This window comes from Zingiber officinale, chromosome 10A (genome assembly GCF_018446385.1).
Source record: "Zingiber officinale cultivar Zhangliang chromosome 10A, Zo_v1.1, whole genome shotgun sequence".
NCBI lineage: Eukaryota > Viridiplantae > Streptophyta > Magnoliopsida > Zingiberales > Zingiberaceae > Zingiber > Zingiber officinale.
In genome coordinates, this window is record NC_056004.1 from 61,964,499 (window position 1) to 62,036,587 (window position 72,089).

The following is a 72,089-nucleotide window of genomic DNA, read 5'->3' on the forward strand; positions in this document are numbered from 1 at the left end:
GTTAAATCGTTTAATATAAGCTCTAATGCTATCCTTGGGTCCCTGCTTTATAGAGAAAAGACTCCAAGGAGTTTTATGATACCTTCTATTACTAGAAAAATGATGAAGGAAGACTTTATGGAAATCCTTGAAGCGCCGAATAGAATTCTCTAGTAATTTGTTGAACCATCTTTGAGTCGCTCCTCCGAGAGTAGTAAGAAACATCTAGCACTTAACCCCATCAGTAAATTGCTGCAGTAGAGCTGTACTCTCAAGCTTAGATAAATGATCTTTAGGATCAGTAGTTCCAAAATATTCTCCAATGTTCAAATTCTGATAACGTTTGGGCAGCGGATCGTCAAGAACTCTCTAAGAGAATGAAGTGATATTTCTCTCAAGGGAGCTATCACTAGTCACCATTTTCCCTTTGTGATTTTTCTTTATAGGTGCTTCATCGGAGGATTCCTGAGGCACCAGCTTTCTCCCTCCTTGCTCCATAGGAGTATGAAAAAATGCTCGGGGAAGCCGAGTAGGACAAACAAGAGCAGGAGTTAAGTGACAAATATCATCTTCTTCCATACCTCTGTTTTTCTAGCGATCTGTAGTCGAGATTGCTGGGTTTATTGCTGGAAAAGTACCTCCAATATTCGCTTGTGTAACACCCACGAATTTTTAAGCTAAGTAGGTGAAGTTTTCTTTTAGAAAAAAATAAGATAAGATAGAATATATATATATATATATATATATATATATATATATATATATATATATATATATATATATTTAGAATTGGTCAAGGATTGAACCTTGAACCTTCTTAAGCTAAGAATTATAGAATTACCACTAGACCATCATGAGTTATTGTTAAATAGAGAATGAATATTGTAGATAAAGACAAAACCATGATTAAGAGAAGAAAGCATGAAAACATCAAGTAGCTTTCTTCCTCCTTCTCTTGATTAAGAAAGCAAGACAAGTTGTTTTTTTTTTCTCTCTTCCTCACTCTTTTCATTTTCGTGGATGACAAGAGAGAAGGAGAGGAGAGGAAGTAGGGGGATGAATAGAGACATTTCTTCATCATTAAGAGAATAAAAGATGAGTTAAGAGGAGGGGAAAGCAAAACCTCTTTTTGCTTCTTACTTCCACCTAGCATAAGAGGGAAAATCAAGAAGGGACTTCATTTTTCTCCCCTTCCCTCATCTTTCCGTGACCTAGAGCCTCCTCTCTTCTTTCCCAAAAATCCAACTAAGGTTTTCTCCCTAATAAAACCAAACCCCAAGAAGGAACCCTCAAGATCTCCCTCTCACAAGCAAGAAAAACACAAAGGAGCACTAGGAGGAGGAGCTCTCTTCTTCTTCTCACAAAAGGGTACCTTCTCTTAAGAAAAGACCAAGCAAGAGGATGTGAGTATCCCCTCACCTGTGGTACAAGTGGTTATATGGTTTTTGTTGAGTTTATATGAATTTTATAACCTAGAGTTTTCCCTTATAAATTTCGGTTATGATACTTGTAAAGTTTATGGAAGCTTAAAAACCAAACCAATATGTTTAAGTTTTCCTCATGATATGTTATGAATATGACTTTGATATTTCATGCTTGTATAAGGTTTGGAGTTAGGTAATACTCTACCTTAGGGTTCGGCCATGAAGAGGCTTAAAACCTAGAGAAGCTCAATTTAAAAATTAACATGCCTATGATCTCTTCTATGATGTTATATGAATATTTTCCTTGATGTTTAAACTTGTATGTTGCTTAGAACTAGTAGGAACCTATCACAAGGTTTCGGCCATGAAGGGATTTAGTACCTTAAGGAGGCTAAACCTCAAACCTAACTTGCTTATGTATTACCTTATGAAATGATATGAAAAATAATATTATGCACTTAAGATTTCATGTTTCTTAGGGTTATGTTTTTCACATGTTGAACATTCGGCCACCATGAAATGTAGGGCTTAGGCAAGCCTAAATTCAAACCTAACATGTTATGTCCCTCCCCATGATATACTATGAAATAAATAAGGTACTCACATGCTTGTAAATTCTAGAAGAGGTATCAAGTATAAAGTTTCCACTAGATGTTGTGAATGTTCTCTTGATGTTTCATACTTGTAGGTTGCTTAGAACTAGTAGGACCCTATCACAAGGTTTCGGCCATTAAGGGATTTAATACCTTGATAAGGCTCAACCTCAAATCTAGCTTGCTTATGTTTTACCTTATGAGAAGATATGAAGATAATATTATGCACTTGAGATTTCATGTTTCTTAGGATTATGTTTTTCACATGTTGAACATTCGGCCACCATGAAATGTAGGGCTTAGGCAAGCCTAAATTCAACCCTAACATGTTATGTCCCTCTCCATGATATGCTATGAAATTTATAGGGTACTCATATGTTTAGAATCCATGCTTTGTGGCATTCGGCCACTTACACTTGGTGAACTTATGAAGCTTGAACTTTAACCTAATATGCTCATGTAAATGCCTAGGATAAATGCATGGAAGAAAATTTATTTAGATTCACATGTTTGCATGCTATTTGTAACCAAGGTTGGACCTTATAGGTTTCGGCCAAGGTGGGTTTAAAACCCTAGGAAGCATAGAACCTAAATCACATATGCTTATGATGTTCCTTATGTTAAATGTATGGAAATAAATGTGAGTTTATATGCTTGTATGATTTTATGAAATCTAAATGAGACTATGCATGTTTCAGCAACCCTTAGTGGGTTGAGAATTTAGACCAAGTTATAATTCAATATGTACTTCCCTTGCCATGACTTGAATTGGAAGAAGTTAACTTGTGATCCATGCGTGATTATGTTTTCTTTTTTTGTTAGTTTGCTCATTTGAATATGTTTATGAACTATGCATGAGAATGATATCTAAATGGCTATGTGCCCAAATATGATGGCTATGTGCCCAAGACAAGTATGATGGCTATGTGCCCAAGTATGCATGGCTATGTGCCCATTTATGCATACCTTATGAATGATATGAATGATATGAACATGATATGCCATGAATGCCATGAATGAAATATGCTACGAATGACATGAATATGATATGCTATGAATGACATAAATATGAAATTTCACGAATGACATGAATATGATTTGCTATGAATGACATGAACATGATATGCTATGATTGACATGAATAAGATATGCTATGAACGACATGAATATGTTATGAAATGATAGAGATATGATATGGCATGTATTTTACTTTGAATGGCTTGTACCAAAAGGGTGGGCTCCGGGCCTAGTAAAGGGTGGGCTCCTTACGTGCCTCTAGGTCGAGCTACGGGCCTAGTTTCCTAGTAGGTTCAAGACTAGCTACCTTGGGTCTACTTAGGATGCACGCAATATGTATGTATGTGGTACTAAGTCGGACCCCTTTCATGTTGAGATTATTTTCAAGTACTATATGATATTGTTTTAAGACATCTCACACACGACATGAATCATGTTTTGAAAATCATATTGCACATGACATTTACATTTCCCATGTTTTAAAGGACATCTTGCATCCATGCTCACGATATGATGAAAAGTAATGCCGACAAGATATGCTATGATATGATGCCTTGATGTCATGAAAATAAATGTCATGATGTTTGTTTTTGTCATTATGCTATGATGTACACTTATGTTATGACATGATCTATACCATGATATGATGATTTCCTTATGTTATGATAGTACCTCCATGTTATGATATAATTTATACCATGATATAATGATTCTTATATTATGATGTGATTTATGCTATGATAGGATGTTACTTGTACCATGATAAGGTTTAGGCCATAATATGTTGTTTACTTTATCTTATGTCATTACTGAGATTCATGCCATGATTTGATATGTTTTAATTACATGATGATATGAGCATCAATTACTCTATAATGTATGATATGATGATGTTGCATAATACGTTGGTTTTTGTGAGTAGGAAAGGATCTCACTAAGCCTTGAGTGCTTACAGATACTTTTCCTTGTACCGCAGATAAAGGTAAAGAATGGAGAAACTAGAGGCGCAGTAGGAAGGGGAAAGAGATGTGTGATGGTGACTTGGCTAAAGAAACAAAATAACCTGCTTAAGTGTACTTAGAATAATATGTTATGTGATGTGATGTCTTTTATGATTCTCTATGCATGAGTTAGAAATGAATACTATGACTATTTAAGTTGAACCATGTTATTTCTTATACATATGCTTACCATGTTACCCTATGATTACAAACATAGATATGCTTTCGCTATATGTATGTATGAATGTTTAAGTTACTAAGTCTAAGAGTAAGGAAAGTAACCCCGCCCTCACTAGGCAGGAGTGGTAGTAAAAGGGGCCGGCGTTACAGCTTGCTGTTGCTGTTGTAATGCCTTTTAGACCCTGGAGTTGATGAGCAACTCCAGATCGTCTTGAGTTAAAGTAATGGTGTTGGGTTTTCCAGCGTCCTCCATCACGTAGTCTCCGATTCAGGTGAAAGTTTCCACAGATGACGCCAAATTTGATCTAGTCTGAAAGCGTAATGCGACAAAGAGCTAGGGGTGACGAGTGAAGATTTCAGGGAGCAAGTAGATGATGGTTCCGGGGAAGAGGAATCACAGCGGATTTGAGAAAATGAAAGTATATCCCGATGAAATATAACTAGAAAATACCTCCCAGTGAAAAGAATAGCACATCGAAGCTAGATCGGAGAAACCCAATGTAACGCCCGCCCTCCCTGCTACCCTAAGGGATGGGGCTACGATACTCTACGTATAAGTTTTTCTTTTTAAAACAGCGGAAGACTTAAAATAATTTTCATAGTTTTAATAAAACTTTTCTTTTAAATTTCTTTTGAACTATACTATCACATGGCATCAAAATCATAACATCAAATCCAGTGGAACCATAATGTCAAGCCACACATGTTTAGGTATCACAAGTCATAAAATACCAATGCATAGTTCTTTAAAGAAACTTTAAGTAGGTTCTTATTTATTTGGTTGCCTAGCCACTGCCACACACATCTTCGTTGCCCTTCCTGCTGCTCCTCTAACTCATCTAGTTTTTTCCTTTATCTGTGGTACAAGGAAAGTAATCTATGAGCACTCATGGCTCAGTAAGTTCCTTTCCTACTCACTAAAACCAACAATCAGCACATAATCAAGAATGCATCAACAAGTCATAATCTCAACTAATCATGGCATAACATAGCATTCTATTCAAGCATATCATGCATCATAATATAATCACAACTAGTCATAGCATATCAAGCATCACCATGGCCGAAACATATACATAGTGCATTGCATAAAACATAGCTAGACATGGCATAACAAACAAGTATTATGGTATATCAAAGCATGGCCGAAACATGTATATCAAAGCATCATACTATGGCCGAAACATGTACATCAAGGCATCATCATATCTATGGCCGAAATCTATATATCAAGCATCAACAAATCCATGGCCGAAACATGTCTATAAGGTATAGCATGAACATAACATAATCATACCTTATCATGGCATATCATAATCAAGAGCATAACATGAAACATTGCATAATCATAAGGTGTATGCAATATGATTTTGGAAAACTTGTATCCGAAAAACATGTGTATGTCTCATGATCTTTAAAACCATTTTCTTTTACATATATACTTGAAAGTAATCTCAACATAAGGGGGATCCCGGCTATGTACCACTTACATATTGCGTGCAACCTTGTAGTCCAAGGTAGCAAGTCTTGAACCCTACGAGGCAAACATACTAGGCCCTTAGTCCTAGGGGCACTTAGGAGGCCATCCCTAACGAGGTCCTTAGTCCCCGGGGCGCTTATGGATCCCACCCTTGGTACAAGCCACTCACATATAAAGTAAAGTACATGTCATACATATCATGTATCATAAAAGCATGCATCACTTAGGCACACATCATATCGTAAAAGTATGCATCACTTAGGCATACATCTTGTCATAAAAGTATGCATCACTTAGGCATACATCATATCATAAAGGTATGCATCACTTAGGCATACATCATGTCATAAAGGTATGCATCACTTGGGCATACATCTCATCATAAAGGCATGCATCACTTAGGCATACATCATGTCATAACAATATGCATCACTTAGGCATAGATCATAAAAACATGCATATCTTAAGCATAAAGCATATCATCAAGCATGCATGATTTAACCACATAGCATATCATGAAAGCATGCATATTTTAAGCACTAAACATAGCATTAAAGCATGCATAATTTAACCACATATCATAACATAAGCATGCATATTTTTAGCACAAAGCATATCTTATCATATAAGCATGCATATCATATCATAGGTCATAAATCACAAGCATACATTCTTAAGCATAAGGGTGTATCTTGTGATTATCCTATCATAGGAAACATGGTATCATATTTATCTTGGTTTTAAGCTCCCTAAACCCTTGTGGCCGAAACCCTTTAGAGCTCAATTTAGGTTAAACACAACATCCAAGCATGCGGCACCTAAATTATCATCATAACATTTTCATAGGAAGCATTATAAACATGATTAACTTAGTTTCTAAGTTCCTCAAGTCCCTAATTTCATATGGCCGAAACCTTAAGGTGTGAAACAAGGTTCCATATGACATAAAAGTATGGACAACTTTAAATCATATTTATAACATTTTTACCAAGGAACAAGGTAAACACATTTGACACATTTGAATTAGTTCCTAAGTTCTTTAAGCCCTTAACATATGTCATGGCTGAAATTTAACAAGTTCTCATTAGGGCTACAAACAAGCATACAAGCATGTGAAATTTGACTAACATTATGTATAAATTCATACAAGGCATCATACAATAGTTATGGCCGAAACATACCCTAGCATCATTTTAGGTCATAAAACAACATATAGCAATTGAACCTTGGCTTTCTACTTATCATATTTCATGTAGAGTGACATGAGCATATTTAATTTAAGTCCTAGGGTTTCTAGGGGATCTATTCCTTCATGACCGAAACATTCAAGGGTTCATTTAGGTCATGGAAAAATTATACAAGCATGTGAAACAATCAACACATTATCCTATTTTCATAAGAAGTACTTTTAACACATTTGGTTTCATTTCTAAGGCCTCTAGGTCTTTTAAACCCTACTTGGCCGAAACTCACAGAATATAAACTTGCTTCAAATAGCCTAAAAGCATGAGAATTTATAAAAGTTTCATAGCATGTATAAGGACAAGCATAATGAGTGTACATATGAATTGTGTCTTAGGCTTTCTAGGTATCTTTTTCTCTTTTTCTTTTATTTTTTTCTCATGGCCGAAACCTACCATTCCTTAGCTAGGTTTTTAAGTGGCCTAAAGCATGAAAAACCTATGTAAGTTTCATGGCAAAAGTTACTAAGAAACATATATACAATTTGGTTCATGAATAAGCTAGGACCCCTTGTGGTCATACATATTATATGTCATGCAACTAATTTTTCTACACCCTAATTAAGCATGAGTGTAACGACCCAACTCCTGGGTACTAGGCTGTGAGCCGGATCGCTACATTAACTACTGAAACTACTGTGCCGTACTGTGCGGAAAACTAGGTAAAATAAAATTTTCACTAACTGACTCTATTAATCTGATAACTGATGCACCCATGCTGTTATAAGGAAGGATTCAAGACCCTTTCCGATTGGTGTACATGTGCTAAGGAGAATGCTTGACCTCCCATCTGAGCTAGGAACTCAAACTAACTTCCCCGCTAGCTGCTGATCGATCCACGGATCGATGAATCTTACTGCGATTCTATGCCCTGCTGGATCGATCTACGGAACGATCCAGCAGAGGCTGGATCGGTCGGCAGACCGATCCAGGTGTGTCTGGATCGGTCTGCAGACCGATCCAGGCACCTGGAGGCGCTGAGATGCCTACTGTTCGATGCTGGATCGGTCGGCTGACCGATCCAGTGGAACAGCTCAGACCCTGATCGGTCTGGGCACCGATCAGTGTCTGATTTCACTCGAGAGTTCTGATTTCAGCACTTTGGCGTGCCAAAACATCACACAATAGTTCTAAAACAATGAAGATACATTCTAGCATATAAGTACTAATGTTCTAAACATGATAAGCTAACAAAACATAGTTACTAAGCTAGAACAATTAGTAACAAGACTAAGTATCAAACTAGACATGATAAGTGCTAAACTGAAATAAAAACGTATAGATCCCAAGGATCTTTATTCCAGACCCCTTGCACACACACATCATCGTAGCATCGCCCTCCAGCCTCCGCTAATCCACTTTTCTCTTACCGGTATCTGCAGTATAAGAAAAGTAGTATCTGTAAGCCAATAAGCTTAGTAAGAAACCATCTACCTCACAAAAACATGCAACGATGCGATTATGTTTTAAAACATGCGATTTGAAACTAAACCGAGCATGCAAGCATGGCATGGCATGGTATCACACAAAGCATGGCATAACATATAAACTGAACATGGTATACTTATAAACTAAACTGAACCTGAACTGAACTGAACGCTAAATTTGTGTTCTCATCACTGGTTTCAAATTTGAAAACTATACATATAATAGATGAAAATACTAAACATCTTTGTTGGGCCAATTCTTGGCATCCCTCGAGACCCGGGTTGCAAGTTCGAATCGGGTTACTAGGTTATCTGAACCTAGGGAGGCCAGCCCATGGATATCTGATCCAAGTACAGTGCCAACTGAATAAAAGTAAAATACTGAATACTGTTTTATTTTACTTTGCTGTTCTAGGTTATCTGAACCTAGAGCTAGGTTATCTGAACCTAGAGGCTACTGTGGGAGCCTACCCAATGGATATCTGATCCATATAGCTGTGATAACTGATAACCAACTGAATAAAAATGTTTCTAATATATTTTACATGCTGTTAGGACGCCTATTGGTGCATCCTTCTGAACTGGGCATTCTACCGAATGCTTGGTGTGCACTAAAAACACACCCTAAAACTGAGAACTGTAAAATTACTGAACTAACGCCAAAACTAACAAGCGAGAGCAATTATACTGCAGGTGAGGGGTTTCTTACCTCAATCGTAAGGTTTTCTTACGATTCTATTCGCTAGGTTTTCCCGGAAAACTGTCCGTTCGACGAACCGCTTCCGTCCTCGCGTTCCTCTCGCGGAGAAGGACCCTTTTTGTGTTGGAGTCGTCGCCGGGAGATGTTCCCTTGGCCCTTGGGGCTTGGTGTACCATGCGTGAGGGAGAGGAGAAGGAGGAGTCGGCGTGAGGGCTAGGGTGAGGAATAGGTCACGGTAAAACCAATATAAAATAACCCAAATCCCAACTTAAGTTTATATTTATATTAAGTGGTTTAATGAACCCAACTCTAATATAAATATATTTGGTTCTCCTTCCTTTTAGCACGGCCCTGCTGGGTTCACCGGTTACTAAACTTATCCGTAAACCATAGGTCTCGGTCGATTCCCGCCTAAGCTATTTTACGGTTCCAATTATTTTGCTGCTTCCGCTACTCGGAAAATTCCGGAAAAATATCTAAAAATTCCAGAAAAATCATACTATATTTCTAAAACAAATTCTGGAATTTTTCGGGTTTACAATCCCCATACCTTATAAAAGTTCATCCCCGAACTTAAAACAATTCTGGGTACTTCTGTGTGACTGTGCCAAATGACTTTGACTAATGGCACTTCCTTGTTCCGTAATTTCTTTGCTCGGTCTATTATCCGAATAGGCCCATTGTCAGAGATCATCACGGACTGTACCATCCGGGGCTCAATCACCGGTGGCGTCGAATATGCTTCTTGACATGGAGACATGAAATACGTTGTGGACGGTGACATCTCCGGGTAGCTCTAGCTCATATGCTACCTTTCCCTCTCTTCGTGATAAGGTAGGGTCCCACATATCGGAGCTAGCTTGCCCTTCTTCCCAAAACGCATGACTCCTCATGGGAGCTACTCGAGGCTGTCCCCCGAAAACTCTAGTGCGTCATAGCTCTTCTGTCTCTATCCTCTGGCAGAATCTGTGGTATCTGCTACTAGATCAGTCTGAAGCTCTAGCTCCTTCTGCTCACCACTCTCATACCGGATCTGCACCTCCGCCCATAGAGTGCCTCATAAGGTGCCATGCCGATAGTGGCACGATAACTGTTGTATGCAAATTCTGCTAGACTCATATATTTGCACCAACTTCCCTTGAAATCTAGAAGCTCGGAGCATGTCTTGAGCACGATTCACTCGCTCGTCGACCATCCATGCCGAGGATGGAAGGTCGCTTTGAATTTTAATGCCCATAGGATCACACACTTCAAGTGTGATGTAAATCTCTTGTCTCCATGATATAATGGTTCGTGGGACTCCATGACTGATCTCCTTGAGATACAACCGAGCTAGTTGCTCCATGGAATAGGATATTCGGATAGCTGTCGACTATTACCCAAATGGCATCAAAACCATTCGTGGTTAACCCCACTATGAAGTCCATAGAGATATCCTCCCTTCCATTCGGAATCTGGATCGGTGCGAACTCCTCTCGATGTTACGCCTTAACCCTTTGAGTTAGATCTTGGCGTGTCTGGCGATATCTCGCTTCATCCCGGCCACCAAAATCGTTTCTTTAGATCCCGATACATTTTGGTGGAACCGGATGCATCGCATAGGAGTCCTGTGAGCCTCGTCTAGAATGCGTAGTTCCTCGATCGGAACACAAAGTCATCACCAAGACACTACCTGGCGGACACTCGAACTCTCCACTTTCGATTACGCTAACCCTTGCTTGATTTTTTGGATTTCAGCTGAGCTGTCTGGATATCATCAAGCAAGGTAGATGCTAAGGACATTGTGGAAAGCTGCCCGACTATAATTTCGAGACTAAAAGTTGTAATCTCCTTCCTTAGGGGTGGTGACAGCTAAAGATAATAAGGTAGCACTAGACTTCCTGCACCATATTAGCTTTCCACGGATGGTAGAGGATATTTATGTCATAATCCTTGACTAGTTCTAACCATCTGTTGATATTCAGATCCTTGAGTAAAGAAATACAGACTTTGATGATCATACACTCTCCTGCGAGTTCCGGGATAATGTCTCCAAATCTTGAGAGCGAACACCACTGCTGTAAGCTCAAGGTCGTGAGTAGGATAGTTCCTCTCATAATCCTTGAGTTGTCTGGAGGCATAGGCGATCACCTTGCAGTTTATCGCTCCTAATCCCAATTTAGAGGCGCTAGATGTCAAGCCGTGTGTTTTCGGTATAGCTAAAATAGGAACCGTCAATCTCCGTTTTAGTTATTTTCATGATCCTCATTCCGAAATTTCTTGTTCTTCCTGGTGAGAGCCGATGGGGAGGCTATCTGGAGAAGTCCTCACGAATTTCTGTTGCTAATCCCGAAGCTCGATTTCAGCGTTCTGGGTCTCTTCGATTACCGCTTCTATCTGGGATCTACCATAACACCATCCTTGGAGATGATGTGACCTAGAAAGGCTACAGTCTAGCGAATTCACATTTCGTGAATTTGGCGTCTGTTGTTTTCTTGAAGGATAAAAGCTGTCTTGAGATGCTCTGCATGGTCCTCTGTGTGCTGAATAGATAAGAATGTCATCGATGAACACGATGACAAACTTGTCTAAGTATTCTCTGAATACTGTTCATGAGGTCCATGAATGTAGCTGGGGCACCGAAAGGCATGACTACGAACTCATAATGTCCGTATCTGATGTTTTAGGTATATCACCTTCCTTGACTTTAACTGGTGATATCCTGATCGAGGTCGATTTTAGAGAACTGTGGCTCCTTTAGCTGGTCAAGCAGGTCATCTATCACGGAAGAGGGTACTGTTTTAATTGTGACGGTTCAAAGCACGGTAGTCTATGCATAAGCGCATGCTTCCATCCTTCTTCTTCACGAACAACACAGGTGCTCCCATGGTGAGGGCGTATGAAACCCTTGTCAAGAAGCTCCTGTAATTGCTCCTGAAGAGCCATGCGATGCGGTGCCTTGGAAATTGGATTTGTGGAATGAGCTCTATCTCAAATTCAATCTCACCGGTGCTAAGCTGGTAGCTCTTGAGGAAGGTTTGGTAATCAACGACTCGAACCTCGATAGTTGGTTCTTGTCCGCCGTGTTGACTACATTTGCTAAAATCCCATGCATCCCGAATCCAATAGCATTGTGCTTTCAATCTTGAGAGAAACTTCGCTTTCCTCTTTGGCTTCGTACTCAAAGCCGGGTTGGAATATGACTTTCATTTACGGCACTCTATAGAAGCGCCATATCGATCGAAAATCCATTCCAAAGATGACATCGTAGTCGATCATTTCTAGCACTATCGGATCACCAAAAAGCTCTCTGTAATGTCTCCTGAGGGTAGCGTTGTCGGAAACCGACTATTGAGTACTTCGAGGTGTTGCTAGTTTCTCGGCAAATGCCCCTGGATACATAAGAGTGGGTTGCCCGTGTCGAATAAGACAGTTGCATTATCTGTGAAAATATTGAACCTGTGACAACTGTCGAGGCATTTGCTACGTCATCTCTCGGTCGGTGAGAAAATCCGGCATTCGTGGTAGGGGCTTCTAATCTTTTGATCATGGACCATCTAAGACATACATCCGGTGCCGGTTGAGCTCCATCTTGTATCGGTGAGGCCGAGGAAGATCTTGTTCGATCGCTAGCCATGTGCCCTTCCCGCCCACATTCAAAACAACCTCGCGTACCCTTGCGGCAAACTCCTGGATGATGTTTCCCACAAGTAGCACACTTGGGATGTCTGGAATGTTTTCCACTGGTCCTCCTTTTGGGTCGCTGCTTGCCTTGCGTTTCCTTGTTTCTGCTGAGTACCTGAGCCAGCTTGTCCCTTGGGTTCTGTGGAAACCCCTGCTGGGTGATTTTGTGCTGATAGTGCTCGGTGATCGAGCACTACTCACCGACTCCTCTGTGGTTTGTGGCCTATGAACACCACCAGCCACATTCATTCTGAGCATCTTGACATCAAGCGTACTCGTTCCTTCTCTGAGCCGACTAGTTCGAGACGAGCCAACCTGTTGAATTTCTTCACGGCCTCCTGAAGGTTGCCTGACGAAACTCCGTAAACTCGTCATAGTGTCGGTTCGTGACTTGCATGAAAGAATTCCTCGAAGAATTCTTTCTCAAGTTGTTTTCTGGCCACTTTAATCCGCTCCACCACACGCGGCGCTCTCTGTTAAGCGAAGGAGGCACACTTTACGTGCTCGGCCAATCTAGAAGCTCCATCGTGCTTTCCGGTGTTTTAAAACATGCCTGAGCATCCCATGGTTCATTGGTGCCTAGAAGTTCTCGGGCTTAATTCTCTGCAATTGGATAAGGTAAGCTTCTCTCTTAGCCCCTGCTACTGGGACTGTACCTCTGTGATTACTGGAGTCGTGAGGTTCGGTACTGGAGTGACTGGGAGTAGTCTGTTGGTTAGCCTTTAAGGAGGCTATCTCTTGTTGCTGTTCAGCTAGCTGCCGCTGATGCTTTCTTAGCTGGGCGTCCTCGTACCATTTTCTAAATAGCGGAGAACATATATATATAACTAGGCTATCATGTTATAGTTAACTACGGTAACATGTTAAATACTATCATTGTAAACATGAATTAATTAACTACCAACATGCGAGCAAACATGAAAGCACATATAAGCGATATGAAAGCTGAAAACAAAACGAGTGAGAGATGTTCTTACTTGGAAGCTGCAGGTACAATGCTGATGTGTGTGTAGGAAGTATGGAACACCGCTCTAGGCTGTGAGCCGGATCGCTACATTAACTACTGAAACTACTGTGCCGTACTGTGCGGAAAACTAGGTAAAATAAAATTTTCACTAACTGACTCTATTAATCGATAACGATGCACCCATGCTGTTATAAGGAAGGATTCAAGACCCTTTCCGATTGGTGTACATGTGCTAAGGAGAATGCTTGACCTCCCATCCGAGCTAGGAACTCAAACTAACTTCCCGCTAGTTGTTGATCGATCCACGGATCGATGAATCTCGCGATTCTATGCCCGATGGATCGATCTCACGACGATCCACAGAGGCTAGATCGGCGAGCCGATCTGTGTCGGATCGGTTCCGACCATCCGTGCACAGGCGCGAGATGCCATCTTTGGATCGGTCGGTGACCGATCCATGCACCGAAATTTCCTCCAGGGCTCATCAGGATCGGTCGGTGGCCGATCCGAGGATCTGAGGATCGTCGGTGGGCGACCGATCCAAACTGACGATCGGTGCGGCACCGATCCGATTTCACTCGAGTTCGATTTCACACTTTGGCGTGCCAAAACATCACACAATAGTTCTAAAACAATGAAGATACATTCTAGCATATAAGTACTAATGTTCTAAACATGATAAGCTAACAAAACATAGTTACTAAGCTAGAACAATTAGTAACAAGACTAAGTATCAAACTAGACATGATAAGTGCTAAACTGAAATAAAAACGTATAGATCCCAAGGATCTTTATTCCAGACCCCTTGCACACACACATCATCGTAGCATCGCCCTCCAGCCTCCGCTAATCCACTTTTCTCTTACCGGTATCTGCAGTATAAGAAAAGTAGTATCTGTAAGCCAATAAGCTTAGTAAGAAACCATCTACCTCACAAAAACATGCAACGATGCGATTATGTTTTTAAAACATGCAGTTTGAAACTAAACTGAGCATGCAAGCATGGCATGGCATGGTATCACACAAAGCATGGCATAACATATAAACTGAACATGGTATACTTATAAACTGAGCATGAAACTGAACTAGTCATGCATATATCTAAATCTGTACACGAACTCAAATCATGTAAACTGAACCTGAACTGAACTGAATGCTAAATTTGTGTTCTCATCACTGGTTTCAAATTTGAAAACTATACATATAATAGATGAAAATACTAAACATCTTTGTTGGGCCGCAATCTTTTATCTGGCGCATCCCTCGAGACCCGGATTGCAAGTTCGAATCCAATAGGTTACTAGGTTATCGAACCTAGGGACGATCGTGGAGTCCACCCATGGATATCTGATCTAAGCCAGCTGAATAAAAGTAAAATACTGGAATCGTTTTATTTTACTTTGTTTCTCTATCTCAACCTAGAGCTAGGTTATCTGAACCTAGAGGCTACTGTGGGAGCCTACCCAATGGATATCTGATCCATATAGCTGTGATAACTGATAACCAACTGAATAAAATGTTTCTAATATATTTTACATGCTGTTAGGACGCCTATTGGTGCATCCTTCTGAACTGGGCATTCTACCGAATGCTTGGTGTGCACTAAAAACACACCCTAACACTGAGAACTGTAAAATTTCTGAACTCACGCCAAAACTAACAAGCGAGAGCAATTATACTGCAGGTGAGGGGTTTCTTACCTCAATCGCAAGGTTTTCTTACGATTCTATTCGCTAGGTTTTTCCGGAAAACTGTCCGTTCGACGAACTGCTTCCGTCCTCGCGTTCCTCTCGCGGAGAAGGACCCTTTTTGTGTTGGAGTCGTCGCTGGGAGATGTTCCCTTGGCCCTTGGGGCTTGGTGTACCGTGCGTGAGGGAGAGGAGAAGGAGGAGTCGGCGTGAGGGCTAGGGTGAGGAATAGGTCACGGTAAAACCAATATAAAATAACCCAAATCCCAACTTAAGTTTATATTTATATTAAGTGGTTTAATGAACCCAACTCTAATATAAATATTTTTGGTTCTCCTTCCTTTCAGCACGGCCCTGCTGGGTTCACCGGTTACTAAACTTATCCGTAAACCATAGGTCCCGCCTAAGCTATTTTACGGTTCCAATTATTTTTGCTGCTTCCGCTACTCGGAAAATTCCGGAAAAATATCTAAAAATTCCAGAAAAATCATACTATATTTCTAAAACAAATTCTGGAATTTTTCGGGCTTTACAATGAGGGCATTAAAAAACTTTCATATCTAAATATTACAGAGGTCTTGAGCATATTAAAATTTTGTTTAAGCTTTTCTAAGCTATCCATCTCATCATGGCCGAAAAACCCTAAGAAGGAGTTCATGAAATTCTAGCAATATTCAAGCATACAAATCCTTTAAGATCTTTGTATTCTATCACATGAGCATGGTTATTTAAATTTGAAGGTCTTCCTAACCCTAAACCCTTTCTTGACCGAATCATATGAGTGGGTTTTCTTTTAGTTTCAATATCTTCTAAGGAAGAAAAACTAATACATGATCCTTAATATTTCATAGGGAGAACCTTGTACTAGTTGGGTAAAACAATAAATTTCCCTAGCCTCTTAAGAATATTTTTGGCCGAAATTCTAGGGTTCAGTACTCCTCTGATCAAGCATCATATAGGTATAAAAACATGAGGAAGAACCCCCTTTCATAGCATAGAAAAATCTATCATGTAGTGAAGACTAGTTTAAACACCATTAGGTTTTGAAAGCTCTTCTTGGCCGAATTTTCTCAAACTTGTTTCTAGGTTTTAAAATCTTCATAAAATCCGAAAAGCACATAAAATCCTTGTACCACAGGTGAGGGGAAGCTTACATCCTTTTCGCTTGTGGATCTAAGGTATGGTGAAGAAGAAGTCGTCTCTTCTTCTAGTTCCTTTCCCTTGATTCCTTTGATAAGTCCTCCTTGTATCTTAGGCTTTCTTAGGGAAAACCTTGGCTTGGGGCCGAAGATGGAGGAGAGGGGGAACTGAGGTTTCGTTGAGGGAGAGGAGAGAATGAGAAAAATGAGAGAAAATAGAATTTTCCCTTTACATATTCTCTTTTATGTTAAGGGGGAAGAGGTAGCAAACTTAGTTTTTGCTTTCCTTCTCCCTTAGCCTTTTTTCTATTTTATTTTTATTTTTATTTATTTATTTATCCACATCATTCATGGTGAAATAAGGGGGAATGAATCCCCTTAATCCCTCTTTAAATTTTCGACAAAACCAAAGAGGAAGAAGGAGAGAAAGGGAGGAAGACAAGTTGCCTTTCTCTTGCTCCTTTCTTGTTTTCTTTTGGCTAGCTTTTACTCTTACCTTTATCATGAGTTTCCCTCCTTTGTTATCAACATATTATTCCTATCCCAACTGGTTATTACCCATTAATTCTATGAAATATAATATAAGAGGTTCAAGGTTCAATCCTTGACCTCTCCCTATTTTTATTTCTTTTTATTTCCTTTTTGGTTCAACTCACTTCCTATTATTTTCTAAGGCAAAATTCCACATTCATATATTTATCTTACAAGCTTAATGGGTATTACACCCAAAGCCAATCTAGGGAAGACTTTGACGAATTAGAACACCATGATGAAGAAAACCCAGCTCACAGTTCCAGCGGATGCTACCATCTCCTGCACACCACGCAGCCAATCAACCAGAGGTCAGTGACCTAAGACCACTGTGGGAATCCCTGGCTAGGCCCTTCGACTCTCAAGTTAGCACTCCTTTTTTCAGGTGGGAAGAAGAAGAAGAAGTACAGTAAATTCAAATGGAACTTAGGGTTTCAGTGGTGGAGCTGTGCGTGAGCGTACCTGGCCAACAGAGAGGATTTCCCCTTTTATACCACTTCAAATAACCTCCGTAGTCATGTAATAGACCCCAGTTTGTTAGAGTTTGTTATGAGATGAAGCAAGCACCAACAATAATAGTTTAAGTAATCTTTTTCGTACCCCAGATCTACATTCTTTGTCGTCTAGCATATTTATAGGAGTTTCTAGAAGTCATTTTCCGCCGAACTGTCATATGATTGTATATTATTCATACATCACCTATATTTGGTTGTAACACTTCTTACTGGCTAGGTTCATGGGATTTAGTGAATGTGAGTATTATTATGCCCATCCAGATTTTGTCAGATTTTGCCGAATTACATTACCGAGCGAGTTATGTATATGCTCGTCCGGATTTATTCTACCGACCGCGTTAAGCCGAGTTCCTTATGGTGATTTAGGTTCGTACGCCTGCTTGGTCACCCAAGATTACATTACGGATCGAATTACGTATATGCTCCTCCGGGTTTACTCTACTGACCGCGTTAAGCCGAGTTCCTTATGGCGATTTACATTCGTACGCCTGCTCAGTCGCCCGAGATTACATCACAGAGCGAGTTAGGTATATTCTCGTCGGGTTTATTCTACCGACCGCGTTAAGCCGAGTTCCTTATGGTGATTTAGGTTTGTATGCCTGCTCCATCGTCCAAGATTACATTACCGATCGAGTTATGTATATGCTCGTCCCGGTTTATTCTACCGACCGCGTGTAACACCCACGAAATTATAAGATAAGTATATGGATAGTATTTTCTTTAGAGCATGAAAGTAAGAGGAATCAAAAAAGAAATAATAGAAATAAGAAGAGGTGAGGTCAAGGTTTGAACCTTGAACCTCCCACAAATAATGAAGATAAATTGATGTATAATAACCACTAGGATAATGAATAATATTTGGATAGGAAGGAATGAAAAATTTAGTTAAAGGTGAGGAGAAAATAAAAGAAAACTAAGAAAAGAGCAAGAGAAAACCAAGTGGCTTACCTCCTCTTCCTCTTGGTTAAGAGAAGAAGCAAGCAAAAGGTGAATTGCCTTCCTCTCCTCTCTCCCTTCTCATTTTCATGGGAATTAAAGAGAAGTTAAAGGGGGGGGATGAATGGGGACAAGAATCCTTCCCATGATGAATAAAAAGGATTAGAGGAGAAAAGAGAAAGGGAAATTCTAAATCTTCTTCTTCCTCTTTCTCTTCTCCACCGAGAACTAGAGCTCTCCTCCCTCATCTCCAAAAGCCAAGTTTAGGTTTTCTCTCTAAGGGAAAACAAATACTAGCAAGGAGTCTCAAGGTCTACCTCATACAAGAAGAAGAAAAACAAAAAGGGAAACTAGGAAGAGAAACTTCTCCTCCCTCCTCGCAAGGGTACCACTTCCTTAAGGATCAACAAGCGAAAACTATGTAAGCTTTCCCTCACCTGTGGTACAATAGCTCATGTGGTTTTCATGAAGATAGATTTCTAAAAAAAAAAAAAAAAACCTAGGGTTGCTTAATGGAAATTTCGACCAAGACAAAAAGAAGGATTTAAGGAATTTTAAGACCTAACTAGATATGCTCAATATATTTCTTGTGACATGTATCTTATGGTAGGAGGTTAACCTAATGTTTCTATGCTAGAATGATTAGTTAGAACTTAGATTCATGATCCTAGACTCTCGGCCAAGCATGAACAAAAGAACTAGGTAAGCTTAAGACTCAAACTAAACATGCTCCCTTGTTTCTTATGATATGTGCTCTATGATAATGGTGTTGTTAACATTTTCTCCTACTTGTATGTTGATTGGAACTTCATTTTCATGCTCATGAACATTTGGCCATGGTAGAACTAAGGGCCTAGGAGAGCTTTAAACCTAAAACTAAGCATTCCATGATTTCCCTAGGATATGATATGAAGCTAATATGATATGCCCATGATTATATGTTGATTTGAACTCTATTTCATGCTTATGAAGATTCGGCCATGTTAAGATTTGAGGCCTAGGAAAGTTTAAAACAAGTCTAAGATGCTCATGACCTTCTTGATGAAATGATATGAAACTAACTTGATGTTCTTATGCTTGTTTGTTGCATAGAAATTTGGTTACATGCTCTATAACTTTCGGCCACACAAGGTTTTAAGACCTAGGATGCTTAGAACTTAAACTAAGTTTGCTCATGTTGTTCCTTGTAATAAATGCCATGAAATTTGTGTAGGGTTTCCATGCTTTTATGTCACATGAAAACTAGTCTATGTCTTACATGTTTCGGCCACCATTAGTTTAAGGGCCTAGGAAACTTTGAACCCAACTTAGATATGCTAATGATGTTTCTTGTAATAAATGCTATGAAATTTGTTTATGGTTTCCATGCTCTTATGCCACTAGAAACCTAGTTTCCATGCTTAACAAGTTTCGGCCACCTTAGATTAAAGGGCTTAGGAAGTTTGGAACTTAAACTAAATGTGCTTATGATGTTCCTCATGATATGTGTTATGATATTGGTTTAAGGTTCAACACTTTCATGCTACTTGTAACCTATAATCATGCTTGCTAGGGTTTGGCCATGATAAGGTTAAAAGCTTAGAGAACTTAGAACCCAAACTAAACATGCTTAAGTTGTTCCTTATGATATATGATATGACATTAGTTTAGGGTTTACAAGTTTGCATGTTGCTTATAACCTAATTTTAGGCTTGATGAGTTTCGGCCATGATATAAGTAAAGACCTAGGAAGCTTAGAACCCAAACTAAGCATGCTCAAGGTGTTCCTTATGATATAGGATATGATAATGGTTTAGGGTTCACATGCTTTTATGTTGCTTGCTAACCTAGGCTACAACTATATGTTTCGGCCACTACATGATATTAGGGTTAGAGACCTAATTATGATTTCCCATGTGCCTCTCATGCAATGCTTTATGATATGATAAGAATATGCCATGCTGCTATACTCATTTATGTATGCTTATGACCTATGCATGATGATGTGCTATGTGCCCAAATTTATGATATGCTATGTGCCTAAGTTCATGATGTGTTGTGTGCCCAATTATGCATGTGATCATGATGTGATGTGTGCCCAAATTCATGATGTGCTGTGTGCCCAATTATACATGCTTTATGTTATGCCTAAGAGTTGCTTCCCTATCAGTTGGGACTAGGAGCACTCTTCATGATATGAATATGACATGAATGATAGGCTAAGAATTATGATATGTATGACATGCTACTTTACTTTTAAGGCTTGTACCAAGGGTGAACTCCATAAGCGCCCCCGGGTCGATGGACTAAGAAATGGGCCTCGTTAGGGATGGGCTTCTAAGTGCCCCTAGGTCGATGGACTAAGAAACGGGCCTAGTATATATGCCTTGTAGGGTTCAAGACTTGCTACCTTGGACCTACATAGAACGCGCGCATTTATGTATGTGGTACAAGCCGGGGCCCCCCTTATGTTGAGATTATGTTTAAGTATGTATATTATAAGTTTTCAAAAGACATGTTGCATATGTTTTCAAGATACATGTTTAGAAATTCACCTTGCATATACCTTATGATTATGCCATGATATTTATAATGATGTTATGATATGTCAGGGTGTATTTGATGATCATGTTATGTTATGCCATGATACCTTACGATTATGTTACGATATGCCATGATATGCTGCATGATATGATGAAATTGTCTCCATGCGTTATGTCTTGTGATTTTGATATGCTATACGATTTTTGTGAGTAGGAAAGGAACTTACTGAGCCATGAGTGCTCACAGCTTACTTTCTTGTACCACAAATAAAGGCAAGGAATGGATGAACTAGGGGAGCAGTAGGAGGGGCTAGAAGGATGTGTGTGGTAGTGGCTTGGCTAAAGGAGAAATACCTGCTTTTGTTTAATAAGTACTATGCCTAGTTTATGTTACTACTTTATGACTCGATGACATTTAATTATGTGTTTGGGTATTATGACTTAAAAATCATGTTAAGTATGCTATGTGGTTTTATATGTCCAGGTGATTAGTCATGGTGAATTTTAAAGAAAAGAAAAGTTTTTAATTTCTATAAATAAGACTTCCGCTGTAGTAAGTAGGTATGTATGTGTAAAGTAACCCCCGTCGCCTTAGCAGGAGGGGCGGGGCGTTACAGGTTGGTATCAGAGTGAGGTTAGCCTTTTCACTACACACATGTTAAGCCTCCATCCTGCCGCTCCAAGTAAGAATCTGTATGCTTTATTTAATTTTTTTTTTATGATGCTTTAATATTATGCATGTTTACTTATTCTTTTGATTTAGTTTAGGAATGCATGATGGTAGGATAGGAATAGTAATAACCTTATGACAGCCGAATAGGAATAACGATACTTTATTGTTATTTAATGAAGATAAGCATGGCTAGGAGACGTACTACCCTAGCAGACGAGACAGTAACTCCACCAGATCTGACTCAGGTAGTTACCGACCTCCAACGTCAGATCACAGAATAACAACAGCTGATCACGACTTTGATGGGTCAATAAGGAACTCCTGCCACCCCGCCAGTAAATCAGAATGCAGTGCCCGTCGTGCCAATAGTTGCACCAGTACCACCGGTAGCCCCTGCCCCAGTGGTTCGACAGGAGGCCTATTTGATACAGTAGCTGAGGCTGAAGCCGGAGAACTTCTCGGGTACTTACGAGCCATGGGATGCCCAGGCCTGGTTCAAGACAGTAGAAAGCATAGTGGAACTACTGGACTGGCCCGAATCGGAGAAGATCAAATGCGTATCTTTCTGCTTTTCCGGAGACGCGAGAATGTGGTGGGAAAGAGTTAAAGCTAAGAGACAAATTAATCTGATGAATTGGACGGACTTTGAGACAGAGTTCTTCGAAGATTTCTTCCATATGCAAGTGACGAACCGGCATTACGACGAGTTCACCGAGTTCCGGTAAGGCGACTTATCAGTGAACGAAGCAGTAAAGCGCTTCAACCGTCTTGCACGCCTTTGTCCAGAATTGATCAGCACAGAAAGAGAAAGGGTCAGACTGATGCTGAAAATGCTCCGACCTGAGATAGCACTGAATGTGGCCGGCGGAATTAATAGGCCGCAGACTATAGAGGAACTGGTCGGCAGTGTCCTAATTACAGAACACTATTAGAAAGCGATGAACGAGAATAAGAATCAGGCACGAGTAGAAGGACAGAGACCTCAGAGTACCAAAACAGGCTGGAAAGGAACCCCTACCGGGAAAAGGAAGCAATGTGACAATGCTAAAGGTGGTCCAGTGAATAAGCAACCGAAGTACCCTCAGTGTACTATTTGTGGGAAGCTGCATTCCGGATTATGTCACAAAGGTACAAGAAAATGCTATAATTACGGATGGGAAGGACATTTGGCCAGAGACTGTCCTACTCAGTTTCAGGCACCACCCCAGCAGAATAACCAAAACAGGAGTGCCCCTTCACAACTACACCAGATGCAAACTGCTATAGAAGGGACTTTGATCAGCCATGGGAGATTGGAAGCCCTGCCAGCGACGACGAACGCCAGGGTTTTCTCGCTTACCAGAGAAGATGTGGCGAATGCCTCTACTGTCGTCACAGGTCAGCCGCCTATTTCTAGCCAATATGCTAAAGTTTTATTTAATACTGAAGGTAAACCAATGGTCGAATCTATCGGGAAACCGAGAAACATTTCGTGTCAAGGGGTTGAGATTATGTCCGGGCAACTCTCCACCCTGACCATAGCACCCACCCTATTCGACAATATATTAGAGAAGCAAACCAGTGACCAAAGCCTCCAAAGGATTAAACAAGAGATCTTAGAAGGAAAGAATGACGGATTCCGTATCGCGGATAGTGGAATATTATACCTCAGGGATCGATTATGTATTCCTGAGGATCCCGAGTTGCGAGGGAAGATATTAGAAGAAGCTCATTCAACTCCCTATGTAATGCATCCGGGATCCACCAAAATGTACCAGGATTTGAAAAAGAAATTTTGGTGGTCCGGTATGAAAAGAGATGTGGCTCGGTACGTCAGTGCCTGCCTGACCTGTCAGAGGGTTAAAGCAGAACACCAGAGGCCGGGAGGATTACTGCAGCCTGTCCAAATTCCAGAATGGAAATGGGAAGATATCTCTATGGACTTTATTTCAAGATTACCAAAGACAACAAATGGCTATGACGCTATATGGGTAATCGTGGATAGATTAACCAAATCCGCCCATTTTCTGGCATTTAAGATGACTCATTCAATTGAGCAACTGGCTCAATTATATGTCAAGGAAATTATTAAACTACATGGGACCCCTAAGACCATCATCTCCGACAGAGATGGTCGATTTGTTTCGCATTTTTGGGAATGTGTTCAGAAGGCTCTTGGCACAAAGCTATTATTCAGTACTGCCTTCCACCCTCAAACCGATGGACAGACAGAGAGGGTGAACCAAGTGCTAGAAGACATGCTACGGGCTTGCGCCTTAGACTTCAAAGGAAGCTGGTGCCGATATTTATGCTTAGCAGAATTCGCTTACAACAATAGCTACCAGGCTACTATTGGGATGGCGCCCTACGAGGCTCTGTAGGGTAGAAAATGTAGATCCCCTATATGTTGGTATGAAGGCGGTGAAAAGAAGGAGATGGGATTCCAAATGGAGCTTATCGATAACACCACCCGTGTTATACAGAATATCCGCCAAAGAATAGAAACTGCTCAGAGTCGACAGAATAATTATGCGGATAAGCGACGAAGGCCATTGGAGTTCAATGTCGGAGACTCAGTATTCCTCAAGGTAGCTCCTATGAAAGGAGTAATGAGCTTCGGTAATAAGGGAAAGCTAAGCCCGCGCTATGTGGGACCATACCAGGTTCTGAAAAGAATCGGCAAAGTAGCTTATGAAATAGAGTTACCTCAAGAGATGTCAGCCATTCACAATGTGTTCCACGTTTCGATGCTAAAGAAATGTATTCCGAGCACGGACCAAGTGGTCGAACCACGGACAGTACAAGTGCAAGAGGACCTAATCTACGAGAGCCGACCAATTCAGATATTGGATCGAAACGTCAAAAGACTAAGGAACAAAGAAGTACCCTTAGTAAAGGTCCTGTGGCAAAATCAACAGTATGAGGAAGCCACGTGGGAACGAGAAGATGATATGAAACAAAAGTATGCGGAGCTATTTTAAGTTCGAGGATGAACTTTCTATGAGGTATGGGGTACTGTAATACCCACGAAATTATAAGATAAGTATATGGATAGTATTTTCTTTAGAGCATGAAAGTAAGAGGAATCAAAAAAGAAATAATAGAAATAAGAAGAGGTGAGGTCAAGGTTTAAACCTTGAACCTCCCACAAATAATGAATATAAATTGATGTATGATAACCACTAGGATAATGAATAATATTTGGATAGGAAGGAATGAAAAATTTAGTTAAAGGTGAGGAGAAAATAAAAGAAAACTAAGAAAAGAGCAAGAGAAAACCAAGTGGATTACCTTCTCTTCCTCTTGGTTAAGAGAAGAAGCAAGCAAAAGGTGAATTGCCTTCCTCTCCTCTCTCCCTTCTCATTTTCGTGGGATTTAAAGAGAAGTTAAAGGGGGGGATGAATGGGGACAAGAATCCTTCCCATGATGAATAAAAAGGATTAGAGGAGAAAAGAGAAAGGGAAATTCTAAATCTTCTTCTTCCTCTTTCTCTTCTCCACCGAGAACTAGAGCTCTCCTCCCTCATCTCCAAAAGCCAAGTTTAGGTTTTCTCTCTAAGGGAAAACAAATACTAGCAAGGAGTCTCAAGGTCTACCTCATACAAGAAGAAGAAAAACAAAAAGGGAAACTAGGAAGAGAAACTTCTCCTCCCTCCTCACAAGGGTACCACTTCCTTAAGGATCAACAAGAGAAAACTATGTAAGCTTCCCCTCACCTGTGGTACAATAGCTCATGTGGTTTTCATGAAGATAGATTTCTAAAAAAAAAAAAAACCTAGGGTTGCTTCATGGAAATTTTGGCCAAGACAAAAAGAAGGATCTAAGGAATTTTAAGACCTAACTAGATATGCTCATTATATTTCTTGTGATATGTATCTTATGGTAGGAGGTTAACCTAATGTTTCTATGCTAGAATGTTTAGTTAGAACTTAGATTCATGATCCTAGACTCTCGGCCAAGCATGAACAAAAGAACTAGGTAAGCTTAAGACTCAAACTAAACATGCTCCCTTGTTCTTATGATATGTGCTCTATGATAATGGTGTTGTTAACATTTTCTCCTACTTGTATGTTGATTGGAACTTCATTTTCATGCTCATGAACATTTGGCCATGGTAGAACTAAGGGCCTAGGAGAGCTTTAAACCTAAAACTAAGCATGCCATGATTTCCCTAGGATAAGATATGAAGCTAATATGATATGCCCATGATTATATGTTGATTTGAACTCTATTTCATGCTTATGAAGATTCGGCCATGTTAACATTTGAGGCCTAGGAAAGTTTAAAACAAGTCTAAGATGCTCATGACCTTCTTGATGAAATGATATGAAATAACTTGATGTTCTTATGCTTGTTTGTTGCATAGAAATTTGGTTACATGCTCTATAACTTTCGGACACACAAGGTTTTAAGACCTAGGATGCTTAGAACTTAAACTAAGTTTGCTCATGTTGTTCCTTGTAATAAATGCCATGAAATTTGTGTAGGGTTTCCATACTTTTATGTCACATGAAAACTAGTCTATGTCTTACATGTTTCGGCCACCATTAGTTTAAGGGCCTAGGAAACTTAGAACCCAACTTAGATATGCTCATGATGTTTCTTGTAATAAATGCTATGAAATTTGTTTATGATTTCCATGCTCTTATGCCACTAGAAACCAAGTTTCCATGCTTAACAAATTTCGGCCACCTTAGATTAAAGGGCTTAAGAAGTTTGGAACTTAAACTAAATGTCCTTATGATGTTCCTCATGATATGTGTTATGATATTGGTTTAAGGTTCAACACTTTCATGCTACTTGTAACCTAGAATCATGCTTCCTAGGGTTCGGCCATGATAAGGTTAAAAGCTTAGAGAATTTAGAACCCAAACTAAACATGCTCAAGTTGTTCCTTATGATATATGATATGACATTAGTTTAGGGTTTATATGTTTGCATGTTGCTTATAACCTAATTTGAGGCTTGATGAGTTTCGGACATGATATAAGTAAAGACCTAGGAAGCTTAGAACCCAAACTAAGCATGCTCAAGGTGTTCCATATGATATAGGATATGATAATGGTTTAGGGTTCACATGCTTTATGTTGCTTGCTAACCTAGGCTACAACTATATGTTTCGGCCACTACATGATATTAGGGTTAGAGACATAATTATGATTTCCCATGTGCCTCTCATGCAATGCTTTATGATATGATAAGAATATGCCATGCTGCTATACTCATTTATGTATGCTTATGACTGATGTGCATAGATTATATACTCTTTTATGCATGTTTTTACGCACATTTACATACTTTGAGCATGCTTGATCTATGCATTTTTATACTTCCAGCTTTCCTTTTAGCATATTTACTCTTTTGGTTTGGAGATCTGCTTTTTGTGCATTTTTTGTACACAAGAGTCGATTTGGTGAAGAATCTACATCTTTGGGCAAGCCTTGGAGGAAACAAAGGGAGAAAGCACCAGGCCGTGTACCTCACACGGCCCAGCACTGGTATAGAGCTAGGGCCGTGTGGAGTTTGGCACCAACAGAAGAGGAAGATGACATGGCCGTGTGAACCTCACACGGTCGTGTCAAGATTTGAAGCCAACCAGAGCAGAAGCCTTACATGGCCGTGTGGATCTACACGGCCGTGTGAGGTTTCCAGAAACCAAGTAGGCTGTGGCCATGTGAACCCCACGACCGTGTAGCATTTCCAGAGAGCGGAAGGGTCCTGGCCGTGTGAGTCACACAGCCGTGCAGCTTTGGCAGAGAAGGAACTGGACATGGCCGCGTGAATCTCACATGACCGTGTCACGGGGCCGTGTGGCGCCCGATTCCCTCCTCTATTTAAACCCTCCTTGATGAATGGAAAGGGGATCTCTCCCCCTTTGGGAGAAGGCAAGATTTGGTGGTTTCCTTCCATTCTTGGGAGGATTTCTGGGCGATTCTAAGGGAGTTCTTGACGATTTCGACTCCTGAGCGAGGATTGGATCCGAAGACGAGGCTTCTTCGTAGATAAGTTTTCTCTTTCCCCCTTTTCTTGGTTTCTTGGATTGGGGATTTAAGAAATGCTTGTAATCTTCATTTCTTCGGATATTCTTCCTCGATTCATGGAGTAGATCTTGTATTCTGGATTAAGGGAGTATTTGTATGATGGATTGATGTAATCTCTTATGGATTTGCCATTTTCTTGTTTCAATGACATTGTCTTGCTTGTATCAATTAGATCTTGAATGATTAATGGTGATTTGTGCTTAATTCTCATTCTTGATTGATTGTTTGAATTTCTTGTGGACTTTGTAATGATAAACTCTCACTCAATCATCCAAGGGATCCACGTGACAGGTGCAAGCCCGTGTAAGGACGTTTGAGAGATAATCTTGAAGAGGAAATAGGAATATTCAAGAGAGTAGGATGGATTTTGTGATTAGTTTCTTGTATCTTGATAGATTAATATGTTGTGGGCTTCTATGTGGATATCCGAGGAAGGCATAGTAATAGGTGCGCTTCTGTGTAAGGACAACGTAGGTTCACGTCTAATTCATCATATTTAGATACATTTCTCAGTCCTTAGTCGGTTGTCTATTGCAAGAGAGAACCGGCAACTTTCTACAAGTGTTTAGCAATTGAGGGATAAGAATTGGTGAACCATTTACATTCAAGAAATCTTACAGAGAAACCGAAACTCCTAGAATCTCCCTTATCATAACCCAAAACACTAAACTCTTGTTTGTAGATCTACAATATTAGATTTGTTTACCTTCACTTTGCATTTGAAACGATTGGATAGTTGTTTAGCTAATTTGCATTGAGACATTTCTAGTGCTTATTCCAGTCCCTGTGGATACGATAATCTTTTATATTACTTGCGATATTTCCGTACACTTGCGGAGCGTGACAAGTTTTTGGCGCCGTTGCCGGGGATCGAACTCGGGTCACCCGCGTCACAGGCGGGAATACTCACCACTATACTACAATGACTGAGACTGTTGGATGCTCAGTTATAATTAATGCTCAGTTAAATGAGTTTGAAACAAAGAGACTGTTGGATGAGTTAAGGTTGCATAGAAAGGCCATTGGATATACAATTGATGATATAAAAGGGGTTTGTCCATCTCTCTGTATGCATAGAATTTTACTTGAAGAGGGGTACAAGGACTCAATTGAGCATCAAAGGAGACTAAATCCAAATTTAAAAGAGGTAGTAAAGAAGGAAGTGATTAAACTTCTTAATGCAGGGATTATTTACCCAATTTCGGATAGTGAATGGGTGAGTCCGGTCCACGTGGTTCCAAAGAAAGGAGGAATGATGGTTATCAAGAATGAAGAAGATAAGCTAATTTCAACACGAACAGTGACGGGGTGGCGAATGTGCATTGATTATCGGAAGTTGAATAAAGAAACAAGGAAGGATCATTTCCCTTTACCATTTATTGATGAAATGCTTAAAAGATTAGCTAAACATTCCTACTTTTGTTACTTGGACGGATATTCTGGATTTTTTCAAATTCCAATTCATCCTCAAGACCAGGAGAAGACTACTTTTACTTGTCCTTATGGTACATTTGCTTATCGTCGGATGCCATTTGGGCTTTGTAATGCTCCAGCCACTTTTCAGAGATGCATGATGGCAATTTTTTCAGATTTAATAGAAAAAATTATGGAGGTGTTCATGGATGACTTCTCAGTTTATGGAAATGACTTTGATTCTTGTTTGTCAAATCTTTCTACTGTTCTAAAAAGGTGTGAAGATACAAACCTAGTGTTGAACTGGAAAAAATGTCATTTTATAGTTTTGGAAGGAATAGTTTTGGGGCATAAAATTTCAGAGCGTGGTATTGAGGTAGACCAGGCAAAAGTGAAAGTAATAGACAAATTACCCCCACCCATCAGTGTAAAAGGAGTTAGGAGTTTTTTGGGACATGCTGGTTTCTATAGACGTTTTATTAAGGACTTTTCAAAGATTTCCAAGCCATTGACTAATCTGTAGATTAAAGATGTTGAGTTTTATTTTGATAGCGAATGTATTGAAGCCTTCAATAAAATCAAGAGTGCTCTTACAACAGCTCCAGTCATTCAAGCACCTGATTGGGATCTTCCTTTTGAAATAATGTGTGATGCTAGTGATTTTGTTGTAGGAGCAGTTTTGGGACAACGAAGGAATAAGATTTTACATGCGATCCATTATGCAAGTAAAACACTTGATGCAGCCCAAGTAAACTATTCTACTACAGAAAAAGAATTATTGGCAGTGGTATTTGCTATTGATAAATTCAGATCCTATCTAGTAGGATCAAGAATAATAGTGTATACTGATCATGCAGCTATTCGGTATTTACTTGGAAAGAAAGATGCTAAACCCAGGTTAATCAGGTGGATTTTACTTTTGCAAGAGTTCAACCTTGAGATTAGGGATAAGAAAGGAGCTGAAAATGTAGTAGCGGATCATTTGTCTAGAATATCTCAAAAGTCAGAAAATGAGGTGGATTTTGATTTACCTATTGATGACATATTCCCGGATGAACACTTATTAGCTTTATCAAGTGTGAAAACTCCTTGGTATGCAGATTTTGTGAATTTCCTTGCTAGTGGAGTGTTACCTCCGGATTTTTCTCATCAACAAAGGAAAAAGTTTTTTTCAGAAGTTAAGAATTATGTTTGGGATGAACCTCTCCTGTATAAGAAGTGCAATGATGTGATTTATCGAAGATGTATACCTGAAGAAGAAGTTAGAGATATCTTGTTTCATTGCCATTCTTCGTCCTATGGAGGACATTTTGGTAGTTCAAAAACAATTACGAAAATTCTTCAAGCAGGATTTTATTGGCCAACCTTATTCAGGGATGCTAAGTTGTTTGTTCAGTCTTGTGATCAATGTCAGAGAACTGGGAATATAACTAAAATAAATGAAACGATGTTAAATTACATTCTTGAGGTTGAGTTATTTGATGTTTGGGGAATTGATTTCATGGGACCTTTCCCTCTTTCATATGGGAATAGGTATATTCTTGTGGCGGTGGATTATGTGTCCAAATGGGTAGAAGCTGTGGCATCTCCTACGTGCGATGCGAAAACAGTTATCAAATTATTTAGGAGTATTATCTTTCCAAGATTTGGGGTGCCAAAGGTAGTCATTAGTGATGGAGGATCACATATTATAGAGAGACAGTTTGAAAACTTACTTAGAAGATATGGAGTGAAGCATAAAGTAGCAACACCTTATCATCCTCAAACTAATGGGCAAGCTGAGATATCTAACCGGGAAATTAAGTCCATATTGGAAAAGACTGTATCCACTTCAAGAAAGGATTGGGCATTGAAACTAGATGATGCTTTATGGGCATATCGAACTGCTTATAAAACTCCTATTGGGATGACCCCATTTCGATTAGTTTATGGTAAGCCTTGCCATCTTCCAGTTGAACTAGAACACAAGGCTTATTGGGCAATTGCAAATTTGAATATGGATTTAAAGGAAGCAGGGGAGAAAAGGAAGCTTCAGTTGAACGAACTTGATGAATTAAGGATGGATGCATATGAGCATGCTAAGTCTTACAAAGAAAGGACGAAGAAATGGCACGATCAGCACATTCTTCGTAAAGACTTTAATGTAGGAGATTTGGTTTTGTTGTTCAATTCGAAATTAAAACTTTTTCCTGGGAAGCTTAAGTCAAGGTGGACGGGTCCATATGAGGTAAAAAAGGTTTATCCTTTTGGAGCTGTAGATATTTGGAACAAAGATTTTGGGATAATTAAGGTAAATGGTCAACGGTTGAAAAAATATATTCATGGTGCGAAAATAGAAGAGGTACAAAGGTTGTATTTTTCTGAACCTCGCCCTCCAGATTGAATTCTTTTAGCTACTATAAATTTATTTTGTTGGTTTTTACTTGTTTTTGATTTTGTTTTCAGATTAGGTGCAAAACAGAGCCAGGCCGTGTGCTATACACGGCCAGGTAAAGGTTGCAGAGAAGGGAAGTGTTAGGGCCGTGTCATCCAGACACGGCCGTGTGGGATCTCCCGAGGAGAAAAAGGTATAGGCCGTGTCCCAGACACGACCGTGTAAATAATCCCGAGAAGAATGATGGAGAGGCCGTGTCCCAAACATGGCCCATGTCTGGAATCCAGAGAAGAAAGAGAAGGGGGCCGTGTCACAGACACGGCCGTGGGATGAGAAATGAATATGGTCGTGTGATATCACACGGCCTGATCCACTTCTTTCTAGGGAATTAGGGCACGGGGTGTGGGTGGAACACGGCCGTGTACCGTCGCTCGTTCCTCTTTCCTATTTTCCCATTTCTAAAGGTTTAAACTACTTCTTCTAATTTTTCTTTCTCATTCTTCTTAAGGAGATTTGATTTTCTTCCATGGAAAACGTGATTGAGGAGATTTCGGCCACAAGAAAGGGGAAGGAGAAGGTGGTTGCAAGAAAGGAGAGGAATGTTTGCTTTAAAGGTATTTCTAATGACTTTGGTATTGTTTTCTCTAATGATGAGCAACGGTATAGATATTCTTCTTTATGTAAACGACCTCTTTTAGGCACTAGGTTTCTTGATGTTGAAACTTTAGAAACTTTGGGGTTTAAGGATGATTTAGTTTGGTTATTTGAAAGGATAGGATGGAGTGGTTTAGTGAACATGAAATATCCTACTTGTCCTAGAATTGTTTTTGAATTTTTAAGTTCAATAGAGGTTGATAATGTTCAAGGTGGGGGGAAGTTTAAATTTCGTTTGTTTAATGAAAGTTATGAATGGACGTTGGGAGATTTTAATACTTGTTATGAATTGCCAAAGAATGAGCTGTGTGTGATTTTGCCCCAATTTGAGAATTCACATTTTTGGCAACAAATTTCTGAACAACCGCTATTTGATCCTCATAATTCTAGAGTTTCCCAAATTATCAATCCTATTTTTAAATATGCTTACTTATTCATGAAAAGAACTATATTTGGAAGGGAGGACAAAGAGGGATCAGTAAGACTTGTAGATTTGTATTGTTTGTGGGCAATGGTCGAAAATGTTAAAATTAATTCTGGTTATTTCTTTCTTAAACATTTGGCAAAATTAGGGAAATCGAATTCTACCACACCTATTATTTTAGGGGGATTACTTACTCAATTGGCCTTAGTATTAGGATGTGATTTGAGTGAATTAGAGGTGGTGGAGAGTTCTTGTACATTGGATTTGAATTCATGTTTAGCAATGAAAATGATTAAGCATGAAGAGCATGGATTTAGTCTAGTCATTAAAAATGGTTTTCCTTTAAAACTGCCCAATCGTGATTTTACTACAATTCATAATAAAGAGAATTGGTGTTTGAAGTTAGCTAGGCAACAATCTAGAGCTTTGTCATCTTTTACTCCGAGAAATGTTCCTAAGGGTAACCAAGAGATTCATAGTTTTCTGTTTCAAGAACTTAATTCTGCTTTAAAGAATATTCATAGTGATTTAGATTCAACTTATGAATTTCTTGAGAATAAGAAGCTTATGGAGGAGGAACTATTTAAAAAGTTACAAGATTGTTTTAAGAGTGAGAGAGAATTGTGTGATAAGATTTCTAAAATGATGAATGCTTATAAGGCTAAAATGGAATTTCATGAAGATCTTAGAGGTTTTATGAGATTTGTGCAGGATTATATTGATAAATTGCTTGAGTATCATAATTTTTTCAGAAACGAAGTTAGATGGTTTGTTGAAGATTTTGCATTTCTCTTCCCTGATTTTCCTGATTTTCCACCTCCTCCACCATATTGATTTCATCGGGACGATGAAAAGTTTAAGTCTGGGGGGGTGTCATGTACTGTTTAGTTTGGTTTTCATTTTCAGTTTTTAGTTTTTGTTAGTTTTTCATGTTGGTTCTTGTTGCTTTATTTTGCTTGTTTTTGAAATAATCATGGCAAAAAAAAAAATAAAAAAATTAGAACATCAATCTTCACTTATATGCTTTCTTGGATTCAAGTGAAATGTTAGCACGATTATTATCTTGATTCATCGTGTTCGAATGGTGCTAGTAGTAAACTTTGTGTAGTTCTTTTTTCTATCTTGGGAAGCATTAATAAGCTGAGAATCTTATGGTGATGAGTTTTAGTTTTGGTTCAACCTTAAGGATTTTATCTTCACTACACTTGTGCTTGATGCTTGAATAGTTGATGTCATTGAAATAGTCATGATTCATCTTGTTTGCTTAGTACTTGGTTTCCATGGTGATTTCTCAACTTTCATTTTGGTTACTGGATGAGGCTCAAATCATTAAAGCTCATTTGGAAAAATCAAAATATCTCAACATGTGTGCTAAAAAGTACATTTGTGAATAAGTTTTGCACAATGCAAACACTTAAAAAAAAAAATAAGGGATATAAAAAATAGTTGTCATGAGTGGAATCTAGTAGTCACCCCTTTGAGACCGAGTTAGGTTACTGGGGAAATGACTGCTTAGCTTCCCTTGAGATTGAGCACACCTTTGAGACCTTGGGTTAGTTGAGAAATATGAACCAAGTGAATGGTGAGTAAGTGCCTATCACTGGTTACTTGTCTTTCACTGGAAACACTAGGAATTCAAATTTGATGACGACTTGACTAGGACATGGATTGAAACTTGAAGGGTGTTGAGTTACTTTTACACTGTGCACAAGATTCTTATGCTTGAACCATACTTTACTTGTTTCTATGATCATGCTTGTTAATGAAACTTTTTGATAGAGTTAGGAAAGTGCACTAGGTTTTATGAATGTATTGTAGAACATATGAATTTAGACTGCGGCATTTTGCTTGAGGACAAGCAAAGGTTTAAGTCTGGGGGTGTGATGTGCGTAGATTATATACTCTTTTATGCATGTTTTTACGCACATTTACATACTTTGAGCATGCTTGAACTATGCATTTTTATACTTCCAGCTTTCCTTTTAGCATATTTACTCTTTTGGTTCGGAGATCTGCTTTTTGTGCATTTTTTGTACACAAGAGTCGATTTGGTGAAGAATCTACATCTTTGGGCAAGCCTTGGAGGAAACAAAGGGAGAAAGCACCAGGCCGTGTACCTCACACGGCCCAGCACTGGTATAGAGCTAGGGCCGTGTGGAGTTTGGCACCAACAGAAGAGGAAGATGACATGGCCGTGTGAACCTCACACGGTCGTGTCAAGATTTGAAGCCAACCAAAGCAGAAGCCTTACATGGCCGTGTGGATCTACACGGCCGTGTGAGGTTTCCAGAAACCAAGCAGGCTGTGGCCATGTGAACCCCACGACCGTGTAGCATTTCCAGAGAGCGGAAGGGTCCTGGCCGTGTGAGTCACACGGCAGTGCAGCTTTGGCAGAGAAGGAACTGGACATGGCCGCGTGAATCTCACATGACCGTGTCACGGGGCCGTGTGGCGCCCGATTCCCTCCTCTATTTAAACCCTCCTTGATGAATGGAAAGGGGATCTCTCCCCCTTTGGGAGAAGGCAAGATTTGGTGGTTTCCTTCCATTCTTGGGAGGATTTCTGGGCGATTCTAAGGGAGTTCTTGACGATTTCGACTCCTGAGCGAGGATTGGATCCGAAGACGAGGCTTCTTCGTAGATAAGTTTTCTCTTTCCCCTTTTTCTTGGTTTCTTGGATTGGGGATTTAAGAAATGCTTGTAATCTTCATTTCTTCGGAAATTCTTCCTCGATTCATGGAGTAGATATTGTATTCTAGGATTAAGGGAGTATTTGTATGATGGATTGATGTAATCTATTATGGATTTGCCATTTTCTTGTTTCAATGACATTGTCTTGCTTGTATCAATTAGATCTTGAATGATTAATGGTGATTTGTGCTTAATTCTCATTATTGATTGATTGTTTGGATTTCTTGTGGACTTTGTAAAGATAAACTCTCACTCGATCATCCGAGGGATCCACGTGACAGGTGCAAGCCCGTTTAAGGACGTTTGAGAGATAATCTTGAAGAGGAAATAGGAATATTCAAGAGAGTAGGATGGATTTTGTGATTAGTTTCTTGGATCTTGATAGATTAATAAGTTGTGGGCTTCTATGTTGATATCCGAGGAAGGCATAGTAATAGGTGCGCTTCTGTGTAAGGACAACGTAGGTTCACGTCTAATTGATCATATTTAGATACATTTCTCAGTCCTTAGCCGGTTGTCTATTGCAAGAGAGAACCGACAACTTTCTACAAGTGTTTGGCAATTGAGGGATAAGAATTGGTGAACCATTTACATTCAAGAAATCTTACAAAGAAACTGAAACTCCTAGAATCTCCCTTATCATAACCCAAAATACTAAACTCTTGTTTGTAGATCTATAATATTAGATTTTTTTACCTTCACTTTGCATTTGAAACGATTGGATAGTTGTTTAGCTAATTCGCATTGAGACATTTCTAGTGCTTATTCCGGTCCCTGTGGATACGATAATCTTTTATATTACTTGCGACATTTCCGTACACTTGCGGAGCGTGACAATGACCTATGCATGATGATGTGCTATGTGCCCAAATTTATGATATGCTATGGGCAAATTTATGATATGCTGTGTGCCCAAGTTCATGATGTGCTGTGTGCCCAATTATGCATGTGATCATGATGTGCTGTGTGCCCAAATTCATAATGTGCTGTGTGCCCAATTATACATGCTTTATGTTGTGCCTAAGAGTTGCTTCCCTATCAGTTGGGACTAGGAGCACTCTTCATGATATGAATATGACATGAATGATAGGTTAAGAATTATGATATGTATGACATGCTACTTTACTTTTGAGGCTTGTACCAAGGGTGGGCTCCATAAGCGCCCCGGGGTCGATGGACTAAGAAACAGGCCTCGTTAGGGATGGGCTCCTAAGTGCCCCTAGGTCGATGGACTAAGAAACAGGCCTAGTATGTATGCCTTGTAGGGTTCAAGACTTGCTACTTTGGACCTACCTAGGACGCGCACATTTATGTATGTGGTACAAGCCGGGGCCCCCCTTATGTTGAGATTATGTTTAAGTAAGTATATTATAAGTTTTCAAAAGACATGTTGCATATGTTTTCATGATACATGTTTAGAAATTCACCTTACATATACCTTATGATTATGCCATGATATTTATGATGATGTTATGATATGTCAGGGTGTATTTGATGATCATGTTATTTTATGCCATGATACCTTACGATTATGTTACGATATGCCATGATATGCTGCATGATATGATGTAATTGTCTCCAAGCGTTATGTCTTGTGATTTTGATATGCTACACGGTTTTTGTGAGTAGGAAAGGAACTTACTGAGCCATGAGTGCTCACAGCTTACTTTCTTGTACCACAGATATGTTAGCTAGATCCCTAGAGCCAATCATTTGATGATTGTATTTTGGACTTGTTGTATCATATTCTATATAAATAAAGGCATTTAGTTTTTGGTTATTATACTTACTTGTATTGGTGCCAAATAAACTAAGTATAATAACGTCCTTGAGTAGACGGTTCTCACCTATATCAATCGGTTAGTTGAACCGATAGTGATGAGATGATATAGGGAACACTACTCTTAATCATTCCTAGTCAAGTATTAACATTCAGGGAAAATGTTAATGCAATAAGACTAGCATGTAGGTCAACTCGATGACTTGATCTCACAAGTCATTGATATAGAGATATCAAGTTGACACATGGGTATGCATTGGAGAATGTATACTGAATGACCCGCCATGAGAAAGTATCATGGATCGTTATATGAGTGTCATATACTTTCTCATGTGGCTATTAGTATGACTACTAGTCCTTAGACCTGAAGTCACCATGGATCCCTACATAAGGAGTTATGTACTTTGGTTTCGTCAAAAGTCACCCGTAACTGGGTGGACTATAAAGGTGATTACTGGGTATATAACGAATTATGCAGAGGGATGTGAGTGATGTAGATGGGATCTATCCCTCCTATATGACGGGAGCGACATCGATATTCTTGATAGAGTGAGACCACGAAGTGCATGGCCATGCCCAAATGAGTCAATATAGGATATTGAGCTCATTTGATTGAGTGAGTCTACTTGGAGTTCAAGATTTAGATTGATTAGAGGATGACACGGTCTATGCCTCACATTGATCAATCTAGATGTCTAGGATAGAAGGACACTTGTCATATTTTGTGAGGAGTCACAATTAGTAGTCACAAGGTGATGTTGGATCTCAACATTCTTGTAACTTGGTCAGTAATGATGTGTTGCTAGATACCGCTCATTACTTATGCTCCAAAATGGGTTTAGGGGCATTTCCAACGTTACAAGAACCTATAGGGTCACACACTAAGGGCAATTAGTTGGAGATTAGGTTCATTAGATGAACCTAAATGATTACGTTCATATGATGAACCAAATTGGATTAAGAGTAATCCAAAGTAGGCTAATTGAGTTGGACCCAATTTGGTTCATGTGTTAAGTGAGTCTAATTTGGACTTAGATTCATTTAATTAATTTAATTCAATGAATAGAGATTCATTAAATTAAAATTGACTTGAACCAATGGTTAGATTAGATCAGCCAAGGGAGAGAAGTGGTCAAATTTGACTTGAATTAAGTAGGAAGATGAAGAGTCAAGTTTTGACTTGACTTTGACTTGACCAATGCCACATCATCAAGGCTTCTTCATTTGGTCAAGTTTGACTTGACCAAATGCCACCTCATGGAGGAGATCAAGAGACTTGACTCTTGATATTCCATGGGGGTTACATGCCTTGAAGTGGCCGGCCACTTTTAGGAGCAATGAAAATTGATTTTTTCAATCAAGTGGTTGTAACTCCATCATCTTCTTCCTCTTGAGTTTTCTTCTTGCTCTCCCTCTCTTCCCTACTGATCTCTAAGGTTGCTAGCACATCCTTAGAAATTTTTCTCCATCTCTTGCTTGTGTGGATACACATAGAGAAGTGTCTACTTTGACACTTTCGAGATCCGGCGAACCGAGGACAAGCGGGATTGCGAAGGGCTTCGCATCAAGGGTATATTCTTTCTTCATGTAGATCTAGGAGTAGATCTAAGTTGTAAACTCGTACTCATAAATTTTGTTCTATACTCTTCGCACGAGATCCAGTGGCATGGGTGATTCGGGGTTTTCGCGACACGAAAATGGGGTTTTCGCGGCCCGATAACCCAACAGGATAAAGGCAAGGAATGGATGAACTAGGGGAGCAGCAGGAGGGGCTAGAAGGATGTGTGTGGTAGTGGCTTGGCTAAAGGAGAAAGACCTGCTTTTGTTTAATAAGAACTATGCCTAGTTTATGTTACTACTTTATGACTCCATGACATTTAATTATGTGTTTGGGTATTATGACTTAAAAATCATGTTAAGTATGCTATGTGGTTTTATATGTCCAGGTGATTAGTCATGGTGAATTTTAAAGAAAAGAAAAGTTTTTAATTTATATAAATAAGACTTCCGCTGTAGTAAGTAGGTATGTATGTGTAAAGTAACCCCCGTCGCCTTAGTAGGAGGGGCGGGGCGTTACACCGCGTTAAGCTGAGTTCCTTATGACGATTTAGGTTCGTATGCCTGCTCGGTCACCCGATATTACATTACCGAGCGAATTATGTATATGCTCTTCTGTGTTTATTCTACCGACCGTGTTAAGCCGAGATCCATATGACAATTTAGGTTCGTATGCCTGCTCGGTCGCCCGATATTACATTACCGAGCGAGTTATGTATATGCTCGTCCAGAATTATATCACTGGGTGAAATATGTTTACATTGCATTAGTGCTTGCGCAGGTTTTGCCCATCGAGTCCCATTGGGCTTTATGACTGGCAATCGGTCTTTGCTAGACAAATTACAGAGATTGTTTACGGATGTGTGTCTTTAAACTCAACAGAGTGTTGCTTGCCAAGTGCTCTTGGGTTTATTACCCCTTTGTTATTTTAACTTGGCCGATATTTTATGCTTAGTCATCCTTCTACTGCCGAGTGTATCAACGCGGGCTACTCCTTCGTTCGTGGTAATTCGGCCTGGATTATACTATCGACTAGACCTACATTCTCGGTTGATATTTGCTACTCGATCAAGACTCCCTTGTTGGGTGTAGACGCGCCCATAAGTACTTCACCCACTTGGGTTTGTTTGATCTCACCTACCTATTTATATTATGTGCTCTATTATTTTTATCCCGACCTGCCTAAAGTGGGCGACCGAGATTTGCTTACCTAGCGCATTAGTCTCGACCAAGTCTCCTTACTTCCTCTTTCTTCTCCTTATATCTCCTTTCACACTATTACACAAACTCCACTCCTAATAAGCCATATCAAGGACATTTATATTATCAGGCCAAATATATGAACATACAAGAACTAATTTTATCCAATTTTGGCCTCTCTAGGTTTATCAACCGGCTTCGGACATATAGAATCAAAGTTTGCAATAAATTTAGAATTTGTTGCGAATCTGCAATGAATTTTAGAATTTGTTGTCGATTTCCAACGAATTTCTAGATTCATCACAAACATTTACAATGAACTTTTGAATTAGTTGCAAATTTGCAACGAATTTTGAAATTCGTTGCAAACCTTGGTAATGAAAAAAAAACTCTGAGGTCGTTTAATGGGCCTAGGGAGCTCGAATTGAGATGAAACAAGTTCCTATGTGTTCATGTCATTCTCATTATTATGTAAATGCCCTCAAATAATTTTTTGACTGAATATATATATTTTTTATAGCTAAGTCAAATAGATGTATTTTAAATGAAGTAGAACATATTAAAGTTAGAAAGGTAATTGAATTAGTTGAACTTGTTAGAGTTACAAATTAATGTCAGAGAGTTTAGAATGGAACAAAATTTGTTTCTATGCATCCGTATTGTTCTCCTAATAATATGCATGTTTTCAGAAATCAATTTGACCTAATAGATTTGATGTGTGATTTTTAAAACGCAAAATATATTTTTCAGATACATATGTGATAAAAAAATCACTATAAAAAGATATTAATGTAAAAAAATATTGAAAATATTTATATAATAAAATCAAATATATTAATATACAAGAACTAATTTCATCTAAGTCTGACCTCTCTATGTCTATCAACCGGCTTCAGACATATAGAATCAAAGTTTCCAAAAAATTTAGAATTCGTTACAAATCTATAATGAATTTCAAAATTTGTTACAAATTTACAACGAATTTCTAGATTCGTTGCAAACATTTGCAATGATTTTTTGTATTCATTACAAATTTGCAATGAATTCTGAAATTTGTTGGAAACATTGATAATAAAAAAAAACTTCGAGGACCGTTAATGGACCTAGTGAGCTCGGAATGAGATGAAACAAGTTTCTATATATTTGTCTCATTCTCATAATTATCTAAATATCCTCAAATAATTTTTTGACTGAATATATATATTTTTCATAGCTAAGTCAAATAGATGTATTTTAAATGAAGTTAAACATATTAGAGTTAGAAAGAAAATTGAATTAGTTGAACTTGTTAGAGTTACAAATTAATGCTAGAGAGCTCAAAATGGAACAAAATTTGTTTCTATGCATCAGTATAGTTCTCCTAATTATATGCATGTCTTCAAAAATCAATTCGACCAAATAGATTTATATTTGTGATTTTTTAAACCCAAAATATATTTTTTGGAAATATAGGTGATCAAAAAATCACTGAAAAAAATATATTAAATAAAAAAATATTTGAAGACATTTATATAATCAGGACGAATATATAAACACATAAGAATTGATTTCGTCCAATTCAGACCTCTCTAGCTCTTTCAATCGGCTTTGGACATATATACTTTGTTTTTTTTTTAAATCTTTTTAAATTTGCAACAAATACACTAATTCGTTGCAAATTTGCAACGAAGTTAGTAACAAAATAATTTTATCCCAAAAAACCCTAGTATTTAAACCTAAAGTCCAGATCTATCCTTTAACGATGGCAGCGTTTTCTGTCCAGCGACTTCGACGAAGATTTTTTACCGATAAGTCTTCTTTTCTCAGTGATTTATCTTACCGATGATTTCTGTCTAGTGAAGTGCTAGGGGGCAGCCTTCACATGCCTCATTCGGGCCATGCGACTGTTGGTGGCCTCACGCAGCCGCTGGCAGCCACATGCGGCTGCCACATGTTGCAGTGAGCCTTCGCCTTCCTCTAGAAGCTGCCAACAGTCTGGGCCGGCCATTGCTAGTCTTGGCCAGGGTTGGCTTGGCCGCTGGCGGCCTCCAGCGGTCTTGGCCACCCCTTGTGTCACGCCCCATGTAGTCCCTACCGATGAAATTTTGGCAGTATCTCTCCTGTATGGGTGACAATATGAATCCTGATATACATATATCCATACCTCGACCCACACGGCCGGAACAATACAATACAAATAACAAACAATCCATGCAATTATATAACCAATCGACGTAGTTTATATAGACAGCCTCCGGCTGACAACAGAAATTACTAAAAGAAAAGACGATAAAGGAATCATCGCAGATATATGTAAATCCTACTCCACTACAATGAAGAAATGAAATCCACAAAGTAATGAAAATACCTGCAGCGGAAAAACAAAAGTAGCAAACCCAAATAGTCGATATGAAGTCCACAATACAAGAACCCACATCATAAGTGCCTAAAGACATAAAATCGAATACGAAAGTCTACAACCAAAAATCCTCGCGACAAGGGGGGCTAGCGACTAGAATCTCCCGACGACCTCAACTTGAAAAGTAGTAATGTAACGGTGTGAGTCCAAAGAACTCAGCAGGTAACCAATAGATATGTACATTAACATATAACTAACAGCAATAACCTATAGTACAGTCTCCTAATAGTATAACAGGTATACATAGCTGGATAAACTGTAGTAACTAACAATAAGCATGCAATACAGTCTACAACAAGAATAATAAGAAATGCATAACTGAAATAAATTGTACTCAAATAGAAATAGTCAGAGCAAATAATCATGTATCATGTATGCATGTCAATCATATGCAGTCACCAAAATGAATCATCCAATATGCAACAATCACAATAAATGCAATATGTACATATGATGCAAATGACATGTCCTGGTCACCCCTGACGCCAGTCAGCCATCTCACACACGATGGTGAGACCGAGTGAGTAGGTCTGTGACAACCGTGCACTCTGCCATCACAACTCCTGATGTGTGACCAAGTGGATGGGATGCTGTCGGAGTAAACATATCCTCCTACCTCAAACTTAGTGAGGGAGCACAATGCTCTCATCTCCCAATACGTGATGACGGGGAGGGATCCCTACCGACTACCACGGTGCAGTCTCACTACCCATGAGCGGACCAACGGAGCATAACAGAGTAGCTGCCATACACACACTGGGTGTTGTGCCACTACCCATGTAGTGGTCACGTTGTGTGCAGGCCCATGTAGCCAGCCGACGAGCTCAACAATAATGGAGTCGTCAATCGCCCAGCATGCAATCATGCGGGATGGTGCATGATGCTACAGTATATCATATCTGAACATATCCTCCTCCATATATATGTGCCCAAAAAAAAAACGCATATATAACATGAATCCAAGATCACATATCCAGTATGTCTAGCAATTAATCCAGTATACAGAAGCACAACATATCATCACCTCTAAGAGCATCTGTACACATAACAATAACTAAGAGCATATAAGTCTAATGTATAACAGCTAACAGTAGAAGCATGTAGCAGGTATCAAATAAACTATAACCAGGGAAGTGATAAATCTACTAAACACTAGTAATTATATATACACTACACATATCATAAGACACTATCAAGAGATAAGTCAAAAGGTACCCGACTCAAATAGAAGGTACTGTCAAGCAATCCAAAGTCGAGACGCCCGTCTCGAATCAGAATCCTGTGTCAAATAATATATATATATATATATTATTTAGCTAAATCCAAATAAATAGCTAAATAAAATCCCTAAAACTAAATCAGGGCAAAAACCCTAATCCACATAACCTCAATCAATACAGCCTAATTAAATCCAATGATCAATTAAGGTTAGTTACCTTAACCCCAAACAATCCATTAGATAGAAATCCAAAAGCTAAATCCCATTACACATGATCATGTAATCAAATCATACCTAAATCAATCCATTATCCACAACACGTATCAAATCCCTACACTTACCTCGATACACAGTCGAACAAGATGTTGGAACTAAGTGGTTGTTGCTGTTGGAAGGGTTGCTGCCTGAACAAGAATACCCCATAGTATAGAATATAACTTCTCCTCACCGCACTGCTCTGATCAAGCGGCTGTCCACCAAGAACACCCCACAACACACACAATTCCAAATCACAGATAAACAAGAAATGGAGAACTCTAATCCAAAAATACCTAATTCCAACCAGAACTCACCTCCAACCGGGGCCTCAGTCTGCAGCAAGGAAGAGGAGGTCCATTGATCAAGCATCAACCCCTCTAGTCTCTGCCCGTCAACCCAAGCAATACTCACTGATCCCCAACGTCTTAAATCTGTGACCTAATTCAGCCGCAATGAACATGAGGATCAAGAACAAAGAAGGATCAGACACTGCGTTAGGGCATAGCGAAGAAAATCCAGAGAAGAGGAAAGAAGGACCAGGAGTTGAACGCTTACCCTCGAAGCCCTAAGGCACCTTCATGCCGACGATCGTTGGATCTTGGCTTGATCTAGTGGCATCGGATTGGGGAAGAAAGGATCGGCAGAACCGGGAGGAAAGCTCGGGGAAGACTTGAGAATAGTAGATCAGGATGACCCAAGCCTCCTGGTTCGGTCTCCGGCAAGCTCCGGCGATGTACTCCTCAGGCGATGACAACGATTGTCGATGGTTCGCCCGCTTCGGTTCGTCCACGAGAGAACAGTTAGACGAGAAGAGGGGAAGGAACTCCGGATCGAGGAAACGTCGTTTGGGGGAGAAGGAAATAAAAGAAAAAGGAATTTATATAATCAACATTTCCTCGCTTAAACGGGGTATCCCAAACAGGCTTTAAATCCGAACCTGCAATTGATCGCCTCAAAACCCGTCGTACGAGCTCCGAAAAATTCTCAGAAAATTCCTAAAATTCTGAAAAAAATTTATATGGCTATTTCTCAAATAACCATATTTATTTAAATTTTCTGATATCTTACATTCTCCCCTACTAATAAAAATTTGGTCCCCAAATTTCACTATAACCAACAGCAAACACTAGAAATATAACCAAATTGTATAAATGCTGAAAGGCACTCTAACCCACATACCTCAAGTAAAAAGATGACTTTAACCAAGTAGCCTCCTCATCAGAATGATATTGTCATCTGACTTTAACCAGCCGGGCAGTCTTATTCCGCAGCTGACACTCTCTGTGGTCCAGAATCCGTACCGAAACCTCCTCGTAAGTAACGTCAGGCTGAATAGGAACTGATATATCTAACAGAATATGTGCTGGGTCGGATACGTATCTTCTCAGCATAAATACATGGAATACATCGTAAATGCTTGCTAGAGATGGTGGTAGCGCTAGACGATAAGCTACTACTCCAATCCTCTCTAAGATCTGGAATGGCCCAATATATCGTGGAGCTATCTTAGCTCGGAGACCAAATCTCTTCACCCCTTTCGTGGGTGAAACTCTTAGAAATACATGATCACCAATAGAGAACTCTAGGGGTCTCCGTCTCCAGTCAACATAACTCTTCTAACGGTCCTGCGCCTCTGACATCCTCCGTCTGATAGTACGAACCAACTCTGCCTCCTGCTGAGCTCTCTAAGGTCCTAGCAGCTGGGCCTCCCCAACGTCCTACCAGAGGACGAGTGTCTGACAAGGTCTACCATACAACACCTCAAACGGCGCCATCTGGATAGCCGAATGATAGCTATTGTTGTAGGCGAACTCCACCAACGGCAGGTGATCCTCCCAACTGCCTCTGAAATCCATAACGCAAGACCTCAGCAAGTCCTCCAAAGTCTGAATGGTCCACTCTGACTGTCCATCTATCTGCTGATGGAATGTCGTACTGAAACGGAGTTGCATGTCTAAAGCCTACAGCAGACTCTGCTAGAATCAGGACGTGAACCGTTGATCTCTATCAGATATAACGCTCAACGGAACTCCATACAATCTGATAATCTCTCGACAATATAGCTCTGCTAATCGATCCAGAGAATCAGTCTTCCGGATCGCTAAAAAGTGTACAGATTTGGTTAATCGATCAACGATTACACAAATCGCATCATGGCCTCGTCGAGTCCTAGGCAATCCTACCACAAAATCCATAGTAATATGATCCCATTTTCACTCTGAAATAGGGATCCTCTGAAGTAGTCCAACAGGTCTCTGGTGCTCAGCCTTTACCTGCTGACACACAAGACATCTAGCTACAAACTCTGCGATGTCTTTCTTCATACCATTCCACCAATAGGAACGTCTCAAATCACGATACATACGGGTTCCACCTGAGTGGATAGCAAATCTAGAGCGATGAGCCGCCTGATGCACCTCCACGATTAGATTAGATCTAAATCGAGTATATGATACACATCGTTGATTAGATTAGATCTCAATCATGTCAACTCGAAATGCCTACCATGTCGTGATACCCATCACTACCTCGATCACATGTTGCTGTTGAATCTGCCAAAGCAGAGCAACGCATATTATCTTGGTAGGGTGCGGAGGGACAATCTTGGTCCCGCCTATCAACGCATGGGTGAGTACAACTCAATTAGATTGAGTAACTAGTTAACTCAATTGGATCGAGTTTAACTATAGACATTTTCCAATGGTTGATAGATAGGTCAAAATCACATTTATATTAACTCTTGGGCGATTTAGCCAAAGCTAACTCAAGTTTTAATATACATGCAGATCTTAATCCTATAAACAAGAGTTGCATAGAGATGTAATTGGTAATTAGTTACCTACCGATCATACTAGGTCTTGGGCGATTTAGCCAAAGCTAACTCAAGGCATAGTATGATGTGGATCTTGTCCCACTTGAATTATAGAATTCAGTGGGAGCATCATTTAATTAAAGGTCTAATTAGATGATTAATTGGAATATGATATATTTATTTTCTGCATTTTTCTGTTGTAGATTACCATGTCATCAAACATGAACTCCTTCTCCATGTGTTCTGTCTTCGATAAGGACAAGCTCAATAGAGCTAACTTCCAGGACTGGTACAGGAACCTAAGAATAGTTATCACACAGAAATGAAAACTATACGTCCTGGAGCAGCCCATTCTCGAGGCACCTCCTGCCACTGCCACGCGAGCTAATCGAGATGCTTACAAGAAGCATCAATATGACACATTAGATGTGTCATGTCTTATGCTCGCGACCATGAACTCTGAGCTTCAGAAGCAACACAAGTTGATGGGCGCTTATGATATGGTTGAACATCTTTGTTAACTATATCAAGGACAAGAGAAGCACGAGAGATTTGAGATCTCTAAGGCACTGTTTCAGTGCAAGATGCAAGATGGGACTCCCGTAGGCTCATATGTACTCAAAATGATTGGGTACATAGAAAACCTACAGAGGTTGGGATTTCCCCTTGGCCAAGAGCTGGCCACTGATTTGGTCTTGTAATCCTTGCTAGAGAGCTACAGTCAATTCGTCATGAACTACAACATGAATGAAATTGATAAGCCACTGCTTGAGCTTCTGAGTATGTTGAGAACTGCTGAGATCAACCTTAAGAAGGTTAAGCCCAACTCCATTTTGATGATGCAAAAGGGCTAAGGCAAGGGCAAGCCTAAAGGTAAGGGAAAGTCCCAAGCCAAGGGCAAAGGCAAGGCACTGAAACCCAAAGGATGCCGGGCACTGGAAGAGGAACTACAAAATCTACCTGGAAGATCTTAAGAAGAAGAGGAGTGAGACTTCCACTTCAGGTATATATGTTATAGAAGTCAATCTATCTATTTCTTCATCATGGGTATTAGATACCGGATGTACTTCTCACATTTGTACTAATGTGCAGGCGCTGAGAAATTGCAGGGCTTTGACGAAGGGCTATATGAACTTATACTCTATCTCTACCCTCTGGGCTTGTACTAGAATTGGATGATTATTGTTATGTGCCTGCTTTGACTAAGAATATTATATCAGTTTCTTGTTTAGACAAGAAAGGCTTTTCATTTATAATAAAGAACAAATGTTGTTCAGTTTATTTAAATGATATGTTCTATTATAGTGCACTTCTGATGAACAGACTCTATATTCTAGACCTTGAGAACCCTATCCATAACATAAGTACCAAGAGGTTCAAGTCAAATGACATGAACCAAACCTATATCTGGCATTGTCGCTTAGGTCATATAAATGACAAACGCTTATCCCAGCTCTATCAGGATGGTTTGCTGGACTCATTTGATTTTGAATCATATGAGACATACGAGTCATGCCTTCTAGGTAAGATGACCAAGACTCCCTTTAGTGGACACAGTGAGAGAGCGACTGATTTGTTAGGTCTTATACATAGTGATGTATGTGGCCCTTTCAATGTCACTACTAGAGGTGGTTATAGGTACTTCATTACATTTACTGATGACTTCAGTAGATATGGTTATGTGTGCTTGATGACACATAAGTCAGAATCCTTTGAAAAGTTCAAAGAATTCAAGAATGAAGTACAAAACCAGCTTGGCAAGAGTATTAAGATACTTCGATCAGATCGAGGTGGAGAATACTTTAGCCATGAGTTTCGTGACTATCTAGCTGAGTGTGGGATCCTATCCCAACTCACTCCTCCAGGAACACCACAGTAAAATGGTGTATCTGAAAGGAGGAATCGTACCTTATTAGATATGGTACGGTGTATGATGAGTTACACAGATCTTCCTATGTATCTTTGGGGCTATGTTCTAGACACAGCAGCCTTCATTCTCAACTGAGTTCCATCTAAGGTTGTAATAAAGACACCATATAGGATATGGACTGGGAGAGATGCCCAGGTCTCTTTTATGAGGATTTGGGGTTGTGAGGCTTACGTTCGACTTCATGTCTTGGACAAATTGGGACCCAAATCTGATAAGTGCTATTTTATTGGATATCCCAAGGAAATGAAGGGATATTACTTCTACATTCCCAGTCAACACAAGATAGTTGTGGCTAAGACTGGGGTATTTCTAAAAGGGATTTTGTTTCTAGAAAGACTAGTGGGAGTACGTTCGATCTTGAAGAAGTTCAAGATGTGAACCATAGCACTGAAGCCTCGATGGAAGTTGAACTGGAACCACAAAGTGTTGTGGATGATGTTGTTCCACAAGGAGTTGAGGAACAACAACCAGTTCAAGTAGACCTACCTCTTCGCAGGTCTGATAGGGTGCGTCGTCAGCCTGAGAGATATTCATTTCTCTTGTCTGACCATGATGACGTTGTGCTCATTGAGGATGAGCCTACCTCCTATCAGGAAGCTGTGATGAGACCAGATTCTGAGAAATGGCTAGAGGCCATGAGATCCGAGATGGAATCCATGTACACTAACCAAGTATGGACTTTGGTTGATCCACCTGAAGGGGTCAAACCCATTGGGTGTAAGTGGGTCTTTAAGAGAAAGACTGACATGGATGAACTTATTTATAAGGGTCACTTGGTAGCTAAAGGTTTCAAGAAAATTCATGGTATTGACTATGATGAAACCTTTTCTCCAGTAGTGATGTTTAAATTCATTCGGATCATGCTTGCTATTGGAGCATACCACGATTATGAGATATGGCAGATGGATGTCAAAATCGTGTTTCTGAATGGAAACCTGCTCGAGGATGTGTATATGACACAACTTGAGGGTTTTGTAGATCCACAGCATACTGGCAGAGTATGCAAGCTGCATAGGTCCATTTATGGACTAAAGCAAGCTTCTCGGAGCTGGAATCTTCGATTCAATGATGCAATCAAAAAGTTTGGTTTCATCAAGAATGAAGATAAACTTTGTGTCTACAAGAAGGTTGTTGGGAGCACAATTGTCTTCCTTATATTGTATGTGGATGACATACTACTCATTGGGAAAGACATCCCTTTGCTGTAGTCTATCAAGACTTGGCTAGGGACTTGTTTCTCAATAAAGGACTTAGGTATAGCATCCCGCATTCTAGGCATATAGATCTATAGAGATAGATTTAAGAGATTGCTTGGCCTATGTCAGAGTACATACATTGACAAGGTACTACTTCGGTTTGCCATGCAGAACTCCAAGAAGGGATTTCTGCCGATGTCACATGGTGTGAGTCTATCGAAGACTAAAGGTCCCTCTTCTAGAGAGGAGAGAGACTACATGGATCAGATCCCTTATGCTTCAGCCATAGGATCTATCATGTACACCATGTTATGTACTCGTCCTGATGTCTCGTATGCTTTGAGCATGACGAGCAGATACCAGTCAGATCCAGGTGAAAGTCACTAGATAGCGGTCAAGAATATTCTTAAGTACTTGAGAAGGACTAAAGAATATTTCTTAATATATGGAGGCGATGACGAGCAAGCTGTAAAGGGTTATAGTGATGCTAGCTTCCAAACTGATCAGGATGATTATCGATCGCAGTCGGGGTTCGTGTTTTGCATAAATGGTGGTGCTGTGAGTGGAAGACATGATTCTTGATTCTAGAATGAGTATATTCTTTGCATCGAAGCAAAGCAATTTGGATCCAAGTTCATTACTTGAACTTGGGGTGGTTCCTAGCATAGTGATCCCATAGAGCTCTATTGTGACAACAATGGAGCAATAGCAAAGGCTAAGGAACCTGCTCACACACCGGGACCACAACACATACTACGCCTCCATCTCATTCGAGAGATCATCGATAGGGATGAAGATTTGTAGAGTACCCACTGAGGCTAACATCGCAGATCCCTTGACCAAGGCTTTGTCACAGAGAAAGCATGATGGACACACTAGGTATTTGGGCTTTAGAGCCTATACTGATTGGCACTAGTGCTAGTGGGAGATTTTTATTTAGAGCCCTAGAGCCAATTATTTGATGATTGTTGTATGGACTCATTGTATCATATTCTTATATATATAAAGGTAGTTGTTTATGGTTATTATGCTTACTTGTATTGGTACCAAATAACTAAGTATAATAGCGTCCTTGACTAGAAGGTTCTTACCTATATAAATCGATTGGTTGAATCGATAGTGAGATGATATAGAGAACACTACTCCTAATCATTCTTAGTCAAGTATTAACATTCAGGGACAATGTTAATGCGATGAGACTAGCATGTAGGTCAACTCGATTACTTGATCTCACAAGTCACGGATATGGAGATATCAAGTTGACACATGGGTATGCATTGGAGAATGTATACTGAATGACCCACCATGAGAAAGTATCATGGATCGTTATATGAGTGTCATATATACTTTCTCATGTGGCTATTAGTATGACTATTAGTCCTTGGACCTGAAGTCACCATGGTTCCCTACATAAGGAGTTACATACTTTGGCTTCGTCAAACGTCACCCGTAACTGGGTGGACTATAAAGGCGATTACTTGATATGTAACAAATTATACGGAGGGATGTGAGTGATGTAGATGGGATCTATCCCTCCTATATGATGAGAGAGACATCAATATTCTTGATAGAGTGAGACCACTAAGTGCATGGCCATGCCCAAATAAGTCAATATGGGATGTTGAGCTCATTTGATTAAGTGAGTCTACTTGGGATTCAAGATTTAGATTGATTAGAGGATGACACAGTCTATGCCTCACATTGATCAATCTAGATGTCAAGGATAGAAGGACACTTGTCATATATTGTGAAGAGTCACAATTAGTAGTCACAAGGTGATGTTGGATCTCAACATTCTTATAACTTGGGTAGTAATGATGTGTTGCTAGATATCACTCATTACTTATGCTTCTAAATGGGTTTAGGAGCATTACCAATGTTATAAGAACCTATAGGGTCACACACAAAGGGTAATTAGATGGAGATTAGGTTCATTTGATGAACCTAAAGGATTAGGTCCATGTGATGAACCAAATTGAATTAAGAGTAATCCAAATTAGGCTAATTGAGTTGGACTCAATTTGGTTCATGTGTTAGATGAGTCTAATTTGAACTTAGACTCATTGAGTAAATTTAATTCAATGAATAGAGATTCATTAAATTAAAATTGACATGAACCAATGGTTAGATTTGATCAACGATGGGAGAGAAGTGGTCAAATTTGACTTGACTCGAGAGGAAGATGAAGAGTTAAGTTTGACTTGACCATTTGTCACCTCATTGGTGAGTTGGAAAAGAGTGGACCAATGATGATGCTCCACATCATCATGGTTGCTTAAGTGGGATGCGACCTCATGGGAGTTACCAAGAGTTGTGACTCTTGGTATTCCATGGAGGTTATTAACCTCTTAATGTGGCCACATATTGAATTGAGGAGGAGTTTTCATTTTGTGTGTAACTCTCTTCTTCTTCCTCAAGCCTTCCTCTCTCCCTCTCCTCCATTGCCGAGCCACAAAGGTGCTAGCACACCTCTAGTGTGTCTTTCTCCATCTCCTTGTTCGTGTGGATACAATAGAGGAGTGTCTACTTTGACATTCTCGAGATCCGGCATCGTCGGGACGACGTTACAATCGCTTCAAAGGTATACCTTCTGATCTTGTAGATCTAATGTAGATCTAGGAGTAGAGAAACTTGTATATGAATTTTTAACTTCGCACGGATCCGGTGGCATGGGATTTGGGGTTTCCGCAATGCAAAAAGGCAGTTTTTGTGGCCCGAAAATCTCAACATAGAATACTCTGGAACTATAGACCCAGAGGATCATCTTGCTAAATTTGAGAACACTACTCTGCTACAACAATTTTCTGATGGGATCAAATGTCGAATGTTACTTACCACCCTTGATGGAGTAGCCCAAAGATGGTTTAAATGATTACCAGAAGGCTCTATTCGGCGTTTCAAGGACTTCCGCAAAGTATTTCTGCACCATTTCTCTAGCAACCGGAGATATCATAAGACCCCATGGAGTCTTTTCTCTATCAAACAAGGACCTAAGGAAAGCATCTGAGCATATATTAAGAGATTTAATCAGGTAGCCATTGATGTTCCTAATGCCACTACAGAGATCTTAGTAAATGATTTCTCCCAGAGATCAATTTTGGTCCTAAAGATATGGAGGGAGTGGAAGTACCCCATGACGACGCTCTTATAATAAAAGTAGTCATAGCTAACAATAATATTTTCCGTACTTTTATTGATACTGGTAGCTCTGTCAATATTATTTTCAAAAAGGATTTTAACCAGCTGCTGATAGACCCAAGCAAGCTCTAACCCATGGTAACTCCTCTTTATGGTTTCACTGGCAATGAAGTTCAACCACTCGGCCAGATAAAGCTAACCATTTCTTTAGGGGAGGAGCCCCTAATGAGAACTAGGAGATCCTACTTCATGGTGGTGGATGCGCTTTCTGCATATAACGTTATACTGGGTCGGTTGGCCTTGAACGAGTTCCGGGTGGTCGTTTCTACTTTCTGCCAGAAGGTGAAGTCCCTCGTTGATGACCAAGTAGGAGAAGTCCATGGATATCAATTACTCGCATGGAAATGTTATTTGGAGATCATCCGAATGGAGGCCAATGTTGCTAGTAAAACTCAGAGGATGGAAGTTAGAGAAACCACCCAGTTTGATATACGAAGAAAAGGAGGAGGTGCAAATACGGGCCGAACGACCGGAAGCTACAACTTATGTGGCGGCTGATCTAGACCTTCCACTCAAGACTGAGTTGATACAGTGTTTGAGCCGAAACAGTGACGTGTTCGCCTGGACTCCCAAGGAGGTCACAGGTATTTCTCCTCTATTAATGAAACATTAATTACATGTTTACCCTGATGCTAGGCCTATCAAGCAAAAGAAAAGAGACTATGGGGCCGACCAAAACCAGATCATCAAGGAAGAAGTGGATAAGTTACTAGAGGCGGGATATATTCGGGAAGTACAATTTCCTAACTGGTTAGCCAACGTCTCCTGGTACCTAAACTAGGAAATAAATGGAGAGTGTGTATCGACTTCTGAGACCTCAACAAAGCTTGCCCAAAGGATTATTATCCTCTGCCGCGCATTGACCAAGTGGTGGTCTCTATAGCCAAATTGGAATACATTTGTATGTTGGATGCCTACTAGAGATATCATCAAGTACCTCTTGCTAAGGATGATCAGGAAAATGTTAGTTTTATCATCAAGTACCTCTTGCTAAGAAGGTACCTATTGTTATAAGGTTATGCCTTTTGGACTAAAGAATACAGGGGTGACCTATCAGAGGCACATGAACAAAGTCTTTCAGAAATAGATAGGGAGAAATATGGAGGTATATGTGGATGATATCTTGATTAAATCACCTCGGGCTGTTGATTTGTGCAAAGATGTAGAAGAGACATGTCGAACCTTAAGACAATATGGACTCAAGCTCAATCTTGGCAAATGCTTGTTTGGAGCCAGAAGTCGTAAATTCCTGGGCTATATGGTGACCGAGTGAGGGATAGAAGCAAATCCCAACAAAGTTCGAGCAATCCAGGATATGGAGCCCCCACGCAATATGAAAGAAACTCAAAGGCTAACCAGGTGAATCACTGCGTTATCCTGCTTCATCTCTCGCTAAGCCGACCGAAGTTTTCATTTCTTCAAGATACTTCAAAAGGCCAATAAATTCTAGTGGGATGAAGAATGTGACAACGCATTTCAAGAATTAAAAGACTACTTGTCAACCCTACCTGTGTTAGCTAAGCCTGTAGTAGGAGAAACCTTATGAGTTTATCTTTCAACAAATAAGCATGTTGTAGGCTCAGTACTGGTGAGGCAGGAGGGTAAGGAACAACAACCCGTGTATTTTTCAAGTCATCAATTGAAAGGAGGCAAGTCTAGATATACTACACTCGAGAAGTTAGCTTATGCCTTGGTTTTAACATCTAGGAGATTGCATCCTTACTTCTTGTCTTGCGCAATCATAGTACTAACTAATAGTACTCTCGGCCGAGTGCTCCTTAATCCAGAAGCATCCGGGTGATTAATCAAGTGGACTACTTAGCTCAGTGAATATGACATATAGTAGCATCGTTCGGCAATTAAAGCACAAGCTCTCGCAGATTTTATAATAGAAGTGCAGGGTCCTAAAGAAGAAGGGACTTGGAAAATTTATGTAGATGGGTCTTCTACCAGATAAGGTAGTGGTATTGGTATTCTTCTTATATCTCCCAGGGAGGATCAGGTTCAACTTTCTATCCGACTAAGTTAAAGAGCCACCAACAATGAAACAGAATATGAAGCATTAATAGCTGGCTTACAAGCAGCTCGGCATGTGGGAGCTGCTCGGGTATGGATTTATTCTGATTCTTAGCTGGCAGCACAATAATTGTCGGGCAAGTTTGAGATTAGCAGTGATCGACTTAAGTTATATGCAGAAGCTTTTGACAAATTGAAAGCTACATTCCAAGAGATAAATATACAGAAAACCCTGCGATCAGAGAATCAACTGGTGAATGAACTGGCGAAGCTTGCGTCAACGATAGTACCTTGGAACCTAAACCAACCATTGGAGCAAACAGTACTGGTGTCTTGTATTGAGAGACAAGCTAACTTGGAAATACAAGGCGACTGGAGAGCATCGATCATATCATTTTTGCAACAAGGTGGCTTACCAGTTGATGCCGAACAAGCGAGAGTCTTTAAGTGTTGGTTGCTACTCGGAAAGCCTAGAGGTTCCACTGTACAAAAATTTTGTACAAAGGTCTGAACCTTTTCCTAGCTACCATGTGTTCTTTTAAATTAAATTTTGGATCGCCTGCGGAACTTAACACGTTTGATCCAAAACTTAATCTATTTGTTCTTTTAGGTTTTGACTTGGATCTCCTGCGGAACTTAACACGTTCGACCCAAATCACCTTAAGTTATTAATTTCATTAAATATTAATTTCCATAATTGGTTCCCAGTACTGACGTGGCGAGGCACATGGCCTTCTTGGATATGGGAGCAACCACCACCGACTAGACAAAACCTTTTATAGAAATCTAATATTTAATTTCCTAAAATAACTTTAGGTTAACCGAAAAGAACAATCAAATCACAAGGAAAAATAAAACAAAAGAACACAACTTCAAAAAACATATTCAAAATATTAGAATCATAAGCCTCTTGTATTTGGTATTATTTCCAAAAATAACTAGTATGATGCGGAAAGAAAAAATACTAGTTATACCTTTTAGAAAGACCTCTTGATCTTCTACCGTATTCCTCTTCTAACCTCGGACGTTGTGTGGGCAACGATCTTCCGAGATGAGAATCCACCAAAGCACCTTCTTCTCCTTTCTTCAAGTTTCGGCCAAGCACAAAGCTTCCAAAAGATGAAGATCTTTTTCCACCAACCAAGCTCCAAGGGATACAAGCTTTCTCTCCTTCTTCTTCTTCTCCAAGTAGTATCCGCCACCACAAGAGCTCCAAGAAAATAGAGAAGGTTCGGCCACCACCAAGAGGAAGAGAGGAAGAGAGGTTGGCCAACCACAACACCAAGGAAAAGAGGAGAGAAATAATAGAGGTTGTTCACCATGAAGCCTTCTCTACCCCTCTTTTATAATCCTTGGTCTTGGCGAATAAGGAAAATTTAATAAAAATTTCCTTAATTCTTTTCCATTGAAAAGGAAAAATTATTTAATTAAAATAATTTTCTTTCTCAATTCTATTTGGCCGGCCACCAAAGCTACAAACAAGGAGAGTTTTAATTAATTAAAACTTCCTAATTTGTCTTCAGAAATTTATAAAATTTCTCCAATAATTTAATCCTTCATGATTGGTTTAAAAGGAAATTTAATAAATTAAAATATTTCTTTTAAACATGTGGATAAAAGAAAGTTATCTCTAAAAATTAAAATCTCTTTTAATCTACAAATAAGGAAAGATATCAAATCTTTTCTCAATCTTTTGTAGAAACTAATAAAAGAGAATTATTAATTTTAAACTTTCTTTAAATCATGAACATGGTTAAAAGGAAAGTTTTCTTAAAATTTAAAATCCTCCTTTAATCAACAAATAAGGAAAGATTTCAAATTTTAAACTCTCTTTTAAACATGTAGATGATTTACAAATAAGGAAAGTTTTTACCAAAAATTAAAACCATCCTTTTAAACTACAAATAAGGAAAGAGATTAATCTCTTCTCTTAATCTTTTGTAGAAAGCTATAAAAGGAAATTTTTAATTTTTAAACTCTCTTTTAAAATCATGATATCCACATAAGAAATAATTTTAATAAAAATCCTTTTAAATATTCTAGTGGTCGGCCACCTAAGCTTGGGACCCAAGCTTTGGCCGGCCACCTACATGACTCATCCACTTGATCTTGGCCGGCCCTAGCTTGGGTTCCAAGCTAGCTTGGCCGGCCCCATTGGATGGGTAAGAAGGTGGGTATGCGGTGGGTATAAATCTCTATATACTAGAGGCTACAATAGGGACCGAGAGGATGAATTGGTTTTGGTCTCCCGATGAAATTAAGCATCCCGTGTTCGCCCCGAACACACAACTTAATTTCATCAATAATAATTCATTCCACTAAAGAACTATTATTGAACTACCGCACCAATCCCAAATTACATTTTGGGCTCCTTCTTATTATGAGCGTGTTAGTCTCCCTGTGTTTAAGATATCGAATGTCCACTAATTAAGTGAGTTACTGACAACTCATTTAATTAATATCTAAGTCCAAGAGTAGTACCACTTAACCTTATTATCATGTCGGACTAAGTCCACCTGCAGGGTTTAACATGACAATCCTTATGAGCTCCTCTTGAGGACATTATCAACCTAGTATCTCTAGGACACAGTTTCCTTCTATAATCAACAACACACACTATAAGTGATACCATTTCCCAACTTATCGGGTTTATTGATTTATCGAACTAAATCTCACCCATTGATAAATTAATGAAATAAATATCAAATATATGTGTTTGTTATTATATTAGGATTAAGAGCACACACTTCCATAACTGAGGTCTTTATTCTTTTATAAAGTCGATAAAAAGGCGACCTCAAATGGTCTACCGAATACACTCTAGTGTACTAGTTATAGTTAAGATAAACTAATACCTAATTACATCACGACCTTCCAATGGTTTGTTCCTTTCCATCTTGGTGTCCCATATAATTTATAAGGATGTAAGACCGAAACGATCTTCTCATGTGACACCACCATGTTACACTATAAATTAATTGAGCACATTTATCATAGTAGACCAATCGATTCTTATTTCTAGATTAATGTTTATACAAAAGCTAGGCTTTTAGTATACACTCTAACAATCTCCCACTTATACTAAAAGACTATGCTATCATGCTGCCATACATCTGATTCCCAACCCTTCAACATGTCCATCAAAAGCTCTTGCCTTAAGGACCTTAGTGAAAATCTATAGGTCATCACCGATGCAATCTAGGCGGCAACAACTTCTCCTCGTTATACGATTTCTCGTATTGGATGGTACTTGCGCTCTATTGTGTTTACTTGCCTTATAGACTTATGGTTTCTTCGAGTTTGATACTGCACCAACATTATTACATTAAATTGTAATAATCTTTGGACAAACCAGAAATCATATCTAAGTCTATCTTGAGGTTATTGAGTCATTCAGCTTTTATGGCTACCTTAGAGGCTGCCATATACTAAGCTTCTATGGTGGAGTCGAAAAATACCTATGCTTATCACTCTTCCATAGTTATGACTATACCTCCTAAAGTAATCACAAAACCCCGAGGTTGACTTATTATTATCCCTATCCGATTGGAAGCCAAAATCCATGCAACCCACTAGGACCAAATTAACTGCCTTGTAAGCTAGCATATAATCTCTAGCGCCTCTAAGGTACTTTAATATATGCTTTACTGCAGTCCAATGTCCTTGTCAAGGGTTACTTTGATATCTGCTAACTATGCCCTTGGCAAAACAAATTTCAGATCTCGTGCATAGCATACATTAGGTTGTCTAACTGCCGAAGCATAAAGAACTGCCTACATGTCCTCAATCTCCTTTAATGTCATCGGAGACATCTCTTTAGATAAAGACACTCCATGCTTAAAAGGTAAGAAACCTTTTGAGGAGTTTTGCATGCTTAAAACGAGCAAGGATTTTTCCGATATAGCTTGGAATAAATATATTTTTCTTGTGATCCCTTATTACTTTGATCTTAAAAATATATACATTCTCCCAAGTCCTTTATATCGAATTATTTGGACAACCATACCTACGACAACATTTTGATATTGTTTCCAACTACCAAAAATGTTATCTACGTATAGTACAAGAAATACCACCACGTTTCCATCACATCTTTTGTATACACAAAACTTTATCCGTTTACTCAATAAATCCATAGATCTGAATTACTTTGATAAATCGGAGGTTCCAAGACCTTGAAGCTTTGCCTCAGTCCATAGACTGATTGAGCTTTACACAAGATGCTCTTAGCCCTTTGCAATGAACCCTTCTGGTTGCTTTATATGGATGCTTTCTTCAAGACTTTCATTAAGAAATGTTGTCTTGACATCCACTTGCCAAATAGATAAAAGAATCCGGATAGACTTAAGCATGGCTACCAGTGGAAAAAGTTTCCTTTTTCATCAAGCCTTGCTTTGAAGGTTTCTACCTTCCTGTCTATCCCTCTTTTCCTATTATAGACCTTTTACACCCAAAGGCTTTTACACCACTTGGTGGTTCTGCAAGCTTCCAGATTTTATTAGAATACATATATTCTAATTCTATTATTCATTACTCTTTGCCAAGATGCTGCATATTTATCTTGGAGTGCTTCGTCATATGTCTGGAGATCAGGTTTATGTCCTTCAGGGATCGAGTCCAAAAACTCTCCCAAAACATGAATCTTTTAAGGTTGCTTAACAACCCTCCCACTACGACAAGGCATTTTCTGCAATTGTGTATCATTTGTGATACGTGTTGCAGTTTTCTTGTGGTATCTCATCTTGTACAGTTGGTACTAGATTAGACATGTCTTTTATTATTTCCTTAAAAACAAATTTACTTATGAGCACGTGGTTCATTATATAGTCCTTTTCTAAAAATCAGTCATTGATGCTAACAATGACCTTCTGATTTTTAAGACTATAAACCTACTTTTGTTTATCTAGGATAACTTACAAACAAGTGAACTCCTATCCAACTTATCATTATCTCTCTTTAACATATGTGCTGGATTACCCGAATCCGAATATGCTTCAAAATAGGCTTACGCCTATTCAGCAATTCTATATGAGCAGAGAGTTATGACTTTGGAAGGTACTACGTTCACTTCCGTTTCCAGAGCATATCCTTAAAACAAATTTGGTAATTTTCTGAATAACTCATCATCTATCTAATTATTCCATAAGAGTCCTATACCTTCTTTCTACTACACCATTCTGTTGGGGTGTACCAGATGCAGTTAGTTGGGATTGAAATCCAACTTCTGATAAGTGACTCCTAAAATCTCTCAAGAGGTACTTGCCACTACGATCTTCCATAGTGACTTTTTACTTTAACATTTCTCCGCATCAGCCTTGTACTCTTTGAACTAATCAAAGCACTTAGTCTTGCGGCACATTAAGTAAATGTATTTGTATCTTGAATAGTTGTCTATAAAATAGACGAAATATTCGATACTACCTCTTGTCTGGATTGTCATAGGATCACACAAATTAGAATGAACCAATTCCAATATATCTTTGACTCCATACCCCTTAGACTTAAAAACTTCTTGGTTATTTTTCCTTTCAAGTAAGACTCGTAGGATGGAAAGATTTCCACTACTAATGAACACAAAAGTTCATCAGCTACCAATGAATCCTACTTAAGTTAATAAAACCTAGCTTTAGATGCCAAAGATATAATTGGTTCATTTTCGAAGGTTGCTTTCTCTTAAAATTAGAAGATGTGTTACTAATTTCCATTTGTTGCATCGTGGGAGTTATTGGATTATAAATTGTCAACCATCAGAATAGATAACTTCCCTATTTTTCTTGATAACAACTTTGTTATCAAAATAGACACAATATCTATTCTATAATAGTTTAGAAACTGAAATCAGGTTCTTTCTAAACTTGGTACGTAAAGAAAATTACTTATAATCCATATTTTATTCTTATCAAAGGATAAACATCTCCCACTGCAACAGCTACCACTTTTACAGTAGTGCCCATGTGGACGGTGATTTACCTTTCATTTAGTTGTCGGGTTTCCTGGAACCCTGCAATGAATTGCAGACATGATTAATGGCATCTTGTATCTACACTCCAGGTTCTGGTAGATAACACCACTAGACATGTTTCAACTAATGAATTAAATACACATAAATTGTTCTTAGTTCTAAGAAGACAGTCTACCTTAATGTCCAAGTCCTATTTCCAATCATTACAATTGGGACTACTAAGTCTTTTTCTATAGTATGACTACTAGGGATTGACAAACATCCTAAGAATCACAAAAACATTTGGTCAAGATCAACTCCTTAAAATCTCCATGAATTTTGTGTATACAAAATCGAAGAGGAGATTTTATTCATTAATTTTATTATCTCGTCAACTTTACTTTATGATGAATAAAATTAATAGTTGATCTATCTTTGATCAAATATTTGGTCAAAACTCTTTGAATTTAAAATAACATTGATTCCTCAAACAATATTATTTAAATTTACCAACACCTCAAACACCGTGAATTTTGCATGCCACGTTAGTGTGGACGTATACAAATTCAACATTTGTAAAAGGAGGGTTTTACCCATTAACTATCTTGTCAACATATCTTTATGACAAATAAAATTATCTCAAACACCGTTAATTTTGTATGCCACGTTAGTGTGGACGTATACAAAATCAATCATTTGTAAGAGGGGTTTTAACCCTTTAATTTTATTATCTTGTCAACCTAGTTTTATGACAAATTAATAGTTGGTTTCATTTGGTCACACAAATAATAGCAGTGACTCCGATGGGGAGGATACTATTAGATGTGTCTAAGTGTATACCATTACTTGACACTAAGTCCATTAATAAGATTATGCCCCTTCCGTTGGGGAAGATCACACGCTCTTAATTAACTTCCTATAGTCATCCAAAAATGGAAGTCTGTGTTAGGATCTCTTCGTACGCGGCTAGAGAGGGGGGTGTGAATAGCCGACCCCAAATTTCTCGTTTCTTTCTACAATAAGGGTTAGCGCAGCGGAAAATAAAACAAAGAAACGAAAGCGGAAAGATCAAACCTCAAACTCGATGTAACGAGGTTCGAGATGAAACTCCTACTCCTCGGCGTGTCCGTAGGTGGGCCGAAGCCTATCAATCCGTCGGTGGATGAGTCCCGGAAAATCGGCTAAATCAAACTCCTTACGGGTGGAGAAACAACAGCAAGATAAACAGGAGTACAAGAATACAGCAAGAAAACTAAGTACAATACAAGAATGTAATAACCCTAGCTTGCCTTCTTGTCATTGGATGAAACAGCAAGACTCAGCGCCTACAACAGGTGACTGACCCGAAAAGCTCACGCGAAGCTTTTGGGACGAGCTCAACAAAGCTCAAGCACTGCAGCACTTAAAGGAAGAAGAAGAAGAAGAAGAAGGAGGCTCGCGAACCCTCCTTTTTATAACGAAAGCGAAGAAAACAAGAAGAAATCTGGCCGCTTGTGTGCTAGCGCCGGGCTGAATCGATCGTGGACGTCGGCTCCATCATGGATCGGTCCGACCGATCCATTCCCTAACTTCGCTTGTGTTCCTCGATCGGTCCATGGACCGATCGGGAAACTCTGATCGGTCCACGCGACCGATCGAGAACCTCGATCGGTCCGTAGACCGATCGAGGAACCTCTCGGTGGGCCGTCGGAGCGTCCTCTCTCCTGAACTGCTTGCGCCTCGATGGTTGATCTCGATCGGTGGCGGACCGATCGAGAACTAATCTGATCGGTCACCGCACCGATCGTGCATCGGAATCGAAGCTTATCAGCTCGATCGGTCACGGGCCGATCGAGCAACAGATCAATCCGGATCGGTCGGTGACGATCCATTTTGCCCAAACCAAGTCCCAAGACTTCAAACCAATATCCGGTCAACCTTGACCTATTGGTACTTCATCCCTAGCATCTGGTCACTCCCTTGACTGCTAGAACTCGCCAAGTGTCAGGTCAATCCTTTGACTTACTTGGACTTTCCAACACAAGTCCGATCATCCCGATCCATCCTGGATTTTCCTTGCACACCACAGGGACTTTCACGCTTCACTCACGTGATTTCCACCACCCTAACATCCAGTTAGGACTTTCTCCACACTCACCAGACTTTCCCGCCTAACATCCGCTTAGGACTTTCCCTGCCTGCTTCACTCACGGGACTTTCCAATGCCTAACACCCGCTTAGGACTTTCCGATGCCAAGTCTCCATACTTGGACTTTTCGATGCCAAGTCTCCATACTTGGACTTTTTCGTGCCAAGCTCCTGCTTGGACTTTTCCAAGTCTCCATACTTGGACTTTTCCGGTGCCAAGTCTCCATACTTGGACTTTTCCATCCAAGTCTCAATCGGGCAACCTTACCTACGGTTGCACCAATAATCTCCCAAACATCTATTCTTGTCCCACATCAAGAATAGAACTCTCTCACGAGTGTCAAACATCAACATGCAACACAACTAGGTCAACCTTGACCTAAGGTTGCACCGACAATCTTCCCAAGTCAAACATCAAAATACAACTCGAGTCACGTCAACTCGAGTCGGGTCAACCAGGTCAACCTTGACCTAAGGTTGCACCAACAATCTCCCCCTTTTTGATGTTTGACAAAACCATAATCAAGTTAGGTTAAACCGATAACCTTAACTCAGGTTTTCCAATGTTCTTCCTTGAACATTCTTTCCAAACTCCAATATTCTCCCTTGAACGTTTCTCCCCCAAACTTAGGTTAACCCGATAACCTAACTTGGGTTCCCCAATAATTCTCCCCCTTTTTGACACACATCAAAAAGAATTAGGAGGGTATCAAGGTCAAGAGTTTCTTCCTAATGAAAGTCCCATACCTTTCATTTGAAACTCTTAATTTCCCCCTTGATACTAAACTCAACAATCAACTTAGTGATAATCCCATATCACTAATCCTTAAAAGTCTTTTGGAGTAAAAATTCCCCCTAAAAGTCAACTCCCCCTTGACAATTAGGTAAAACTTCCCCTAAAGGTCAACTCCCCCTTGACCATTGCACCAACAATGTCTTGGCGAGTTTCAAACCTTTAGAAATCCACAAACCCAACTTCGAAATTTCAGGAAAGTGAAAATCGCGGCCCGACAGCGTCGATCCGGCGGGGAAAATCCGGTCGGGATCGGTCCCGCACGATCCACGCTCTCAGATCGCCTTTGGATGCGTCACCGATCGGTCACCGGACCGATCAGAACTTCCCTGGATCGGTCCGGTGACCGATCCACACTCTGAAATCAGAGATTTCTGATTTCCCTTCCCGGAAATTCAGAAACTCCTAATAAATTCCAGAAAATTCCAAAAATCGTAAAATTTTGAGGATACACTCCTCATACCATATACTATCACGGAAAAATAATTTTCTATGAAAATAGTTTCCATTTTTCAATCTTGATACAAAGTTCAAAAACTTTGAAATAGTTCAAAGTTAAGTCAACTTTGTATCACAATGTTCAATGATGAATGCAATCACTAAGATGGCTTCATCAAGGTTTTCCAAATCAATTTCAAAATGATTTTAAAACCATTTGAATTTAGGACCATAATCTTAGGGCTAGACGTACATGACTTGTACACAAGCTTTCCCTATGATCCTTAATTTCTTGAATTAGGGTCATCTAGGTACAAGGACTATGCACCTTGATCCTAACTCATGATCCTAATATCTCACACACATCTAAAGTGTATCAAACACATCCAATTCAATTTTGATGTGAGATATGGGTTTAGGTATCTTAGACTAAGGTCTCATGCATTTTCTAAACACAAATTTGATCTTAATATCAAAGTGTGTTTTTCATCCTTAAATCAATTCAATTGATTACTAATGCAAGAGATGATGACATGGCATAAAATGGTATCATAAATGAAAACATGTGCCAATGTCATGATGTCATGGCATAAAGTTTGAAACGAAACTAGCACATGACATATAGATAACCTAAGCATTATCATGACATTTCAAATGATAATAAAATAAATATGATGTCATGGCATGGCATATGGCAACCAATCATGGCAAGTTAGCACAAATAAAATACCTAAATTCCCTATCTAAGTATCCTTAGCCTTAGCTAACTTAGAATCTAACCCTAGATTGCCTATATATCCCTAAGAGACAACCAAAATCCCAATTATGGTATTTCTCTAGGTTTTCTTAAATTGTGCCAAATAAGATTAAAATCGATATTTTTCAAATATGGCACAATTTACTCTTTAAGGAGTAAATAATAATCCTTTTTCATTTTCAAAGGTTATCAAAACCTTGAAAATGCTCCTTGAGTGTCAATTTCCTCAAAGTTGGGTTAACTACCCTTCTAATTGGAGTTGACACTCTCTAACCCATCTATGGGGTAGAGAAGATGCTCCTAGGAACCCAATACCTATTAGAGCTCATTGGGTTCACTAAATATTCACTAGGGATAACTTCCCTAGCAACCCTCCTAATGACCCTCTTAGGCTTTGAAGCCTTGGTCATTTGGGTCTCATCAAGGTCAACTATAGGGGTGACTCCCCTTGTAACCTTGGTAATGGTCTTCCTAGCCCTAGGTTTTGTTCCATAATCAAATGGAACATTGTGGTAAGTGGGCTTGACCATTTGGGACTTAGGTTTGTGACCCAAACCTTTCTTGTCCTTGGACTTGGGTTTTTGACTCTTAAACCCTAGAGATGACTTCTCCATGTTTTTAAGAGCCTTTTCTAAATTATCAAGTCTTGACCTCAAGACTTGATTTTCCCTCTCCAATACCTCAAGTTTTAATTTGTCATTTTCTCTTGAGATATTCCTAGGCATGTGTCTAGTCTTCTTGGGATTTCTACCTAGGTTTTCCTTAACTTTAGAAGCGTTAATCCTAGGGTTGGTATTTCTAGTGTTATCCTTACCTAGGCTAACATGTTTAGCTCCTAAGCACATGTATTGGTTCCTAAAGTTAACATGCTTATCATTATTAACAATTGCAACAAAACTACTAGCATGAGTTTTATTAGAATTGCAATAATGAACCTTAGAGGTTACCTTAGGGTTTGCCTTAGCTCCCCCTATCGATGTGCCCGGTCTCTTGCCCTTGTGAGGTTGCCTCCCCCTCGGACATTGGCTCCTATAGTGTCCCCTTTGCTTGCATTGGAAGCACACCACGTGCTCCATGCCTTTGCGTATCAGGACTCCGGCTTCCTTGACCTTTGGCGCCGGTGGAGTCTTTCTTACCCTCTTTGGACACTTACTCTTGTAGTGCCCAAATTCCCTACACTCAAAACACATTATATGCAATTTACTTGAACTTAAAGTGTTTGAGTTACCTAGGGTTGAGGATGAATGGATGCTCTCTTCTTCATCCCTCCCGGAGGTAGAAGCTTCTTCTTCGTGCTCCGATCTTGAAGAAGAACTCACTTCCTCTTCTTCTTTAGATGTTGAGTAACCCTCAACTTCCAATTTGCTCTCTTCATGATGTGAGCTACTTGGCTCACTAGGCTCCTCTTCATGGCTTGAAGTGGAGCTCTCTTCATGGTACTTGGCCAAGTTATCCCATAATTCCTTGGCATTGTTGTAACCTATCTTACACAAGATGTTAGTAGGCAATGAAAATTCAATTATTTTCGTTACCTCTTTGTTGATTTCGGATTTGTGAATTTGTTCTCTTGTCCACTCCTTCTTCTCAAGTGGTTTTCCTTCCTTATCCACCGGAGGAGTAAATCCTTCTTGTACACAAAACCAATTCATTATGTTAGTCATAAGAAAATACTTCATCCTTACCTTCCAATACGCGAAGTCGCCGCATTCGTAGAAGGGTGGAATGGTGACATCTTCTCCATAGAGATCCATTCTCTAGCTTTGCTCCCACGGGTGTTGATCCGATGAAGAGCGAACCTTCGCTCTGATACCACTTGTTAGGATCTCTTCGTACGCGGCTAGAGAGGGGGGTGTGAATAGCCGACCCCAAATTTCTCATTTCTTTCTACAATAAGGGTTAGCGCAGCGGAAAATAAAACAAAGAAACGAAAGCAGAAAGATCAAACCTCAAACTCGTCGATGTAACGAGGTTCGGAGATGAAACTCCTACTCCTCGGCGTGTCCGTAAGGTGGACGAAGCCTATCAATCCGTCGGTGGATGAGTCCCCGGAAAATCGGCTAAATCAAACTCCTTCTGGGTGGAGAAACCTCGCCACAATGTCTTGCAACAGCAAGATAAACAGAAGTACAAGAATACAGCAAGAAAACTAAGTACAATACAAGAATGTAATAACCCTAGCTTGCCTTCTTGTCGACTGGATGAAGCAACAGCTCCAAGCGCCTACAACGGTGACCGGCCGAAGCTCACGCGAAGCTTTGAGCGAGCTCAACAAAGCTCACAAGCACGCACACTTAGCAGGAAGGAGGAAGAAGAAGAAGAAGAAGGAGCTGCAGGTCAGACCTCCTTTTATAACCCTGGGCGAAGAAAGGAAGAAATCTGCTTGTGTTGCAGCACCGGCGAGTCTGAATCGTGACTCGGCGATGGGATCAGGTCGATGGATCGGTCCAGACGATCCATTCCCTAACTTCGCTCGTTTGGTCCGATCGAGTCCGATCCACGATGGTCGACCGATCCAGGAACCTCCGATGCACGTCCGGAACCTCGATGATCGGTCCCCGATCAAACCTCGATCGGTCCGTCGATCGAGCTTCTCCTGAACTTTGCTGCGCCTCGATTGTCGTTATCTGGTCGTCGGCGGCACCGATCAAGAACTAATCTGATCGGTCACCGATCCGATCGAAGAATCAACGAGCTTACTTCGATTGATCGATCGGTCACCGGACCGATCGGACAATAACAGATCCACTGATCGATCCAGCCGGATTTTGCCCAAACCAAGTCTCAAGACTTCAAACCAATATCCGGTCAACCTTGACCTATTGGTACTTCATCCCTAGCATCTGGTCACTCCCTTGACTCCTCTGCCAAGTGTCGGTCAATCCCTTTGACTTACTTGGACTTTCCAACACCGTCGATCATCGATCCATCCATCTGGATTTTCCTTGCGGCTTCACTCACCGGGACTTTCACCTTCACTCACGAGATTTCCACCGCCTAACATCCATTAGGACTTTCTCCTCTCGCTGCTTCACTCACTTTCCATCTTGCATCCAGCTTAGGACTTTCCCTTCTGCTTCACACCGGTACTTCAAGCCTAACACCCAGTTAGGACTTTCCTGCAAGTCTCCATACTTGGACTTTTTCCGCAAGTCTCCATACTTGGACTTTTCGCGTGCCAAGCTCCCTGCTCTTTTCCGTGCAAGTCTCCATACTTGGACTTTTCAGTGCCAAGTCTCCATACTTGGACTTTTCCGATCAGTCAAGCTCCCTGACCTTGGTTGCACCAATAATCTCCCAAACATCTATTCTTGTCCCACATCAAGAATAGAACTCTCTCGAGTGTCAAACATCAACATGCAACACAACTAGGTCAACCTTGACCTAAGGTTGCACCGACAATCTTCCCAAGTCAAACATCAAAATACAACTCGAGTCACGTCAACTCGAGTCGGCAACCAGTCAACCTTGACCTAAGGTTGCACTGCGATCTGTTCTAGTAATCCACAAACAAGCTCATCCGTTATGGAGGAAGGCACTCGAGCCAACGCGCAAGTTTGTTTGCATCACTTAAAACCAGTAATGGAGACCATGGGATTTATTTAAAATCCCTCTCCATAGTTATTTATAAGCGAGGAATTTTAACTATGCTAGCCTACTAGTCATGTATACTAACATGCACACGCACAATATAAAAGCAATAAATAGAAAATCTAATTTTCAACTATTATGGCTTTTATCTCTAGTTGTCCTCCGTGTGTTGTCATCCCAAGCTGCCATATTTGGCCACCGCCACCGGGTCTAGTTGTCGCATCCATCTTGCTCCTAGTTCTGCGCCTCTGGTCCTTAGAAGGTTCCACGCTTTGCAAGATTCGATCCATGACATAAATAGAATTTACATTTTGATCCTATATTCCATAAAAGGAATGCACATGTATCTAGATCAAAATAAAATCCTAATAAAACTAAATCCCTGTTGTATTTTAATACAATCATGCACACATAAATGCCCTTGACATGTCCAAGGTCCAATCACACACATAATAACTAAAAGCCATAATAGTTGGATCCTGCATCCACAAAGTTAACACATCCTACTACCCGCCTAAATTATATGACATGCATAGCTTAACTTACCAAATAATACCAAAAACCTAGCTTCAATTGTTGGTTGCTACTCGGAAAGCCTAGAGGTTCCACTGTACAAAAATTTTGTACAAAGGTCTGAACCTTTTCCTAGCTACCATGTGTTCTTTTAAATTAAATTTTGGATCGCCTGCGGAACTTAACACGTTTGATCCAAAACTTAATCTATTTGTTCTTTTAGGTTTTGACTTGGATTTCCTGCGGAACTTAACACGTTCGACCCAAATCACCTTAAGTTATTAATTTCATTAAATATTAATTTCCATAATTAGTTTCCAGTACTGACGTGGCGAGGCACATGGCCTTCTTGGATATGGGAGCAACTGTTGGGTTTTTCGGGCCGCGAAAACCGCTTTTCGCGTCGCGGAAACCCCGAATCGCCCAAGCCACGGATCTCGTGCAAGGTAAAACCGAACGAAAATACGAGTACGAGTTTGAAAAACTTTAATCTACAGTAGATCTACATAAGGATAAACCATTTATACCTTTGATGCGATGCCCTTCGCGTTCCCGCTAGTCCAAATGATGCCGGATCTCAAGACCGTCAAGCGCCGGTCCTCTAGAAGTATCCACGGACACACTAGATGGAAATGACCAAAACCAAGGTGTGCTAGCACCTATGTGGTTCGACCAAGGGAGGAGAGGAGAGGGAGAGCTTGAGAGGAGAAGGAGGAAGATGCACACAAGTGAATGAAAATGAATTTCTTCACCCAAAACAAAGTGGGCCACACTTAAAATTCACATTAATTGCATTAATTGCATTAATTGCAATTAATATGAAACCATAAAATCACATTAATTGCAATTAATATGAAACCATTAAGAGAGTGGCTTTGTCACTTCCATGAGGTGGCACCCATGATGATGTGGAACATCATTATTGGTCCACCTAATGCCTACTCACCAATGAGGTGGCAAAAGGTCAAGTCAAAATTGACCTTTGGTCTTCCTTCTCAAGTCAAGTCAAACTTGACTCAATCTCTACCATGGTGGATCTAATCCAACCATTTGATTCGAGCCAACTTAATATAATGAATCTAATTCATTAAATTAAATTGATTCAATGAGTCAAAATCTAAATTAGACTCATTTAACATATGAATCAACTTGAGTCAAACTCAAGTTAGCCCAATTAGGATTACTCTTAATCCAATTTGATTCATCAAATGAATCTAATCCTCTTGGTTCATCATATGAACCTAATCTCCACATAATTGTCTTAAGTGTGTGACCCTATAGGTTCTTGTAACGTTGGCAATGCCCTAAACCCATTTAGGAGCATAAGTAATGAGCGGTATCTAGCAACACATCATTACTACCCAAGTTACAAGAATGTCGAGATCCGACATCACCTTGTGACTACCAATTGTGACTACTCACAAAATAATGACAAGTGTCCTTCTATCCTAGACATCTAGATTGATCAATGTGAGGCATAGACCGTGTCATCCTCTAATCAATTTAAATCTTGAACTCCAAGTAGACTCACTCGATCAAATGAGCTCAACATCTAATGTTGACTCATTTGGGCATGGCCATGCACTTAGTGGTCTCACTCTATCAAGAATACCGATGTCGCTCCCGTCATATGGGAGGGATAGATCCCATCTACATCACTCACATCCCTCTACATAATTCGTTATATACCCAGTAATCGCCTTTATAGTCCACCCAGTTACGGGTGACGTTTGACGAAACTAAAGTACATAACTCCTTATGTAGGGATCCATGGTGACTTCAGGTCTAAGGACTAATAGACATACTAATAGCCACATGAGAAAGTATATGACACTCATATAACGATCCATGATACTTTCTCATGGCGGGTCATTCAGTATACATTCTCTAATGCATACCCATGTGTCAGCTTGATATCTCTATATCCATGACTTGTGAGATCAAGTCATCGAGCTGACCTACATGCTAGTCTTATTGTATTAACATTGTCCCTGAATGCTAATACTCGACTAGGAATGATTTAGAGTAGTGTTCCCTATATCATCTCACTATCGATTCAACTAATCGATTGATATAGGTATGAACCTTCTACTCAAGGACGTAATTATACTTAGTCTATTTGGCACTAATATAAATAAGTATAATAACCAAACAAATGCCTTTATTAATATACAAGAATATGATATACATGAGTCCATACAATCATCAAATGATTGGCTCTAGGGCTCTAACCAACAACAACCACCACCGACTAGACAAAACCTTTTATAGAAATCTAATATTTAATTTCCTAAAATAACTTTAGGTTAACCGAAAAGAACAATCAAATCACAAGGAAAAATAAAACAAAAGAACACAACTTCGAAAAACATATTCGAAATACTAGAATCGTAAGCCTCTTGTATTTGGTATTATTTCCAAAAATAACTAGTATGATGCGGAAAGAAAAAATACTAGTTATACCTTTTAGAAAGACCTCTTGATCTTCTACCGTATTCCTCTTCTAACCTCGGACGTTGTGTAACGCCCGAAAATTCTCAAAACTATTTTAGAATTATTCTAAGATTTTTCTGGAATTTTTAGATATTTCTCCGGAAAAATCCGAGTATCGGAAGTAGCAAAAATAATTAGAACCGTAAAATAGCTTAGGCGGGAATCGAACCCGAGACCTATGGTTTCCGGATAAGATTAGTAACCGGTGAACCCAGCAGGGCCGTGCTGAAAGAAAGGAGAACCAAATATATTTATATTAGAGTTGGGTTCATTAAACCACTTAATATAAATAATAAACTTAAGTTGGGGTTGGGTTATTTTTTTATTTTTGGTTCGGCACCTTCTCCTCTCAAACCCTCACGCCGGCGCCCCCCTTCTTCTCCTCTTCCTCACGCACGGCACACCAAGCCCAAGGTCCATCGGTTCACCTTCCGGCGACGACTCCAACACGAAAGAGGTTCTTCTCCGCGAGAGGAACGCGAAGACGTGATCGGATTGTCGAGAGGATCATCTCCACCGGAACTCTAGCGAATAGAATCATAAGAAATTACGATCAAGAGGTAAGAAACCCCTCACCTGCAGTATAATAGCTTTCGTTTGATTGCATACTGTTAGATTTAGCTAT

General features: G+C 39.7%; 1 non-coding gene across 1 annotated transcript; it reads right to left on the bottom strand.

The window, feature by feature from the left end:
* Positions 1 to 28,550: 28,550 nt before the first annotated feature.
* On the bottom strand, positions 28,551 to 28,622 carry TRNAH-GUG. Its single transcript has one exon. It is a non-coding gene; the product is annotated as a tRNA-His (tRNA).
* Positions 28,623 to 72,089: the final 43,467 nt, after the last annotated feature.